At 44.1% G+C, this 60,948-nt stretch overlaps 3 protein-coding genes across 3 annotated transcripts in view; 2 read left to right on the top strand and 1 right to left on the bottom strand.

The window, feature by feature from the left end:
• Positions 1-2,106: 2,106 nt before the first annotated feature.
• On the top strand, positions 2,107-19,156 carry efcab7 (EF-hand calcium binding domain 7). The gene is made up of 14 exons (XM_083647563.1): positions 2,107-2,162; positions 2,283-2,437; positions 2,787-2,998; positions 3,808-3,894; positions 4,933-5,155; positions 8,882-9,003; positions 11,642-11,783; positions 12,442-12,551; positions 12,674-12,837; positions 13,263-13,396; positions 14,891-15,039; positions 15,740-15,949; positions 17,123-17,230; positions 19,024-19,156. The coding sequence occupies exons 2-14, from the start codon at positions 2,284-2,286 to the stop codon at positions 19,102-19,104; spliced, it is 1,896 nt and encodes a 631-aa protein (XP_083503689.1). The 5' UTR covers positions 2,107-2,162; position 2,283; the 3' UTR covers positions 19,105-19,156.
• A 4,079-nt stretch (positions 19,157-23,235) lies between these two features.
• On the top strand, positions 23,236-36,634 carry pgm1 (phosphoglucomutase 1). The gene is made up of 11 exons (XM_083647719.1): positions 23,236-23,530; positions 25,182-25,344; positions 26,228-26,371; positions 26,544-26,669; positions 27,075-27,265; positions 30,025-30,179; positions 30,865-30,980; positions 31,797-31,932; positions 33,263-33,446; positions 33,963-34,097; positions 35,722-36,634. Exons 1-11 carry the CDS (start codon positions 23,285-23,287, stop codon positions 35,809-35,811), a joined length of 1,686 nt encoding a protein of 561 aa, XP_083503845.1. The 5' UTR covers positions 23,236-23,284; the 3' UTR covers positions 35,812-36,634.
• A 15,601-nt stretch (positions 36,635-52,235) lies between these two features.
• The window catches only part of cUnh19orf44 (chromosome Un C19orf44 homolog), a gene marked incomplete at its 5' end in the record, with an annotated part of 11,828 nt that continues 3,115 nt past the window's right edge, over positions 52,236-60,948 (bottom strand). Inside the window, 7 exons of the mRNA XM_083647394.1 lie at positions 52,236-52,382; positions 53,066-53,229; positions 56,953-57,042; positions 58,327-58,867; positions 59,301-59,380; positions 60,071-60,082; positions 60,515-60,896. Of these exons, the coding sequence (XP_083503520.1) occupies positions 52,293-52,382; positions 53,066-53,229; positions 56,953-57,042; positions 58,327-58,867; positions 59,301-59,380; positions 60,071-60,082; positions 60,515-60,896 (1,359 nt within the window). The 3' untranslated portion in view covers positions 52,236-52,292. The remainder of the gene's footprint in view (positions 52,383-53,065; positions 53,230-56,952; positions 57,043-58,326; positions 58,868-59,300; positions 59,381-60,070; positions 60,083-60,514; positions 60,897-60,948) is intronic.

Raw genomic sequence — 60,948 nt, 5'->3', positions numbered from 1 at the left:
TCAGTCATTAGTTAGTACATCAGACATAATCATGGTGGACACAAGAAGAGAAGAAGAATGGAGAAATACCCTCGATACCTAGAGCAGACATCTCCATTCAAATTCTTGCCAGGAAGGACAGTTTTGCAGAAAATGAGCAGACAGACACGGCCTAATAGGCTAGTAAAAAATGTATCCCTCTTGTTTCAATGTGCAGCTAATGGTTTGGAGATTTCCTCTTCTTTTGTTGCATGACGTACTACTGGAAATGTCTTATATGAAGACTATAATGGTAGTTGTAAACACACCTGGGGGAAGTCTTGCGGTGCCAGTCAAGGGAGAGTAGTTTATGTCAGGTACTGGTCTTTTGGAAGGGGTATGCTGTTCAGGACAGAAAAACAAAACATCAAAGATGTCATTATGACAACATAAAAACATGAAAATGAAATTGATAATTTGAGATTTTTTCCCCCGTTTGCTTCATCTTCTGCTATTGATGTGATCGTTGCACTGCATACTGCACAAAGTCAAATTCCGTTTGTAATGATTACTCACTATGGCTATTAAAATATCTAATATCTAATATAATGAATCTTGAAAACATGATTTGAGTGTTCAGACAAAGATGTTTGGAAACCATGGACACCCTAAAGCCATTATTAGGAAGTGTAACCGAGTTGAATCAGCGCGGATTCCTCGTGAGTCCCGAGTGGTAGCGAGTGGATTGGTTAAACTCACTCCCCAGGTATAAAGGCATGTTAATCAAGGGGAGCTAGCTCTCTTGGTGTTGCGGTTAACATGTCGGACTCCCAAGCCGAGGGTCGGCAGTTCGAATCCACCCCTGGACAAGCCCTTAACATGGGTTGCTGCAAGTACCACCTACACAACGTCGTTACAGAAGCACTAAGCAGCGTGTTAGCTAAGCTAAGCAATAAACTGATACAATGACAGTGTTGCTGGCTGTAGGGGGACATTCGGTTTATTTACTCACACTTGGTTGAGCTTCCATGTGAAGAGCTCGTTTGACACTATTAGAAAAACACAGTGAAGTTAAACTAGACTGAGACATTGGCCAAGTCTAAACGATGAAGGGCTACAAAGCAGAGATGCTCACAAGTCATTTTTTGCAAGTCCAAGTCAAGTCTCAAGTCTTTGGTCACAAGTCCAAGTCATGTCTCAAGTCCCTGTGGATGAGTGTTATATCATCTGCTGCATGCCATCCGGTCTGCTTAGAACACTGCATAGCTAAAACTAAGGAATTCAAAGCATGTACTGTATTATCCTCACTCCTTTATCTATTAGAATACAGTAGCAGCAATGATTAGAGATGACATTAGTAGACATTTCCTGTCAACCATTTTATGTGAAGCACTTTGAATTGCCTCTGTGTATGAAATTTGCTATACAAATAAACTTGACTTGACTTAATGTCAATGCACCAAAAAATAAATATTCACAAGTCCCAAACCTTCAAGTCTCAAGTCTTTGAGGACGAGTCTCAAGTCAAGTCTCAAGTCACTGTGTGTGACTTAAGTGTGTGTTATGTCTCAAGTCCAAGTCCCCATCTCTGCTACAAAGTCATCCTGAGCTACATTAAAACATTTGATATACGGTATGTATGTAATGTTACTTGGGGTGATATACAGCATCTGACAGCCTCCAACGGAATATTTTCGTTTTCTTTCTGTCCAAAAGTATTACTGAAGCAGTCTTTGAAAGTCCAAACTTTATCTCATGCAATAGCAAGTTTCAACTTAATAGACATATATATAGATAGATATAATAATAACAGACAAGCAGAAGGACAGCTACTCACGGCATTTTCAACTGGCGCGCATCTCGCGCATGCGTGCAACACTCGATCCGTCCCTCTACAACATCGCCTGTCCCATACATAGTTCCACCAGCCGTGTCTCCTTATTGTGAAGACGATTAAACAACACACAACACATTTTAATACTTAGAAGTCATCGATATATTTTTTAAATAGTATTGTTAATGAGTGGTTATTGGAGCAATACAGCGTCAGATGATCACGAATACGACGGAACAGCCGAAGTGACTTGTTTCTTCAGTGTGCTTTTTTGGTGCGCACCGATATTTTTTGTTTACCTAGCAACAGCAAACTGCAATGGTGTTTTACAACTTCATCTGCCATTAACGAGTGGTTGTTTCAGCAAAAGGTAAATTGTATGCTAGGACATTAATCTAGAGAGAGAACGAATAATAATAGATGCAAAGTTGGTAAACCAGTCACAATGAGCTAACATTAACACAACCAGGTTGATCTATTCTCTCTCAAGGATGTCTCTTCAAGCTGCTTCCCAACCTTGCGGGCTGCAAATGTGTCGTGGTCCTGATGATGAAGAGACTTTCTACATGCAGTGCAGAGCTGCATACCTAGCTGTGTTCAAGTCTAGTTTGACAAATATCGCCTCCAAACATCAGTTATGTCGTGGTAAGCTATAGTAACACTATGCAGTGATTTACTAGCTAGCTAGCTAACTAAATAACCAAGTTAGGGTATCAGTTAGTTAGGTCATGTTACTAATACTGCCAATTTAGCTTTCAAAGTAATCAGTGGCACAGAAATCCCCAAGTGCCTGTTTGCAGGAAATGTATAACTTCTGATAAATGTACATGTTTAAACATTTGTCAGAAAATCAATCAATCAGCATTTAGCCTAAGTGATGGAGGAAGACCTTAACCAGCACACAAAACCTTTTGTTGATGGTCGTGCCATCATTGTCCTGTCATCACCCTTTGCTGCTTATAGATTCAATACTTTTCCCTTTTATCCCATTCAGTTCTCCAGCAGGCTGGGAGAAATCCATCCTATGCAACGCTCAATAAATACTGGACCCCAAGAACATCAAAACTGAACTTTGATGATTTCTGTGAGATCCTCAAGTGTGAGAAGCAGACAGAGGAAAATGAGCTGATGAGGGCTTTCAAAAAGATGGACGTGAATTGTGATGGCTATATCTCACACAGTGAACTGGAGAAGGTCCTCACTACTGTAAGTAGCCACTTTGGTAGCCACATGGGCTACTATTTGATCGAGGATGGAATGTGCTCCCCCCCCTATTATTATAGTGTGCAGGCTGGGTCTATGTAAACTTCTATTTTTGTATTCTGTGGTAAGCGGAGCAAGTGATACAGTTGGAGATAGATTTAGTTATTTTTCAGTGAATTGATTAATCGACTAGTACAATTAGCCAACTGGACTTTCTCAGAAATTGAGAATGCACCAATGTTGCATTCAAGGTGCATACTGCCTAAAGCAGTGGTTCTCAATTTTTTTCACATGAGGGACCCCTAAACTGACAAAGATTAGACCACGGACCCCCATTTGATATGATTTTAGATGTTTGATTTCAGAAAGTGTATAAAACCCATGACCAAAATAGTCATTGTGTTACTTGTGAATGGACTTATAGCGAAAATAAATTACCCCCCTTTTGGCTGGGGACCCCCTGGAACCCCCTCAAGGACCCCTGGGGGTCTCTGGACCCCCATTTGAGAACCATTGGCCTAAAGCAAAAGATTCAGTAGCTGCTCCACTGCTCACGTTGGATCCAAGCGGAACAAAATCTCAGAGTTTCAATTCTCGATGGCTGACACGCAAGTTCTCCCGCTTTGGAATAAGTTGAACTGATTGTTTTAATCCCATTCTGAAGTCAATGCGCTCTGTGGAGCAGGAAGAACAGTAACACTAATGACAATGCAACGTAACGCTGGCAGTGGAGCTCTAATGTATACTGTATTTTGTTCTATGATTTTGTTGTGATATTTTCACTCATAAAGGAAACATGTTGATTTTTCCAGAGAGGAGATAAAATGACCGCTGAGGAGGTGAATGCCATTTTCTCAATAGCTGACACCAACAAAGATGGCAAGTTGGACTATGCAGAAGTAAGTTTGGAAAATTGCCTCTCACTTTCTCTGTTATCACTGTGCTCACTGTGCCTGGCACACGACGTTAGAGAGATCCACATATTTTTCCATGGTTTTACCCCAGTCTATCAGTGCATATCAGTCATGCAAACATGTCATGTATTCGCTAAACTTCACTCCTTATGGTTTCTGATCATCCAAGCTCTAAATAAGCAAGAACAATGGCTGTTATCCTGAGAATTGAGTAGCAGAATCTTCTAGCTACAGCCAAACTATACCAACAAGTCTACCCATCAGCCAATTGTTGGTTAATGGTATGAAATTCCCAAATTCTCCAACCCTATTTTACTACTGCCACAACAAATAGACAATGTTACGACGCAGTGCAGTTGGGGTGCTTAAAGTGCCTTTGCTTTTGTCTCATTCCATATTTGTTTTAAGTGATTTTTTTTTACAAGGCAACATAAGGCCTCCAAATCTGTCTTGGTTTAATCAGTTGCTCATCTCCATCCAAGCTGTAGGCCAGGGATACTCAACTTGCTTTGCCCGGGGGCCACTTTCGTGAAATGATAGAAGGCCAGGGGCCAGTTAATAAACAAACAATATACATTTTTCTGTAGCGGATTGTATGTTTTTGGGGTGTCAGCCAGAGTTTAGTCTGACAATGCTGTGCACACCGGATAGTTAGTTAGGTTAAGTTAGTACATACATAAGTGCCTGGGTAGCAAGCAGACGGCGGTATTTGACAATTTAGTAGCTAAATCATAGATTATTGAAAGATATTCCATATTCCAGACTGAAATGCTATAACAGAAGTGGAGTATTGACCAGCATGACATGAACATTTGGACACTTATTCAGCGGGTATCTTGCATGTTGCGTTCAGGTGCACTGTAAAAAAATAAAAAATAGTGCAATTCCATCGCGGGCCACACAGGGGGCGCCCGCGGGCCGCCAGTTGAGTATCACTGCTGTAGGCAATGCCTCGCCTCTCCACTGCCTCAAAGCGGTGCTCATGCATTATCCCCCTCACTACTGGTTTCCTGTTGCCGTCAGTTCTGCAGATTGCTGGTGTCTACAGTAGAGCAGTGTCAGGTGGCCGCTCTGGAGAGGCTTGAGGGCGATGCCGAGCTGAAGAGACAGAACTTTGGCAGCCAGTCAGAAAGCCCTCCGAAGAGCTCTGTGTCAGAATCATCTTCATCATCTTCAGCACCAGCGGCTCCTCTCCCCCAGCCTCCAGAAATACCTAGGACAGAATCAGACACTGCACTAAAGAAAGGTAGAGGATGTGGCTTCCCAGAGCATTTCTAACACAAAAGAAGACTGCCACTGTGTTGTTGTTTTTTTATGTTCTGAGAAAGTTTACTTTGTATTACCAACAGGCCTGGTTCTATGGCGGTACAAGAGCGTGCATTCCACCCTCTGTTTCATATTTTGCACCCTCAGTTGAAATTTGCGTCTGCGTCCGATATTACTGTCTTTCAGAGGCTGTAGCGGTCTCGTTTTTAAAGCTAAAGTGAAGATCCTGGTATCATATGAAACTAGAAGACATAAGGCATCCATTGGTACCAACCATGTCATGCTAGCTAGCTTGTCAGGAAAGGGCTAAATAACGATTAAAAGTAAAGCTAAATCCATTCAATGCAAAGGAATTGCATAACATTTACCCATTCTTTAGGATTGAGGTGTACAATCTCTACAACCCAGCTTGCACAGGTTACCTGAAAAAGCCCATTTAATGGACATGGACAAATCAATGGACAGGCATGTGGGTGGGTGGTCTGGTTAGGTTTAGGCTTGGGGGGGGTCTGGTTAAGGTTAGGCATTGGACCCCTGGGTCCTTAGGGTTAGGGTCTGGTTAGGGTTTAGGTGTTGGACCCCTGGGTCCTTAGGGTTAGGGTCTGGTTAGGGTTTAGGTGTTGGACCCCTGGGTCCTTAGGGTTAGGGTCTGGTTAGGGTTTAGGTGTTGGACCCCTGGGTCCTTAGGGTTAGGGTCTGGTAACGGTTTAGGTGTTGGACCCCTGGGTCCTTAGGGTTAGGGTCTGGTTAGGGTTAGGTGTTGGACCCCTGGGTCCTTAGGGTTAGGGTCTGGTAACGGTTTAGGTGTTGGACCCCTGGGTCCTTAGGGTTAGGGTCTGGTTAGGGTTAGGTGTTGGAACCCTGGGTCCTTAGGGTTAGGGTCTGGGAACCTGAGAAATTGCAGTGTTGAATTTCATGCAATTCGACCAGTAAGATAATGGCTTTCACGTATCTCCAGGACTGTCCGTCCGATCGACCTTGAACTGGGGAACGAGCACTGCACTAGTAATACTAATAATAATAATAATAATAATAATAACAATAACAATAACAATACTTTATTTGTATAGCACTTTTCTAAAACCAAGTTTACAAAGTGCTTTACATTATAATAAAAATTCATCACATTTTGTACTCATGTTCAGGGACCAAGTGTGTAAAGTGTGGTTAAGTCCTATTATGAGAGAGTATGGCTTAGGTATGGCAGGAACACAGGATGTTGAACATGCATAATGCCAATGTTAATATTTGCACACTACTGACTATAGGTCCAAACTAGCAGCCTATAGAGGCTGTGTAGGCATACTCCAGATTCCCATTTGTACACACACACACACACACACACACACACACACACACACACACACACACACACACACACACACACACACATTGCCCCTATACGCCTCACAGATTAGTTTTGAGGAATAAGTAATAGCTCTGTTATTGATCGATTTTTCACTCCCATGACAAATCACCTCATTAAGACACTCCATACATCATAATCGCCACACAATTAGGGCAGCGTGTTTGGAGGGAGGAGGCTGCAAAGCGTCGTCATTTGGGTAATCATGTCTGCCATTAAGAGGTTGACGAAAGCCCTTTGTTACACTAGTGAAAGATGCTGTGGGGAGAGCAGCACCGGCCAAAGAGATATGTTTTCATAGTGTAAACAAGCAGTGGCTGCCTTTCAGTCCAGCTTCAGCCCCACACACTGCCAGCAGAGGGAACCAACCAAACAACACCAGATTAGAAGTCCGATTTCTCCTGTGAGACACAACTAGGATTAGATCTCTTTGGCCGAATCGGGATGTGAATGAAAAGCCACTTTTGGCGCTGGGTCACGACGGGACCCGGGGGGGGGGGGGGGGGGTTGAGGAGAAGACCGGCGATCCCCCCCGATGAGAGAGCCAGGGACAGGCAGCGCTGGAGAAGATAGAGTGGGTTGCTTTAAGTGGTCAGTCTGTGTTCATGTTATTGATTGGGGAGGATTCCAGCACTGCTCACTGGGGAGATGGTGAGGGATTAGGCCCGGCCGACCACCGCTGCAAAAACAAATGAGCTCTGAGATAGTGGCGGGGATGATCTGAGATCGTGGCGGGGATGATCACATTATTGTGCCTCTCCCACATTTATTGATTTATACCCCGTTACATTTTAACAGAGTTCTGACACGAGCTGCTGCTACGTGACCGCACATGTTGAATGGGCTTTTCTTAGGGCTCAAAAATGTTTTGACTGCTCATTTGCTCCTAGATTTGTCAGTATTAAGACACTGCTTCCCTGAGATTCTTTTGTTTTGTTTTGTTTTGTACGGAGGTATGTGGGTTGAGACCCGCGTTCATTGTGGTTTTTAATGGCATTCTCACTACACAATCCGTTGCTTTTCGACCGCTCTTTGGATTATGTGGTGAGATATGGGCAAAATTATGTAATCGCCCTATTGCTGTTTCTGTCTTGTTTTTTTTTATAAGCCATATACGACCAGTGGATGAACTTTCATGGCGTTTTCCTGATAGTGGATGTGTTTATTTCAATTCTAGTAACGATGCACGCGATATAATCATATCAGTATCGGCAGATGTTAGTCATTTTTTAACATATCGGCATCGGTCCGATGTTGCAATGTTAATATCACATTGAGAGGAAACATTGCGGTAAATCTATGATTTCTGGGCTTTTCCAAATGTTTTGGAAATAAAGAAATACGTTAATTTTTCAAATTCACAGTGTTTACATGTGTTTTTCAGTATGTACAACATGTTATTATCACAGAAATGTGTTTTTATACAGATCATATCGACATCTGTAAATATCGGTAATCGGCCATAACGGCAATGTTAATATCGGTTATCGGTATCGGCCAAAATCTTCACATCGGTGCGTCCCTAAATTCGAGCAAGGTAGCTGCCAATGCTGAATGAATACTGCGCAAACTCTGCTCTAAAATGCAATCTGAACTCACACCGAAGCTTTTGTTAGGCCACATTTCAGTGCATCTTTGTCCACATTCACAAAGCAGTTCCAATTTGGCCCTCTAGATTAAAATACTGTCATCAATACAAATTAGATCCATGACAAATACCTTGATAGTGGGTCTATTTATTTCCCTGCTATGGTAATTTGCTTTTTAGCCCATCACATTACTTTGCATCTTGATTTCCCGGCCTTGGAAAACAATCAGGCCCCTCATTATTGACTTGATATTTTCTGGCTTCAATTAGTGTTCAGGGGGGAAAAGTTGAGCAAGATAATGGATTTGAGGGGGTCTCGTTATGCCATTTGTAATTTACAATGCCTCCACAATTAATTAAAAAGGGGTTGAACTTGAGACCACACTTTTCTCTGCATCCAAATACAAAGTAGTCGTTTTCACTTTAACTTAGCAACGGACGTCTGATAAGACTCAAGATAAGACATAAGATTACAATGTCACCCATGTTGTAATCCTCATCTCTCTTATGGATGTGTGTTTATCGCGTGGAGATGGAAGGGCTGTACTTAATCTGTCAATCAGTCAGGCTGTCTCATCTGTCTTATTGTAGCAAATTACAAGTTAATTGATTGGTTGTAATTATGGAACATGTATTTGTATTTGTTTGTGTGAAGGATCATGCGTGTTTCTGTGCTTGCATGCGTGCTTGTGTTTTCATGTTTGTGTGTGTGTGTGTGTGTGTGTGTGTGTGTGTGTGTGTGTGTGTCTCAGACAGCCGGTCATCCTCCCGCCCCTCCTCAGCCCGTAGCAGACGGTCGTCCCTGTCTAACGCCATCACTATGACATCCAGCAGCACTAAGGCCAGCAAAATACCTGAGCCCTCAAGTTTACAGGTACCTCACTCTACAGTCCAAAAACCATGTCCTTTTACTCACGTTATGTAGCCCCGCCCACTTGGCCCAGTTGCGTTATGACTTCCTGTTCAAAACACCGTCTGTTTTACCTGCTCACTAGTACTTTACTGTCACAGGAAGTGTAAACACAATAGGAAGTAACTGGCTGACCCTTGTGTTGGAACATAAGGTGAATAGAGCAGGCTTTTTAGACACGCACGCAAACAGACATGCAGGCATGGACCACCTTATGCAAATCCAATTTGCATTGTGCTTATAATGATAAACTGTTATTATTCCTCATTTTTCTGGCCAACACCTGGGCCCTAATGATTTATGAAAGACCCTATTAGAGAACCACTGTCTGGCAAAACAGAGTTAATGAAATAAAACAGTTGTAAAGTCAACTTAGATTTTAATTGGAGTGCATTGGAGTACATGCGGCGCTGCAGCATGTCTTAAACTAGGGCTGGCCTTGTTTCTGCTGGGTCCCCCAGACCCCCACTGATGACAGCGTCTCGTCGTCATGTGACTTGGGGTCTCACATCTCAATTGGGGGTTTCAGTCTGAAAACGGCGTTAGACGTTGTTAGCAATGCTCTCTCTCTACCGACGTTTGTGCATCTTGTTTTGAATGAATGACTCAGTCTTGATGACGGAAATGAAATGTAACAAAATGATTTGTGAAAGTAACAAGTCATCCGTGAAAATATTTATGATCATTCTCTTCTGAAAACACCATGGGTGATTGGCATGATTGTATTATGACTCCATACAATCTGCTGTCAGTACCATCAGTAACAAAACCTGGGAATCTGTGAGAGACCAGGGCCTTCCAACTCCACTACTTTCCCATTGTCATTGTCACCAAGCATTTTGATTGGACTTTGGCCCTGGGTGGAAGAGCTAGACACTGTATTGTTTGTATTTGTATTGTTTGTATTATTATTTTTTTGGCGGGGGGGGGAGGGGCTTAACCTCAGCTGGTTTTCGTTACAGTGGCACAAAGGTGAATAAAAAAATAACTACCAACCCTTGCTGCATCTCTCAGGAGGTCCACGCTGCGGGTTGAGATTGGAAAGGGCCAGACAGCCTCAGGATATGTGTCAAGAGATGACCTCTGACCTCTGAGGGACGTTCCTCTCACTGTATTGGCTTCTCTCAGGGGCTGATAATTGGGGGAGTGGGGTGGGTGGCTCGAGGCAGGCGGTGTTTTGGTAGCTCTCTGCGTGTGTGCGTGCGTTACGGTTGTGGCTAGGGCTGCACGATATGCAAAAAAAAAAAAATCATATTGTGATTATATTGGCAGTCGGCAGATATTGCAATTGATAAGTTGACACATTTTACCTTTATCAAAAAATTGCAGCTCCATGCAAGTTGGATATATTGGCCATATTGCGATTTCAATCATATTTTGATGAATTGTGCAGCCCTAGCTGTGGCTTCTTTGCCATGTTGCTGCACTCTGAGCAGTAAATCAGACACGTGGGCCTGAGTAGGTGACAGTGGCCTGTATTAGTCTGCTGGCTGACCCCTCTCTCTATTGAGTGCATGGCGCTGCCCGCGGCATTTCCCCTCATTTAATATCGTCTGGACAAACCACTGAACGTGTTATGGTTTGATCTTTTATGTTTCTCACATCCCAAGATAAATACTTTGAGAAAATGGCTTTTCTCTGCAAGAGTGTTTTATGGTACTTTGTTTCTTTATTTAACTCTGTGATTTATTTGTTCACTAAAAGCATACATAGCCTATTCCAGACTTGCTCAGTCCTCAATGTCCTCTTATTGTATGTCCACGTCAGCTGTGCTTTCATTTTATGTGTCTCCAATGAGCTGAATGAAAACTTTCTTCTTTTGATTTTCTTGTTCAATTTCAAATTATCACCTCATTTCAGCTGTGCTGGTGGACAAAGAAACAACAGGATTTTCGAAATGAGGGAGATATTAGGATTCATAAATATCGCCCCAAAGTAGCCTCTTGATAATTTGAGTGACTGCTGGCCTTACATTGAAAAGGCTATATTTATCAAAGTTAAATGCACTCCAATTTGCCATATCAGGTTCGAGTAGAAGATTTACCTCAGCCTTTTTCTGAAATGTAGTGTAACACTGTTGCCCTCTTCTGGCTACTCGTGAGTATAACAATAATTAAGTGTTGCTGAACTGACATGCGCCCTGAAATTATGAATATGCCCCCTGAAGGTTGGAGTGATGTTAATGATCACAACAGCAGGTTTAGTTAAAGCCAATTAAGTGGGTAACCTCATTGTGATGATTGACTACTTAATTCACTTCTTGCGCTTGCCAAAATATACTTCACAAGATCAATTCTCCTTTTAATAAGAACTGCAAATTAGTTTTGCTTTCTATTGAATGAGTAAATGCATTTTCATGACAAGTAGTTTTTTTCTCCAAAATACTTTGTTGGGATTGTAGTGAAATCCAAATTGATGCCATACATCACAAGAGGGCATGGATGTTTCAAATGGCTTGAGTACTGGGGTAAGGTGGGCGAGCCACATTGGGTCCAGGTCTGGACAGTTTAAGAACCATTCCTTTTCCAGGCTCATTGGACACTAGTCAGTTGGTATGAATGCCGAGGGCCGTCAGTTAAGCAGTCGTTGTCCGCTGTTCCAGGAGTGGCATCACAGTTACATGAAGGGCTGTTTCTTCCTGGAGGATGATGGGAGTATCAGCTCTCTGCAGTACCAGCTCCACCTGCCCCAGGCAACCAGCGTCTACCTCACCATCCAGCCACTCAACCTCAGTCACAGACCAGGTGCTGCTCCATGTTACCTACAGATAAAACCCTAAGAATAGTCAGACAGTCATACAGTGCTTTATTAATTGCGGTGTAGGGAAATTCTCTTCTTACTAACTCCTCTCTATAGGGAGGTCATAGGTTAGACTCTGCTACAGAACAGCAGTCCTACAGCGGATAGGGATTCGGTGTCTTGCTCAAGGACACTCCAGTACGGCAGCTGTTTGCCAAACCTGGATCCTCCAGCTGAAGTATATTTTTTATCACCACTAAGGCTACCCAAAGTAACACCATGGAGGTCCCATTTTAATATGCTGTACTTTGTGCACTGTTGCCGCAGCTTTGCCATTGTTTTGAAGAGATATTGATATAGTTACCATAAACAAATTAGACCAGGGAATTCGATCTTAATTTTGAGAAGCTACCAATTGTCTCGAGCTAAGGTATTTGTTTACAGTTAATTATAGCAACGGATGACAATTAATTTGACAATGATATATTGATGTTTAAAAAAATGCTGTAGTACTTTTTAAGATGCACACTTTCACGTTTTCTCTCATATTTGCAATCATATTAGGCATAATTGTCATATAATATTCCGTAGGCTGGGAAATGTGATTGTGAAATCCAAATGTGAACTGTGTTTTCTTTCCTCTGTCCTTGTCTCGTCTTTCAGACAAGTCGTCATCCTGGATGACCGTGGACACAGCACTTTTTGTCATGTCAGCAGGTGAAAGCAAAGACGACTCAACTTTAGTGTGTTTCACCGAGTCAAGAGACAAAGAGGTACGAATCTTGGGACCAACTACCTTCTGGAAGAAAATGCTGTCATGTCATACTGTACATGTTTGTTTCCCTCCACCCCCAACTAACGATTGCTCCCACAACCATCTGCTTTGTTTCCACAGAAGTATGTGTGGAAGGGAGAGCTGAGTGCTGGGACCTACTACCTGCTGCCCTTCACCAGCGGCTGCAGGCTGAGGAAGAAGAGCAAGAAGAGGCTTTCTAAGAAACCAGTTGACTTGGTCTACAGGACTGACACTGGAGACCTAGACCTCACCAGGGAGTTCAGGTGTGTGTGTGTTCAGGTGTGTGTGTGCTTGTGTGTGCTTGTGTGTGTGTGTGTGTGTGTGTGTGTGTGTGTGTGTGTGTGTGTGTGTGTGTGTGTGTGTGTGTGTGTGTGTGTGTGTGTGTGTGTGTGTGTGTGTGTGTGTGTGCGCGTGTGTGTGCGCGCGTGTGTGCTTGTGTGTGTGTGCATGCCATTAGCAGTAGTATAAAAATCCACCAACAATATTTTGTTCAGTTGTCATAGGTTATGATGCGTAAGTGAGCTAAATGGATATCTAAAATACAATGAAAAATGAAGATGGGTAATGTTGGAAATGCTGCTAAAAGAAAAAGGTGGCGTGTCCCGTTCAGGTGAGGGGGGAGGATGGATGGATGTTATATCTACATATTATAATACACCTCTAATGTGTTTCTGTGTTTCTGCCACAGGGAGGTGCTGTCTGATATATTTGAGGTGATAGACCTGGATGGGAATGGCTTGCTCAGTCTGGAGGAGTACAATTTCTTTGAGCTGAGGACCAGTGGAGAGAAGTGTGACAAGGAAGCCTGGGCCATCTGCAAAGGTCATTATTCTCATGAAGGCTCTGATACATTTGGAGGCAACACTAGTGGGCAAGTTACCAACAATCAGGACTCATATTTCTCAATGATAGAAATACCGTACAGCTTACTGTCATATCTGCATTGACCCATTTGCCAAACCAAAAAATGTTGCCCACCATGTTGAATAAGTGTGTGTAACATAAGTCAATACATCAATCACTATTTCCCAACAAATTATGAATGGAGGCACCATCTCTCAAGGTAAGCATCAGGGGCGGACTGGGATCATAATTCAGGCCGGGCATTTATACCAAGCATTAAACAGAGACTCCACCCTAAAACCACTACTCAAAACAGCTATTCACAATGTTCTTGCACGTCTTGGTCCACTTTGTTGTTTGGAAGTGTATTTTTCATATTCCTGGCCAAACAGGCAATGTGATGAAATGTTGACATATTTCCAGTGCAGCTACATGGAGTTTGACTGTCAACAATCTACAACAAAGTGTAAATGCCAGGTTTGGGTGTCTGACCCTCACAATCAAAGAGTAAGGGCTTGTTTTTATAGACGTAGCATTTTCCATCATTTCCCATCGATGTTCAACAGAAATCCATCGTAAGAGGCAGAGAGACCAGCTTCTCCACCTACCATAGCCTCAACAGACCATAATGCAGTTCAGCCGTGAGAATTATTGCGTTTTGATTAAGGGGGACTTCTCCTTTTTATGGACTGGAAAAAAAGTCACTTCAGAACATCACTGAAGACATCTAACAATGTCAAAGTGTCAGAACATCACTGAAGACATCTAACAGTGTCAAAGCGTCTGATGGTGGAATTGTCCTTGAACAAAATATTCCTAACTAAGTTGCAGTACAGCCAGCATTAGAAGAGCATAACTGTTCCAATGTTCAGCAGGGTGTTGGAAAAATGAGAGTAAACAAACCTACCCTAGGTAAATACAGGTTGAAAAGACGTCTCTGTGGCATTGTATAGGCAGTATGGGCTAAAGCAGTGGTTCTCAAATGTTTTCACATGAGGGACCCCTAAACTGACAGAAATTGACCCCCATTTGATAGGATTTTGTCCCACGGTCCCACATACAGTATGATAATAAGATTGGTGCTTTTAGATGTTTTATTACAGAAAGTGCATAAAACCCATGACCAAAATAGTCATTGTGTTACTTATGAATGGAAGTAACACAATGGGGACCCCCTGGAACCCCCTCAAGGACCCCTGGGGGTCCCCGGACCCCCATTTCAGAACCACTGGACTAAAGCACATATCACACACTTCAATCACGTCACACTTCATCGGTTTGACACACACCTATTTTAATCTATTTTGCAATAAACTGGGTGAAAACCCAAGTGTAGATAGATACCTGGTAGTGTAGATGAGTCTCCTTGTGATCAGTATGTGCGTGTAATGAATTTGGTTTGCATTCGGTTTGTTTGGGTTGCTTGTTGTTGTTGTTTTTTAGAGCTCATGTTTGTTTTTTGGGGGCTCACAGAAAACTTTGACACGAGGAGGAACCAGCTGACGCGGCAGGGCTTCATGGAGCTGAACCTGATGGAGGCCACAGAGAAAGACGGAGACCCCGCAGACCTGTGGATCACCCTGGAAGCCATGGGCTACAACCGTGCCCTGGAGCTGCTGGAGGTGGTGCTCACACAGTGGAAAACACATCTCTACCTTACAGAACTCATTCAACCCAACTAGCAACTGAATTCAACTCCCATCCGCGTGGGCGTCCGGGTACTGCAGCGGTAGATTCCCGAACACGGGGGTCGCAAGTTCGAGCCCCCGTGTTACCTCCGGCTTGGTTGGGGCGTCCAATACAGGCACAGTTGACCGTGTCTGCGGGTGAGAAGCCGGATTAAAGGAGGATGTGTGTGCTGGTCGCTGCAGCACTAGTGCCTCCTCTGGTCGGTCGGGGGCGCCTGTCCGGGGGAGGGGAAGTGGGGGGAATAGCGTGATCTTCCCACGCGCTACGTCCTGCCGGTAAAACTCCTCGCTGTCAGATGAAAAGAAGCGGGTGGCGACTGCACCTGTATCGGAGGAAGCATGGTGCTAGTCTACAACTCTCCTGCAGAGGGGGTGGAGCAGTGAGCAGCACAGCAGGGGGAATTGGCCAAGTACAATTGGGGAGAAAACAGAGGGGAAATCCAAAAAGACTTCATCAAATCTCCCATGCCCGTTCCTTCCTCTTGGGGTCCAAGAACAAAGCCTTGTGATTTCCTGATACTACACCGGGACACACACACACACACACACACACACACACACACACACATATCGTATAACTCACCTAAACCCTACTAACTGGTTGCATAAACTCTTTCACCCTACACCCCGTCAGGCTTGTCCGTTCCAGATAGACGTGCACTGTGAAGGCACACAGCCGTCGGTCCAGCCGCTCAGTGTGGATTCAGGCCCCAGGCTGCTGAACCAGGCTCTCCAGAAGTCCATCGTAGCCAGGGCAGAGGCCAGGCCGCTGAGGGGACAAGACAGCGTCCTCATCTACACCTACAGAGGAGAGCACAGGATCTCCTCCCTCATAGCCAACAAGGTACACAACAAACAAACCAATTCAAACCTAAAAATGCCTTATTCTTCTTATTCTTCGACCATTCACCCAGCTTGTAATTGATATGCAACGTTCGTATCCATTCTCATAGCAACAGAAGCTACTCTAAAAGAATGGCCCCAACAGGGAACTACTGAATTGGGGAAGTCGTTCAATTAGCAGGCAAAGAGTCTACCAAGTCATTACCATACCAATCATTTCACTCTTCTTTTTAGCGAGGGTGAAACGTCATCGTCAGGCCAAGCCAATCAGAGGCAGACTACTTTTTATGTTTTTCCCCAAAGCAAGACACCCGTTACACAAATGTTACTTACGCGCAAAAGTGCGATTACAAAATGTGCCTGCCTGGTAAAAAATAAATAAGAGAGGGGATGACGTGGCAAAGGACCATGGGTCGGATTCGAACCCGAGTCGGCCACACGAAGGACTAAAGCTTCTGGCATACTCTTCGCGCACGCGCTGGAGGCGGGGCTCCGAGGAGGGCGCGCGCACTCTGCACGGGCCAAAACAGAACATACTCAGTGCGCAGCTCCAGGCTCCAGGCAGTCTGAATGAAATTGAATGTAACGTTCCCAATTCTATGTATTAAATTATAAAAAACGACCCTCAACATTTGGGAAGGCTAAGCCACACAACTAGTTCGTTATAATCGAACATCATGCTTCAAAGGCAACTTTACGACTGTGAGGACTCAATCACAGCAGATATCCACTGATAGCCTACCACGGAGATCTCACAGGCACAGGCAGCAAAACCCGATGCGCTGATAGAAAAATCTCCATGGACGCGCCGCGCTGCGCTCAGGCCTCGCCCCCCAACACGCCCCGTGCGATGACGTCATAATCGCCGTGCGCCCTATGCGCTTGGCTGGGCGCAAAGAGTATGCCACAAGCTTAAGCCTTTAGTGGTACGTGCTCTACCAGGTGAGCCCCATTAAGTTAGCAAAGCCGCTGCCTGCTACAACCAACAGCTTTGTCAATGTTCTTCAGTGCTTGGCCATATGCTAGGTTTGACCTAGCCTTGTTTCTTTTCTTTTTTATTCTAAAATGTTGCAGCCAATTTCCTCATGTTCCTTCATTCTAAGCATAGAAAGCTGGCGAGTGCATCATGTGCATCATGTGCCCTGAGTGCATCATGTGCCCTTTTGTGTTGCAGACCAACCAGAAGGTGAGCGTCCATGTGAACAACGAGCAGAGCAGGAACTGCAGCAGCAGCCGGGGTATGAGTGTGTTCGCTGTGGAGGTGCCAGCCAGGACCAAGATGGTGAGACTAGTCTTCCTTGATACTCTCTGAGAATGCCCTCTAGGAGAATATGACCATCTTCAACTTGTAAATGTGTGCATTCTGCTGCTTTGCATTCAACCTCTCGGTTAAGTCATTCATTCTCAATAAGAAAATGCAGAAAGCAAACAACCGTAAGGCTTAACAAACAACTTGAAACCAAACCAACTGTGACATTGATGATTGTCGGTGAGGTTGAGTTCAGAGAATTATAGCAAATGCTGTTCTTTGGAGAGATTAGTATCAGCATTACTAATAAAAGAAAATCTGTTAAGAGGTGAATATGCACTCAGCTGATACAACAAACCTCTTTAAACATCATCAAGAAGCCGGAAATCATCCGCATTATGATCTCTTAACTAGGGCTTTGACTGTGGCCTCACGATTCGATTCAATTACGATTCATTTGCCAACGATTCGATTCAATTCCACAATGCATCTCGATACAGCTCAAAGTATCGCAGCACCAAGTATCACATCCTCAATTTTCTATATTATTACTGCACATGGCTACTTTTTCATCAATTAATACAAGCAGTCAGATAAATATCAACTCCTTTTTTACTTAGAAAGTGGTTTAAAATCTGAATGTCAACATACATTTAAACATAAACGATTCAGCGATTATCTGTCAACGATTCCATTCGCACGTCCACATCGTGATGCATGGATTATTAATTTTGACACCCCTACTCTCAACACAGTTGAAGCCTAAATCTGCTCACTGTGCTTCACGATGTGCACTCCTAGTGCAGAATAATCCCGCATTCCATTTGCACTGGGAACTAGGAATTTCCCAGATGAATGACGTCACACCTGAGTTGACCGCGTTCCAGTAAAACAGTCTGAAAACCGGCCATGGTTAGCTTTAACCAGGCTAGCCATTGTTAGCAATAACAGTTGATAACAACTTATTACGCGGTATTTTGCGCATACGAACACTATAGCAACATGTCCACAAATAGAAGTTAGACAGTGCTGTATATACAACTGATTTAATGAGACACAAATAAGATAAATAAATGCTAATAAACAGTGTATTACTACCAGTGTTGGGGGTAACTCATTACAAAAGTAACATATTACATGTAATATATTACTTTTAGCAGTAACTCAGTAATATAACTTATTACTTATAGGATTTCAGTAATATTCTACCAGTTACTTTGTCAAGTAACTCAAGTTACAAATTGAGTTACATTTTATTAAATCAAAGCACATATTTAAAAAAGATACAATCATTTCCTAATCAAACTGTCTGTTTTTATGCAAATAACCACTATAGATGACAATAACAAAGGAAAATAATAACATTTAGAATGTTGGATTGTTTACACTGACTTCAAGGCAGTTGAAATTATTTTTCGGAATGGTTCCGGGGCGGCGATTTCATTCTGCTGCTGCTGTTGTTTTGGTAAAAGTAATGCAAAAGTAGTGTAATAAGTAATGAGTTACTCTACACAGAAAGTAATATTGTAAAGTAACGTATTACTTTCAAATTAAAGTAACTAGTAATATGTAGTATATTACATTTTGAAAGTAACTTGCCCAACACTGATTACTACAGCTTTCACCACTGTCGATGCAGGATTTTGAGGTTGGGGTTGGTGAGGTTCCCCTGACTTTTGAATTAGGAAATATGAGTTCAGGTGACATCACATTTCCCCCTGATGTGAGCTGGGAAATTCTCAGTTCCCAGTGCAAATGGAACACAGTATAATACCTGAAATGTTTTGATAAGTAATTACATCCTGTGCTGTCCTACTATCCACTAGGTGTGCCAACACATCCTGCCCACCAGCGACAAACAGGACTGGACCTACTGCTGTGTGGAGAGCCTGCTTCCCTGCCAGTAACACTGTACATGCTGTGTGGAGAGCATGCTTCCCTGCCAGTAACACTGTACATGCTGTGTGGAGAGCCTGCTTCCCTGCCAGTAACACTGTGCTGTGTGGAGAGCCTGCTTCCCTGCCAGTAACACTGTACATGCTGTGTGGAGAGCCTGCTTCCCTGCCAGTAACACTGTGCTGTGTGGAGAGCCTGCTTCCCTGCCAGTAACACTGTACATGCTGTGTGGAGAGCATGCTTCCCTGCCAGTAACACTGTACATGCTGTGTGGAGAGCATGCTTCCCTGCCAGTAACACTGTACATGCTGTGTGGAGAGCCTGCTTCCCTGCCAGTAACACTGTACATGCTGTGTGGAGAGCATGCTTCCCTGCCAGTAACACTGTACATGCTGTGTGGAGAGCATGCTTCCCTGCCAGTAACACTGTACATCCAAAAGGGAAACTACGCTGGCCCATTGACCACGCGTCTCTGATGAGACACCGCCCGAATGTATGCTAAAGAGAGTAGTAGTGGTTTCTGGCCTCACAGTAGCACATAATCCTCTAAATAGGAATATAAACGGTTCTATACCAACTAGCAAGTTGACTCTAATGCTAATGTGCCTTTTTATGCATAACAGTTGTTTCAATCGAAACTGTTCAATCGAATTTATCATTTTGCATGCATTTTACATCATGATGTATTTACTGTGGATTTGATCATTTTCCAGAAAGAACTTCTCTGATTCATTATTTTATTGTGTGCCCGGCGTTGTAAAACCCACACATTATACAGGCCTTTTGTTGTAGCAATTGCATTACATTTAAATAGGTTAAAAAATAAAGTGCAATTTACTGTATTTACTAATGATTTCCATTCTCAATGAGTTCATTATGGATATGATATGAGAACACCCCGTCATTGGATTTATTTTTTATTTTTTACTTATAGGACCCATATAATAACAATTTGAATTTCCCTAGGTATATGTGATCAAGGATAATGAATGGATACATTTGCTGACAGGTACTGTGTTGCATTCTGACAGGCAGTTTTAGATTGGCTCCATGCATCACAACTTGGTTTGGTCTTGAACAACAGCTGAAATCTTTCTAATCAGGCAGGTTTGCGGCAGTTGAATTGACGGGCCCATCTGGAATGACTCCATGTCAGGTTTATACCCTTTAGATCAGGGAATCTGGTTATTGTCTGCCAATCAGGGTCCAATGTGCTGACTCTTTGATGTGGGTGAGGCCTCATTCTTCAAATTCATTCAAGAAATGCATAACGCATAACAAATTCATTAAGTGTATTATATGGAAACTTTAAAGACTATCCGCTCCTTGAAATAGCTTACGGTAATTGAAGGGCTTGATCCCATTCCTGTTCTGAACTGATAGACTGTTGTGGTTGTGTTTACATCAGATAATATAAGACGAGTAGGCTCTTAATCCATATAATTATAAATAATCTTCTCCCATGTATTTCAGCTAGAGCAGACTAAAATGATCAAACTGACCCTGATCTCATTGAAACGCAACATGATGAAGATAGCCTTGCCCTCATAAACAGTTAGTAAAGTGTTAGTTCAACTGCTACTTGTGTTTTCAGTCCAGTTGCAGCCTGTATGTAAACACAGTCACTGATAGTCACTGTTGTAGGCTGCTGGCTGTCTATCTATCTGTCTCTCTGGGGATATTGAGTTGGCAGTGAAACACATTCCTCTGCATTGCGCTCAGGTCTAAACTTCGCCCTTGGCCTTTCCAGCTGACGGCAGTCTTGACCTCCTATTTATATATCTAAGGCCATTATCATGCCCTTTGACTTTCTCTGGTGAAACAGTAGAGCCAGCTAACTAAATGTCACATGACATGTGACACTTATTTAATCTCCCGCACCCCTGTCTGCTCTTCCTTTCTCAACACAGAGCACAGAGCTTGCCTGGTTGGAGTAGTTTGTTTATTTGAGTTTAGGAAGGGCTTAGTTCAGTGGTTCCCAAACTTAGGGTCGCGACCCTAAGTGGGGTCACCTGGAATTCAAATAGGGTCGCCTGAAATTTCTTAAAAAACAAAACAAAAAAAAACACACCACACAATTTAATATAACCGAAGATGATTAGGGTCACTTGCGATTTTTTTTTATTTTTTTTAGTTTAAAGTGATCATCTCTAAGATTTCAGTTTTGTTCTCTTGGGTGACACCTATGGTGGTGGGTGGTAATTGCAGGTGAGATCCAAAAAATATAATGTCACTATATACTGCAATGGCTTCATCCAAATGGACATAGCCTCAATCAACATTGTGAGTGACTCTTTTTTTTTAATGAAAATCTTTTAAATTATAACTTTAAATCAGGATTCTGAGAATAAAGTCAGAATTCTGATGGCTCAGAATTCTGAGATTAAAGGCAGAATTTTTAGATTAAAGTCAGAATTCTGTGGGGGAAAAATAAGCATTATGTGACATCACTGACGATGTCACTGATGATATTATCGATGGTCTACCGGAATTTGAAATGTCTCGGGACCCTAGATTTAAAAATAGGGTCACAAGCCAAAAAAGTTTGGGAACCCTTGGCTTAGTTCCAGGACTGTGAGTCAATTGGCATATACTTTGTGAGACTGTCCTTGCAATTTTGAATTCTTTCAGAATTAGTTGTAAATATGATTTAATTTGTTGTAATTTTTAGAAGCACTCTGTTTTGGAAAGTTCAATTCACTTTCATTTCGTGCAGTGGATTTTATTACAAATTCCCGAGTGTGAAATCACAGTCATATAAAAGAGAACTTTAATAGTGACAAAAAAATGTGAGAGAGGAATCAATCATCTGTCAATAAATTGCAGTTTACTTTGACAGAATTGAGTGAATTGAGAGTAAATTGACTCATTGCTCTTGCTGTGTACTGCTGTGCATCTTAGCTCTTCAGGCTGTTGAGGAATAAAAACGATTTTGACATTGTACATTCTCAGCTATGCCAATTGGATGAATGTGTTGAGATTATTTGTGCTTGGAAATGGCACAAAAAAAATGTTGCTGCCTAGGCCTCCTAGGAGATCCTTGATCTCAAAATGAGTAACTAGGTCTACGAGGATAAAGGACAACTAGACATAGAGATACTGTGTAGACCTTTTTCTGTCACAGCATGTTATTAGAAATTCAGTCAGACACCAATATTGTGACAGGTCTACTTGAGGTGGGGATCAAACACACTCTGTGACACACGCAATAGGCAAACAACAGTGGCCTGATCTGAACTATTTCACAACATGTCTCTTGTGTTATTCTGCATTTTGCCATCTCGTAATAGAATAGAATAATGGGGGTATTTCAAAATCATTTTTATGTCAACTTTGCAAAATTGAAATTCCATGGAGATACATTCATTGCCTTGCTCAAGGCTTGCCTTGAACCATTTCCAATGGCCTTTTTAACCAGGCCACCCTGCTGCCAAATTATTACCCCCCCCCCTTGTTTTAGCATACCCAGGACAAGACTGAATAAAAATGGGGGGAACTGCAACAACCTGTCTGTCATTCATGATGTTGAGAAACGACTCTCCCTCCCTATGCTCGCCCTTTAAACTGAGTAGGCGGGGCGTGATTTCTATTCGCACATAGGATAAGCAATAACCATGCCCTGTGGCGCCCGGATTGGCCAGGAGCAACACTGGGGGGCAGCGGACATTGAAATGAATTATGGTCACCTACCTTCCTTAGCATAGTAATAATAATAATAAGCATAATAATTGTAATCTACACAATGTACACAATCTACAAAAACATGCAATAATATAAACGGTGTTGTGTTCACGTTCATAGCTCATATAATATAATGTATCATATTTTTTCAAGCTCAATTCTTACCCAGAGAAAAGGTACAGCACACAAAATGTAACGAGCAATAGTTTTTTTAAACATCTTTATTTTAAAAGATGAAAAACCCCAGGTGCTTTAGTCCCAAGCTTCAATGCTCCTGGCCAATCTCGGCGCCACAGGGCGTGGTTATTGCTTATCCTATGTGCGAATAGAAATCACGCCTCCCTGTGCTCGCCCTTTAAACTGAGTAGGCGGGTCTACCGTGTGAGGGGGGAGTTGCCCGGTGTGTGCAGGCTACGTGACGTGTGGCTGCTCTGCTCTTGCATTCGCCTGCTGCACCGAGGCAGACTGCGGATCATCACACGGGGCGGCTAGCAGCTCATTGGGGGGGAAATGGTGAAAATAACAGTAGTGCAAACCAAGCCCTACCTGGACCAAAAGCCCGGTACGAGCGGCTTGAGGAAGAGGGTGACGGTGTTCCAACAGAACCAGCACTATGCGGAGAACTTCATTCAGAGCACCATCTCTGTCATCGAGCCTGCCGAGCGCCAGGCGGCCAGTCTGGTGGTGGGAGGAGATGGCAGGTTTTTCATGAAAGACGCCATTCAGTTGATCGTCCAGATTGCTGCTGCCAACGGGGTCAGTAGGAAAAGGCTTTATTCATTGTACCCCTTTAAGTCCTGCCCTGCCATGGTGTGTGTGTTGCTATGAAAACTGCCCCTGTCCTGTCCTAGCCTCCTCTCTCCCCCGCTTAGCATCAGCTTCAGCTAGCAAGCTAACGTCTCGCTAGCTGTCAAGGAATACAACTTTCTGTCACAGCAGTGACAGCTGAGCTAGCTACACACTGTTGCACTCTTCTTGATAGTTTGTTTACACAGGATCCATGGACTTATTGCTTTTATAAAACTGCGGCAACAGAGCATTGCTTCAAAGAAACAACATGCATATGAGTGTTGCTGTAATAAATGTCACGAAGTAAGTAACCAGGTACTCTGAGTTTTCACACTGAACAGTTGTTCAATAAAGTCGTTGCTGGGCAACGCGAGTGGTCTACCGATATGAGGTGATTATCAGTCATTAGTGTTGTAGTTTTATTAATAGTAATTAATCAACCAATCGGAGCTGAGACTAAGCGGAATCCATTATTGTATGGCTAGCCATTCTATTATGGCAGTGATACAATATGTAACAAGCGTGTATATTGCTGATCTATACGATGCATTGTTTCATCCTTTGCGACCGTCGCAAGCCTTGAGCACAGTGTTGAAACGGGGATGGTGTGCTTTGCTGGTCTGTTACACTTACATGATCTAATACTGTATTCGTTTAGCCAGCTTTTTGCAAGAAAATATTCTGCGTTTTGCATAACGTCCTGCAGACCTGCAGACTCTTGTGAATGTTAACGTGATAGGTCCCCGGAATTTTCCTAGTGCCAATTTGACCGCGGTGATATTTTCGGTAAAGTACACCGAGGTCACTTGCATGTAAATCGGTTACCTTTGGCATTTCACCCAATGACACTTCCCGACATCTCCTTCAGATTAGAAGCCCACTCTTTAGGCCTATTTAAAAGCATTTCACAATTTGCACAATTTCACAAACGAGCCACAACACGGTTTCCACAGTCAGGGTTATTGTTGCAATAGGAAGCATTACATAGTCTAACGTTGTGCTGTTTCATAATGAGCTGTGATGCATCATGCCCGCCACTGGCTCCCTCCCTGGCCTCCCACCAGGCGAAAGGGGGGCGTGACGTGCAACGTGTAGCCAGTCACGTTCGCATGTGGTCTCAGTGACAGCAGAGAGAGTAGATGGGCACTGCATGTTCAAATATAGAAATGGAAATGAATGAATAGTGCACACTTGCACAAAATAAACGTTTTGTTTGGATGTTTAATACGTTGTTGCTCTTATAGCAAGGAAGGATAGGATTTCACCGTCTTGCAAGAACACTTGAATGATGAGTAGGATGAGAAGTTGCCCAAAGAGGATCTGATCTGGGTTAGTTTTGCAATTCCCCCCACTAGTGGTTGAGGTTACGAAATGGGGCAGAAGGGAAACTGAACTGCAGCCAGGAGCGCCCACAGAGCATCCGCATGCTCATTTATGTGTACACAGAGAGATAGGCATTGTATGTTCAAATAGACAGAAAGAGTCCCTTGATATACTAAGAGGGTTTTCAAAGTAGAAGCCACCAACAACACAATGTCAGAGATTAATATTGTATCATCCCTCCCTCCCTTCCTCTGCATGTGTGTGTGTGTGTGTGGCCTATGTGTTTTGTCTCTAGATTGGCCACCTGGTGATTGGTCAGAATGGCATCATGTCCACTCCAGCAGTCTCCTGTGTGATCCGCAAGATCAATGCAGTGGGCGGCATCATCCTCACAGCCAGCCACAACCCAGGAGGCCCCAACGGAGACTTCGGCATCAAGTACAACATCGCCAGTGGAGGTGAGAGTACTGTAGCCAAGGGGGTGTAAGGAGATACTATGCGCAGCAGTAGACCAGGGGTTCACAAACTCTTCCGACCAAGTACCACTACGTACCAAACTACATTTCCCAGGGACCACTTCCACTGCGTATATCCAACCAACCCCCCCCCCCCCCCCCCCCCCCCCCCCCATAACATTTGCTGATTTAACCATGCAATAGCAGCAGAAAGGCTAAATAACAATATAAGGCTAGTAGCTGCATGGTTCAAAACGGACACACACACACACACACACCTGCCAACATTAGGCTGTGAAAAAGAGGAGCCCTTTGAAAATGTTTTTTTCCCCTCGCCAAAATTTTGCCTAACTTTGGAGTGTTATTTATACCTTCCTGACAAGCTAGCATGTCATGGTTGGTACAAATCGATTCCTCAGGTCTTCTAGTTTCATATGATACCAGAAACTTCACTCTGGCTTTAAAACTGAGCCTGCTGCAGCCTCTGAAAGTAAATGTTCAAAATTGTGATATTTCCCAAATATCGCGATGTTTCCAAAAATCGGACCAATCCGGCTACTCATCAGGGTTAATGTGTATGTGAAAACGGTTGTCTGTCAAAAAAAAAGATTGCAATTCTCGGAGCCTTGTGGACCACCAGTGGTCCGCGGACCACACTTTGGGAACCAATGCAGTAGACTACTAACCCCCCCCCCCCCCCTCACACACACACACTTTCTGCATCTAATCGTCTTTTTCCAGATGTTTTGTATTATAATTTTTTATCAAATAACTATAAGCAGAAAAGCTATATCTAGTGTGATTTCACTGGTGGCTATACTGTGTCTGTAAGTAAAAAGTCTGTAATCTCCTAACCCTCCCCTCTACCTTGTTGTGTTGCCTTCAGGACCTGCCCCAGAGGGCATCACAAACAAAATCTTTGACATCAGCAAAAGCCTACAGGAATATCATATCTGCCCAGAGCTGAAAGTGGACCTATCCAAGATTGGCAAGCAGACTTTTGAGGTGGACACGTTCAAGCCCTTCACAGGTACAGTGACACAGACAGTCCCACACTTTTCAGCAATCAATATTGTAAACGTTTTTTTACTTATCATAATTTTTCATAATTTGGTCTCGCTCATCTTCCTCTCCCCAAATGTTTGATCTCAACACCTCCTGCTAGTTGAATTGTGTTCTGCTTCCTCTTGACCTCGTCTCAGTGGAGATTGTGGACTCTGTGGAGGCTTATGGTGAGATGCTGAGGGACATCTTTGACTTCACGGCACTGAAGGAGCTTCTCTCTGGAGCCAATCACATTAACGTCCGCCTGGATGCTATGCACGGAGGTATGGAACAGCACAACTTCAGCCGATAGAACTCGAACCTGTGCATTTAGGGATGTAGTACTATTATGAACGAGTAATCGCGGATTGTTTGGCTGCGCTGCTGCAATGCACATTTACAAGGACAGCTGCACTCTGCATGTGATACACCAGCGGGTGTGGATACGACTGCACAGAGGCAGGCGACTGAAGCAGTGAGTCGACTATTGAAAAAGAACACAAATAACGTTAACGATACAGATCCTGACCCACGTGTGTTGAATTCAACTAGCTGGCAGAAAACGGACCGAATTGCTGACGGATAACGTTAAGATTTGTGTGGGCGAGGCTGCTTTGCTTCTCGAGGCTGTCGCAAAAGCAAACGCACATTGCTCCCCTTTGAGTGACACGTTTCCCCTCTCTTTCCAGTGGTCGGTCCTTATGTGAAAAAGATAGTCTGTGAAGAGCTGGGTTCTCCTGTCAGCTCGGCAGTCAACTGTGTCCCCCAGGAGGACTTTGGGGGCCACCACCCTGACCCCAACCTGACCTACGCCGCCGACCTGGTCAACACCATGAAGGGAGGAGAGTATGACTTAGGAGCCGCCTTCGATGGTGACGGTGTAAGTCAGCTTTTCTTTGGAAGAGACTTTATTCACATACAGATGGTCAGTGTTGGGGGTAACTCATTACAAAAGTAACATATTACATATTACTTTTAGCAGTAACTCACTAATATAACTTATTACTTATAGGATCTTAGTAATATGATACCAGTTACTTTGTCAAGTAACTCAAGTTACAAATAGACGGGTTTCTTGTATACAAACAGTGGGTGTTAGTGGGTGCGTGCATCGCGCAGGGACAGAGGATGACGAGAAACGCATCGCGCAGGGACTGAGGATGATGAGAAACGCATCGAGCTGATCGGCCATTGGTTCAACACAGGTGCATCACAAACCCACAGTGAAGTGTAGAAACTTCAATTTTATATCTATTCCAAGCTGTCACTCTACATTTTACATAAATACCACCTGTAATGCCTACATTAACAATAAAATAAGTAATCTGAAGGGCTGGGTCATTGAGCAGTTTGTGTGGGTGGCGCTAATGCATGTTTTAATTTGTTTACAAACCGCTGTTAAACAAAACTGTAGAAGAAGAAAAGCAGCAGTGAGTGTGCTGCGGGGGTGTTCGACTTGTTGACGCCTCACCTGACTGCGCTCGGCTGCTCTCGTCTGCTTTCCAGACGAGGCAGCAGTCAACTCAAACAAGTGTGTGGAGCATACATGTCTAATGTGTGGAGCGGCTTTCTACCCCGGCGATGCGCGCACATCTATGTGATGACGTTGCACAGAAACCCGTCTATTGAGTTACTTTAAAAAAATCAGAGCACATATTTAACACGTTAATTGCCAAGAACGAGTTGAGTCGTCAAACACAATCCAGCTGTTCACTGCCAACGACGAGTTGAGTCGTCAAAAAAATGATTTTTTTTTTTTTGACCGTGGGATGTGCATCTAACCCTTTTACATCTCTTATATAATTATTGGAGCCACCGAACGTTTACAACCCATTCCACCGACCCACTAAGTGGCAACAGTGCTCTCCTGACTAGAGGAAGGCAAGCATTTTTTTAACTTGTCACGCCATTCTCACCCCAGCCATTCTCATGAAAATGGATGGGGGAAAACGCTTTCTTTTTCGCGCTGATTGCTGGCGATGCGGGATTGCAAATTTACATAATAGATTACAGTTGGAACACACTTTGAAACACGCAGCATAAATATGACCAGAATCGCAAAAGCTTCTCTCAACCAAAACTCCAAGAAGCGAGCGAGTCCATGCCGACTTCCTCAAACAGCGGCCGTGCAGACAGGCACAGGACAGCAGCAAAGCACTGAGACTGTGACGGCCGCTGCAGCCAAGAAGAACGCCCACGGAGGGAGGAGTTGAAGCAACTCTCCCTCTCGCTCTCTCCCTCTCTCTCTCTCTCTCTCTCGCTCTCTCTCTCTCCCTCCCTCCCTCTCTCTCTCTCTCTCCCTCTCCCCCTCTCACTAGGATTAAACCTAGTGCGTCTCCCTCCCGAGAGGGAGGGAGAGAGAGAGAGAGGGAGGGAGAGCGAGAGGGAGGGAGAGAGAGAGAGAGAGAGAGAGAGAGGGAGGGAGAGCGAGGGGAAGGGAGAGAGAGAGAGAGAGAGAGAGCGAGAGGGGGAGGGAGAGAGAGAGAGAGAGAGAGCCAAAAATGAATGGTTAAAGTGACAGTTCTATCGAATTTCACAAAAAGCCGTTTATCTCTGAATATTTTTTCTGACGCTAAAACCATGCTGTATTCAACTGCTAATGCTTACATAACTACTAACTCTACAAACTAACTCTTTTAGACAGAGAAAGTACACATTCTATTAGTACTTTTGAGATATTGTATGTTCACAAACTCCAAGCAGAAAATAATCCTCGGCTCTTGTAAAATGAGCCACAATCCTCAAAAAACGGCTTGGCAGAAGCTACCTACAGCAAGAAAAAAACGGCTGGCAGTCAATGTGTTAAGTAAAGATACAATAATTTCCTAATCAAACTGTGTGTTTTTATGCAAATAACCACTATAGATGACAATAACAAAGGAAAAGAATAACATTTAGAATTTTGGATTGTTTACACTGACTTCAAGGCAATTGAAATTATTTTTCAGGATGGTTCCGGGGCAGCGATGTCATTCTGCTGCTGCTGTTGTTTTAGTGAAAGTAATGCAAAAGTAGTGTAATAAGTAACGAGTTACTCTACACAGACAGTAATTTTGTAAAGTAACGCATTACTTTCAAATGAAAGTAACTAGTAATATGTAGTATATTACATTTTGAAAGTAACTTGCCCAACACTGCAGATGGTATATGAGGGACAGGTGGCAGCAGAGAGAAAAGGGATGACATGATAAAGTTCATGAACTAGATTTGAATCTATGATGTCACCCCACATAAAGAACGTATTATTAGTCTTTAATGGGCCAAATGGGGTCAAAAAAACACATAATGGGCTTTGGTCCCAGAGTGAGGCTGAATTGAACTCATTTTGACTTTGGTGCATCCTTTAATGCAAACAGTACATGTTTTGAGCTAACTGTTATTTGTCTGCTGATAGATTTTCAGCCTGGGAGCCATACTGAGTGAATTCATCCATCCCCAGGCTAGTGATTCAGTGCCTGGCTCAAGGACACTTCAGTAGGGAAGATGCATTCTTGCCGTGGGGGCTTGTATCCAGGCCTTCTTCCGTTTTAAATATCCCTGACTCACTCAACCACCCTGTTTGAGAACCTAGCTGGGAAATGCTAGCGATCGTGAATATTGCGTGTGATTTCTGAGCCCTCTCTTTACCTCCTCTATCAGGATCGCAACATGGTGCTAGGAAAGCACGGCTTCTTCGTGAACCCCTCGGACTCTGTGGCCGTCATCGCAGCCAACATCACCAGCATCCCGTACTTCCAGAAGACTGGCGTCAAAGGACTGGCCCGCAGCATGCCCACCAGTGGAGCCCTCGACAAGTAAGACACACGCTGCATATCGGCTTGTTCAGTGTTTCCCAAGTGATGGGGGTCGAGACTCCAGACCCACACTGAGCCGTGGGCTAAATCCTCCCCCCCCCCAAAAAGTGGTAGTTTGAATGAACCGGAGTCCCAGGGCAACACTGCATTATTTTGCTCATTGCACATTTTGAGGACTGAACTCATGAACTTGCCTTCAAGTGGATGACGTGAACTCGGGTTTACGTGTTGGTAAGTCGTGTACACGACATACTCTGCATTGAAGTGGTCACGCCGTGAGCATGCGCAGTTGACTAGAAGCCACCGAACAATTTAGCTAACGCTAGCTAGCGAGCGGCTAGCTACGTGAATGCAGGAAACGCAAAGGCATAATTACAGAGGAAAAAATATGAGACTGTTGGGAATATCAACATTTTCCTCAGACATATTATAAAATGACTATGAAAAATTCTATACGGGTAAGATTACAATATATTAACATATTTCATCCACATGAATACAACACAAGGGGGGCCCGTTCATATGGACTTACATGGTAAACACAACCCTATTTGAAGGGCCCGTGAGTCACAGACTCATCTTTTCCGTGTGTGTGTGTGTGTGTGTGTGTGTGTGTGTGTGTGTGTGTGTGTGTGTGTGTGTGTGTGTGTGCGCGTGTGTGCGTGTGTGTGTGTGTGTGTCCCAGTGTGGCTAAAGCCCTGCAGATGCAGCTGTACGAGACTCCCACCGGCTGGAAGTTCTTTGGGAATCTGATGGATGCTGGCAAACTCTCACTATGTGGAGAGGAGAGCTTCGGCACTGGTGAGGGAAATTCCACCAGCTTTATATCTTCGAAACTCCAGTAGAAGAAAATACCATAACACATCTGCCAGTAAATACAATTGGGTACCACTGGTGGAATGAAGCCTTGCTGCAGCACATGATTGCAATGGCAGTGTCTAGTAGTATTTCACATAGCTGTGGTCCTGCACGGAGGGAAGTGAGTGTTTTGTGATTCATAACAGGCAGTTAGACAACTTATTCTGGTGAGGCTTGCTGGCTTGCACATGTCTGTAGCCACCACACACACACACACACACACACACACACACACACACACACACACACACACACACACACACACACACACACACACACACACACACACACACACACACACACACACACACACACACACACACACACAGGGTACATCCCATTTCTCTTATCTCTTATGTGATATCTCCTGGATCCTGAAAGCTCTTATCCCTGCTCAGAGGGACAAGCCATTAGCCTTTTTCGCCTCAACCATTTTGTGTCTAAAAGGCAGGAAGTAACACAGGTGCAAGCAAAACATTAACGAGAGCCCCGGCACTGGAACACCTAAATGGATTGGAAGTCGGAAACCCTTGTTAATGTTTGCTTGCGCCTGTGTAACGTCCTGCCTGTCACGAGTCCTGAAAATGTGTCCACGACTCGGACTCGAGTGGAGTCGGACTCGCCTAAATACTTTCTTGTTTCCTCTGTCCTCGCATGGTTTCCTCTGTGGGAGGGACTAAGACGCGTGCGAGGGAAACGTGGACGCAATTACGAGAAAATGGGATGTACCAACGATCTCTCCCTCTGCTCACCAAACAGGCTCTGATCATATCCGTGAGAAGGACGGCCTGTGGGCGGTGCTTGCATGGCTGTCAATCTTGGCCACCAGGAAACAGAGTGTAGAGGAGATCATGAAGGACCACTGGCAGAAGTTTGGCAGGAACTTCTTCACCAGGTTAGCACAAATCAACTCCAGGTTGAGGGGTATTTCAGGGGGGTCACCATTCCCAAGAGCACCCATATTGTTCACACACACACACACACACACCATCATCACCATCGTCCATGACTACATTTTGGTTCGGATGAAAAGGTTTTAAGAACACCCACTCAGAAGATGTACTGAAGGGATTTGGGTCAGTACAGTTCTACTGGTGGTATTGTGGCTCCCTCTAGTGCTAACTAATAGAAATGCAGTAAATGAAAGCCTTGGGAGGTTCTGTATTTACAGTACAGCCGTTCAAGGCTATCCCTCTGAAAAATGAGTATTGTCATGTAATAGCAAGCAAATTTGTGGTAAATAACTTTTTAAAGATCTCTTAAAATGAGAGGATTCATGCAGGATAAGTGTAATGTTTGGTTTAAAAAAAAAATGCAAGCCCATGCTTTGCAAAAAAAATCAAAAATGGCAACTGCTTGGAGGTAGTTGAAGTGCTGATGGAGGCCCTTGACCATGAATGAATTATCTTCTGGAGATCAAACTGATCCAAGATAAGCAGCACTCCTACTCTGAGATGCTGCTGCCCCTTGACAGCATGAGCTCCTATAGGAGGGTGGCGTTCACACAGTTTAGTTTGACTTTTCAAATACAGTTTATTTGCAATGGATTTCATTTGTTCACATATTTTTGCTCCAACTCTTATGGCCAAAATGTGAGCATTTCCATCCCGAAATTAACAAGCTCACGAATATATATTTTTGCCTCAGCCTCGTTCAACCATTCATTCCCCATCAGCAGAGCCATGTACAGTATATAGAAGAGATAAATGGTAAATGGTAAATGGCCTGCATTTATATAGCGCTTTTATCCAAAGCGCTTTACAATCAGTAGGTACATTCACCCATTCATACACCGATGGCGGCAAGCTACCACGCAGGGTGCTGGCACACCATCAGGAGCAATTTGGGGTTCAGTATCTTGCCCAAGGACACTTCGACATGCAGACTAGAAGAAGCGGGAATTGAACCACCGACCTCTTTTATCCAAAGCGATTAGTGGACAACCCGCTCTACCTCCTGAGCTACAGCCGCCCCGGAGACATCTCCATTCACTCCAATGGACCAGTTTTTTACTCTCAAGAGTTCCAGGAAGTAAGGCCCTGGATTAAGCAGCAGAATGGACAGTTTGTGTTGTACTTTGATTTTTTTTTTTTTTTAATCAAATTGTACATTATCAGCTTTATTTTAGCATTCAAAAGTAGCGCGAGACCCCTTCCTGGCTGTTCATTGGCATTTTGGTCCTCCGCTGACGCCACACTTTCTCTCTAAATTGCTTTGCCCATCAGGTATGATTATGAGGAGGTTGATTCAGACGCTGCCAACAAGATGATCAAGGATCTGGAGACCACTATGTTCGACCCGGCCTTTGTGGGAAAGAAGTTGTCATCGGGCGACAAGACGTATGAGGTGGCTATCGCTGACAACTTTGCCTACACAGACCCTGTGGACGGAAGTGTGTCCAAGAACCAGGTGAGAGCCTGCAAAGCACAACACTTTGCAATATTATATTGTTTTCCATTCTGCTTTCATCCTCTTTCCCCAAATCTGTCAGCACTTTTTGTTTTAGTCTTCTGCCCAGACTCACTTGAGGAGGTTCTGTTCAGTCCTCTTTCAATTCAGTTAATGAAAGAAGTCACTAACAATCTACAAAAATGTGAAAACAAAGAGAAAAAAAATAATGTTATCGTTCAGTTTAATTGCTAGGTCATTTAGCATTTGCCTACCTACATGATGGTCCTAGATGGAATTTACACATTGAATTGATTCCAAGATAAGTATGTTGAAAGTGGAGTTTTAATAGAAATGGTGTTATTCATAAAATGAAGTTTTGATCTATAACAGAATCATATACCTGTACTAGATTACAGGTTATGCATAATTATCAGCGTGCAGCAGTGTAAGTGTTACTGCACCTCATACCTGCGCATTTTCTTTCCCCTTGCATTTACATCCACTTCTCCTTCCACCTCTCTGTCTCTGTCTCAGGGCCTGAGGATCATCTTTGCTGACGGTTCAAGGATTATTTTCCGTCTCAGCGGTACAGGCAGCGCCGGGGCAACCGTCAGGCTCTACATAGACAGCTATGAGAAGGACCCCCAGAAGATTTACCTGGACCCACAGGTCAGGACAAGGGCTAAACTCAGCCAGCTAGAACCAGTGAGAGACAGACCAGACAGATGATGCCATCAGATTGAGGAGAATAGACATTCATGAGATGCAGAATTTTGTTTCCCCACTGAAAGGTTTGACTAAACTTGACTAAGCTTAGTATTGGTCAGCCAGTATGGGCCACTGACCTAAATAATAAACCCATCCACTATTTTTTGGCCTCACGTTTTGCAGCAGTGTTTTCTGCGTAGCTCACATGAGATGGCCGTTTCCCAGAGCCGCAACTCCGCCTGCTATTGGAGTCCTGCCTCAAGTGGCCATTCGAGGAACTACAGCTTTCAGGATTACTTCTGCGTATTAATGGGAAAACCTGAGAGCTTACCCAAATACCCACTGGTATGGACCTAAGAAGGGTGCTGCTATGCAGGGAAGATAAACACTGAAAATGTCTGTAATGCCTTGAGGCATCAGACAAGAGAAAAAATGAGCTTCTTGGATACTTATAGACAGATTTTAATTACAAAGTAAAGTACATCTCTACTGCAATCGTTAAACAAACAATGTACATCTTCAAGAATAGACAGGGGCACTTTTTGGCCTGCTGAGCTTCCTTGTGCCACATCTTTGCATTTTCCATGCCTTAAGGCATGAAAGTGCAGCAGATAAGTATGTGTAAAAACAGGTGAGGGTCTTGAGTAGTAGTCCAGCAATTATTGGAGTTAAAAGCTGCATATGAAAGCGATAGTGAATGAGGGTCGAGGGAGCCGTCATGTTTCCTCCATGTGAGCTGAAGCATTCCTGCTCTGGTCCGGTCCAAGTTCTGTTCTGCTGTCGAAGGCAATGGGCCTCAAAAAGGCTTCAGCCTGGCTGGAAGGATCGCTCTACTCCGGGCCGGCCATCTTGTTCATGGGGATGTTTGGCTAAGACTTGAGTTATGGCTGCTTATGAAGAGAAGGAAAACGGCCTCAGGGAAACATAAGATTGAGAGGTCCCGCTTGACACTTCGTAAAGTCATTTTGGTCACAAGCCATTCAGAAGTGATGGAGTGTAAGAAAGAAAGAAGAGAGAGGAACAAGTGACAAACTTCTACTCGAGTCCATTTACTTTGCATGGTCCTGCTCGATGCTTACACGCCTTCCATGACTAGATAAGACGAGCAATATTGCTTCACAATCTTAACTGGAGAGATGAATGGGCCCTGGGTTTGAGAGTCAGTGAGCTGACTTTGGGTAGGTTTGATTTACAGCCCAGGTGGGTTTATGTTTAGATATGAACAGGTCTAAGGGAGAAAGGGAAAAGCTTCTTTTCATAATCCACATACGTCGATTTGGAAATTGTGTCTTTCATGAAACCTCAGTCCCAAAGTTGAGAACCACTACTAGAGAATAATCCCTTTCTGGTGGCAGACCTCTAGCCATTTCAGATCTCCGGCCAGGATGTTTCTCAAGTATTTGAGTAGAGAAGTTCTGAAGTGTTACCCTCCTACAGAAGCACCATATTTTAATTATGCACCAATATCCTCATGTTTGGGTTGGAAAAAATGACATTTTTCACTTTCACGCCGTCGCCTACCTGCGGCTGGAGGAAGTCCCTGAAATTGATGTTTAAGTGGGTGTGTGTGTGTGTGTGTGTGCAGGTGATGCTGGCTCCCCTGGTAGACATCGCTCTGAAGATCTCTCAGCTGCAGGAGAGGACTGGACGCACCGGCCCCACTGTCATCACATGATTCCTCTGCCATCGTCACCCCCGGCAACAGGATACCTCCGTCACCCCCGGCAACAGGATACCTCCCAGGATGCCTCCGTCCTCTCCGGGGTGAAGCCGCCCTTGAATGCCGACTTGGCTCCAGCTCCCCCCGGTCCTCTGGACCAAACAGCAGTGGAACGCATGTTGAATACAAGAACATAACATGAGCAGCTCTTGATTTGTCGTACATTGAAAGAAAGAAGTCCATCTTGACAAGACTCTTTCAGTCTAGTGTTGAGTCTTTAAATGTGACTTTTTTACTTAAAACGTGAGAGCCAGAGGGGTGAGATAAATTGTCTTGACTTTAGTCGGTTACTGGGATTTTCTTTATTTCATGATATTGTCACTTGTTGAATAATGCACAAAACGGGTGAAACTGCACTGGAAACACATGAGCTTACTTTCTTGACGCGTTCTAAGGAAAACAAAATGCTAAGACTCAAAACTAGACTAAATAAATGAAGGCGGATATTTTTTTGCAGTGTATCTCCCATTTGAGGCTGATTCAGCAACTGGCAAATTAAATCAAGTGTGCCTCATGTAGTATCTGAAACCGTATTCAACTATGTTAACGTCCAGGTCTGTTCCTAAACTTCAGTGCTATGTGGAGAAACTGTCAAACTGACCACAAATCAGCACCTAGGGGCAACTTCACCCCTGTCCTCTCTGTCCCACTTACTGACTGGGTGCCATCCCTCCCTCCACCCGCCAAAATCACCAATCAGCCTCACAGCCTGAACAAAGACACACTTAAAGCCCTGAGGACTAACACATCCACCATGAATAAAACAACCCTACATAATGTTTGAAATCTGTGTTGTTTTTATTCCTGGTTGCACAGTATCCAATGGCAAACTGATAGGAAAATGATTTATATATTCATACATATACACATACTTCATGTATGTACACACACTACTCGCACGTCTCGCAGATACTTAAAGTAAAGTTATACCTTTCCTGCAAAAGTTTATTTTATGGTAAAATAAACTATATCGATGCTCAGCCGTTTTGATGGACAGAAATTTCAAGAGGGCTGAACTTTTTCTGGGTGGATGTAGTGTCCTCTAGAGAGAGGAAGAGCGAAGTGCGTTTTGTCAAGTGTGTTTATTTTTCTCAAAGGTTTTAGGTTTTTTAAGTTTTATTTATTTGCACCTGACTTCCATTACATCAGCAACGTTACAGACTACAAAAATAGCTAGCCTATGCATGCCATATACTCATGGTACCATTACCAACATTAGCTGGCGTTAACCTTACCCAGCGAGCCCAAAACGTTTTTTCAACGTTGATTTTTAGTTTAAATCTGGGTGATATTGGGTTTAAACGTCTAAGACCTAATTTCACCCTCTTTTCAACCGGCTAAAATGCGGTTACGTCAACGTGTCAAAAAACACAATTTGGTTCATCATATTGTTAAAACATTATTGTAGCTTGATATAGAGGCAATATTGATAGTGTGTGATTTGGCATTTGTCCAATTTATTGTGTAACTGAGAGTTGAAATCTGGTCTACACGAAAACTACATTTCAACGCATTTTATGTCACATGAAACATCATAAATATGGGACTATATTGGCTATGTGGTGCCAGCAAAAAGCTTCCAGGACACAACTATGGTTAATAGTTTAGCGCAATACTATAAAATAATGAATTGAGTTCCTGCAGCAATGTGCATGCGCAAGTAGGCTACTTAGTCGCTATAGCTCAGGAGTGGGCAACTATTTTTCATGGGGGGCCACATGAGAAATCCAGATTGTTGCCGGGGGCCGAACAAATATTGTCATGCCGTAATGGATGGGCAACTTTGATGATAGGGCCACAAAAAAAGTCCTCGCTACCAGATTTTGCTGAGGGCTGAACGGCGCCAGCGCGGGCATTTGAAGCCAGGTTTAGAGGAATAACTAATTTTAAATTAACAGTTGTGATGTCATTATTCAGTCTTAACCACCAATATTTGATCCTTTTCTCACTCACTCCTATGTCACCACACTCTCCCTGCAGGGCTTGAAATTTACTTTTTTCACCACCTGCCAATATGGCTGCTAGATTTTAAAGTTACCAGCCAATTAGAATTTCCACTATCCGAAATGTTTTTCTTGAAATAAACCAGAATATGAGTGGGTTAATTTAAGCATAAGTATCAGTAAGTGGCCGGGATTCTCAAAGCTTGTGTTGAGGGTCACACGAACATGCACTCTTGAAGCTAAATAAATCCAAAACCAACAAGTTAATTATTTAAATTTCTACCTCAATGTAGAACAGCCATTTCTTACACATGAGATTACTTTTGGCCTTTTAGTCATAAAGATTATTGAAAGATATTCCATATTCCAGACTGAAATGCTATAACAGAAGAATATTGGCCAGAATGACATGAACATTTGGACACTTATTCAGCGGGTATCTTGCATGTTGCGTTCAGGTGCACTGTAAAAAAAAAAAAAAAAAATTGCAATTCCATCGCGGGCCACACAGTGGGCCGTATGTTGCCCATGTGTGCTTTATAGTAACGTTCAGTGAGTCATAACTCATTTATAATTAAGCCCATAGTTAATGAACTAATCATGTACAAAACACACACACAGTCACATATTTTATATACTGTATATGTTGTAAGCCTAATTTTTGCCATCACAGCTGCTTTTTACATGTATGGGATAATACAGGCTAATATACAAGGTGTCCCAAGCTCTGAGTCATTATAAACTCAATTAGCTACATAAGCTAATGTTCACATTCAGTCCTTGTATATTTCTCTCATGTGTTCATCATTCCTTTCCTCCTCTGTGTGTGTGTGATTGAGAAATGAGATACAGGTGGTGTTCATCCTAATTGGCCTGGTCAGGTGTCAGATTGCTGCTGGCTGATTGGCTGGTGGGGAGCATTTAAGCCAGCTGATGCCATCCTGTCGCCCCTTGCTCTCCTCATTCCCAACGATGATGGCTGCTGTGCTGACTGCTGTGTTCTGTCAGGTAGGAACTGTGTGTAGACCTACTTTAGTAGTTCTGCAGAACTTTATTAAGATGTGTCTTTATCTTGGTAGACCTGTGCAGTCTAAACTGTAAATAGTTACCTTCCAGATCTACACTTTTGTACACTGTAAATAACACTTACCCAAGTAGCAGAAAGTAGGGGGAGAAGCCCTTTAGTTTTTTAACATTTTCTGATGTTTATTTTGTAGGAGCTTATAGGTAAGAGCTGTGTCTCTTATTTAATCCATCATTTTCTTTTCTTAGGTAAATTTAAGGTTGGGGATTAGTTTGATTGGTTAGTTGTGTTGGGGCCATGCTGTGCTCTGAAACTAAACCTGCTACTTGTGAACTTGTGATGGTGGTTTGGCTGATCATCCTTGGGAGTGGGAAGAGTGGGGGCACTTTTGTGTTGCGGTCCGGTTCCCCGAGGCCGGTTCCTAACATAATTGGGTGCTCGTCTGCTTTTCTCATTCGTCAGCACGTTGTGTGTGTGTATATATATATTTTATGTTTGTCTGGTGGGCAGTCTTTGTGCAGGTGGTAAATGGTGTTAGTCAAGGTGCCTTTGCATGGAGCTGAGAAAGCTCATGGTGGTAAAGCTGGTGGAGATGTTTGTTGGAGGAGCCGGTCAGAGGGGACCAGTAAGACTGAGGAGGGGCGTGATAAGGCAGGGCCGTCAGTAGCACCGTTTCTCCTCTTTCTGTGTAGACTGCTACCCTACAAGAGTCTCCGTACATAGACTTGCCTGTCACTCTGACTCCCAAGCCGTCTAAATCAGCGATACAGACGTATTTACAAGTGTCACAGAAACATTTCAAAGCCACATATTGAGAAGAAGAGTTCATAGCTTTTCGACATCGGGGTTAGAAAGCTCGTCGCTGCTCATAAATGCCTCTTTTCATCTTAAGTCTGTGCTGGTGATATTTTTTACCGAGCTTTCGGCCAGAGTGGCGCTGTTGAGCGCTCCGACGGCTGGGAGCTCTAACCTGGAAAAAATATCACCAGCACAGACTTAAGATGAAAAGAGGCATTTATGAGCAGCGTCGAGCTTTCTAACCCCGACGTCGAGAAGCGATGAACCCTTCTTCTCAATATGTGGCTTTGAAATGTTTCTGACACTTGTAAATACGTCTATCACTGATTTAGACGGCTTGGGAGTCAGAGTCACAGGCAAGTCTATGTACGGAGACGGGACTCTTGTAGGGTAGCATAGTCTACACAGAAAGAGGAGAAACGGTGCTACTGACGGCCCTGCCTTGTCACACCCCTCCTCAGTCTTACTGGTCCCCTCTGACCGGCTCCACCTCCAACAAACATCTGCACCAGCTTTACCACCATGAGCTTCCTCAGCTCCATGCACACCATTTACCACCTGCACAAAGACTGCCCACCAGACAAACATATAAAATATATATATACTCAGACGACGTGCTGACGAACGAAAAAAGCGGATGAGCCCCCAATTATGTTAGGAACCGGCCTCGGAACGGGACCGCAACACAAAAATGCCCCCACTCTTCCCACTCCCAAGGATGATCAGCCAAACCACCATCACAAGTTCACAAGTCGCAGGTTTAGTTTCAGAGCACAGCATGGCCCCAACAACAAACTAATCCCCAACCTTAAACTTACCTAAGAAAAGGATGGATTAAATAAAAGACAGCTCTCACCTATAAGCTCCTACCAAATAAACATGAGAAAATGTTACAAAAAACTAAAGGGCTTTTCCCTCCTACTTTACTTGGGTAAGATGTTAGTGTACAGAAGTGTAGAGCTGGAAGTAGCTATTTACAGTATAGATGCACAGGTCCACCAAGATAACACATCTTATAGTTCTGAAGAACCAAGTAGGCAAACACAGTTCCTACCTGACAGAACACAGCAAAGAGTCAACAGAGAGCCATCATAGTTGGGAGTACAATGAGTGGACTCATAGTTAAATTACACACTAAGGAATGATGTGAACACATGACACTTAAATGCTATAGCATAATGAGTTTTGAATGATAGCACCAAACTTTTATTTCACCAACTTCCTGTGTCTCCACTGTAAAATGGGTTTGGGGGATGCCATCCCTTGCAGTCATTGCCACCGATGATGGCTCTTTGTTCTGTCAGGTAGGCACTGTGTGTAGGCCTACTTTGGTAGTTCTTTAGAACTTGAAGAGCTGTCCTTGTCTAGGTAGACTTGTGCAGTCCAAACTGTAAATAGCTACCTTCCAAATCTATACTATTTTACACTAAATAACTCTTACCCAAGTAGTAGGAGGGAGAAGCCCTTTAGTTTTGTAACATTCTCATGTTTATTTTGTAGGAGCTTATAGGTGAGAGCTGTGTCTATTTTTTTTTTAATCCATCCTTTTCTTAGGTAAGTTTAAGGTTGGCGATTAGTTTGATTTGTTGATGTTGGGGCCATGCTGTGCTCTGAAACTAAACCTGCTACTTGTGAACTTGTGATGGTGGTTTGGCTGATCATCTTTGGGAGTGGGAAGAGTGGGGGCACTTTTGTGTTGCCGTCCCCTTCCCCGAGGCCCGTTCCTAACATACTTAGGGGGTCGCCCGCTTTTCTCGTTCGTCAGCACGTCGTCTGAGTATATATATATTTTATATGTTTGTCTGGTGGGCAGTCTTTGTGCAGGTGGTAAATGGTGTGCATGGAGCTGAGGAAGCTCATGGTGGTAAAGCTGGTGGAGAGAGGTTTGTTGGAGGAGGAGCCGGTCAGAGGGGACCAGTAAGACTGAGGAGGGGCGTGACAAGGCAGGGCTGTCAGTAGCACCGTTTCTCCTCTTTCTGTGTAGACTGCTACCCTACAAGAGTCCCGTCTCCGTACATAGACTTGCCTGTGACTCTGACTCCCAAGCCGTCTAAATCAGTGATACAGACGTATTTACAAGTGTCACAGAAACATTTCAAAGCCACATATTGAGAAGAAGGGTTCATCGCTTCTCGACGTCGGAGTTAGAAAGCTCGACGCTGCTCATAAATGCCTCTTTTCATCTGAAGTCTGTGCTGGTGATATTTTTTCCAGGTTAGAGCTCTCAGCCGTCAGAGCGCTCAACAGCGCCACTCTGGCCAAAGGCTCGGTAAAAAATATCACCAGCACAGACTTCAGATGAAAAGAGACATTTATGAGCAGCGTCGAGCTTTCTAACCCCGATGTCGAGAAACTATGAACTCTTCTTCTCAATATGTGGCTTTGAAATGTTTCTGTGACACTTGTAAATACGTCTGTATCGCTGATTTAGACGGCTTGGGAATCAGAGTGACAGGCAAGTCTATGTACGGAGACTCTTGTAGGGTAGCAGTCTACACAGAAAGAGGAGAAACGGTGCTACTGACGGCCCTGCCTTATCACGCCCCTCCTCAGTCTTACTGGTCCCCTCTGACCGGCTCCTCCAACAAACATCTCCACCAGCTTTACCACCATGAGCTTTCTCAGCTCCATGCAAAGGCACCTTGACTAACACCATTTACCACCTGCACAAAGACTGCCCACCAGACAAACATAAAATATATATACACACACACTCACAGACGACGTGCTGACGAATGAGAAAAGCAGACGAGCACCCAATTATGTTAGGAACCGGCCTCGGGGAACGGGACCGCAACACAAAAGTGCCCCCACTCTTCCCACTCCCAAGGATGATCAGCCAAACCACCATCACAAGTTCACAAGTAGCAGGTTTAGTTTCAGAGCACAGCATGGCCCCAACACAACTAACCAATCAAACTAATCCCCAGCCTTAAATTTACCTAAGAAAAGAAAATGATGGATTAAATAAGACACAGCTCTTACCTATAAGCTCCTACAAAATAAACATGAGAAAATGTTACAAAAACTAAAGGGCTTCTCCCCCTACTTTCTGCTACTTGGGTAAGTGTTATTTACAGTGTACAAAAGTGTAGATCTGGAAGGTAACTATTTACAGTTTAGACTGCACAGGTCTACCAAGATAAAGACACATCTTAATAAAGTTCTGCAGAACTACTAAAGTAGGTCTACACACAGTTCCTACCTGACAGAACACAGCAGTCAGCACAGCAGCCATCATCGTTGGGAATGAGGAGAGCAAGGGGCGACAGGATGGCATCAGCTGGCTTAAATGCTCTCCACCAGCCAATCAGCCAGCAGCAATCTGACACCTGACCAGGCCAATTAGGATGAACACCACCTGCATCTCATTTCTCAATCACACACACACAGAGGAGGAAAGGAATGATGAACACATGAGAGAAATATACAAGGACTGAATGTGCTTAGCTTCTGTAGCTAATTGAGTTTATAATGACTCAGAGCTTGGGACACCTTGTATATTAGCCTGTATTATCCCATACATGTAAAAAGCAGCTGTGATGGCAAAAAGTAGGCTTACAACATATACAGTATATAAAATATGTGACTGTGTGTGTTTTGTACATGATTAGTTCATTAACTATGGGCTTAATTATAAATGAGTTCTGACTGAACGTTACTATAAAGCACACATGGGCAACATACGGCCCCCCTGTGTGGCGGGTATGTGTTAGAGGGTACACACAGAAAAATACTGTCACAGAGGACTAAGAGATGATTTACCATCTAGCTACTGACTGACTTGCTGGTGTTAAATGAAGTTAACCTCTGAAGCCATACAGCCTAGAGACTAGATGCACACAAACAACATAATTTTAGTCTGTTACATAATATAATAGTCTGTACACATCACATAAAATAACCTGTCCTCCCGATCGTTGAGTCTGTGGTATATTGCACAATCGTGTAGTCTACAAGTTGTGTGCGAGATAGAGTGCCCAGCTCGCTACACATAAATGTATAGCTCACTCGGTAGAGCGCAGAGGCTTGAACGTGGTTCAAATCCCGTGTGCGGTGCTGCATTTTTAATTTAAGATCATGGTGAAATATGGTCTAAATGTGAACGTCAACGTCTGCAAATAGTCGGTGAAAAAACTTTCACTCTTGAACCTTTCTTGCACGTTTTTTCAACGTTGAACCTAAATGTTTTTTAAATGTCTTTTCAACCTAAAAATGCTCGCTGGGTAACAGCAAATTAGTTGTTTATGTGCAAATGCAGTGCCCACTAACTCACGCACTTGGTGTGTCTTTCTCTCTCCTGGTGAGTCTCGCTGTCTCCTGGAGAGTCTCTGTCTCCTGGTGTGTGTGTGTGTCTCTCTGTCATGGTGTGTCTGTCTCTTTCTGGGTCTCTCCACATGAGCAAGCATTTCACAAGAAGAGAAACATCTTGTTCGATATTCAGCGAGTGCCACTGCCACGTGGTATTATAAGTAAATGTTTCCCTATTTAAAATGTTGAAACCACAGCCAGTGTTATGAGAGAAAATAATATGGGATTTGGATTTGTATAGTTGCCACAAAAATAAGCAATGTCACCACAGGGATTCGAACCCTATCCCAAACAAGGAGTCCAGACCAGTGACTTGTGCTTTTTGAGGCAACAGCCTACCCTGATTTGTATCTCATTAAATCTAATCTAACTTACAGTATATATATGTGGGCATGTTGCTACAGTGTTTTGTATGCGCAAAATACTGTGTGCATTCTTATCAACTGTTATTGCTAACAATGGCTAGCCGGGGTAAAGCTAACCCTGCTGGTATTCCAACATTATCTGTTTATTGAGATTAAAAACAATATCATCATATATCAGTGTCATCCAGAGATGGGGACTTGGACTTGAGCCGTTCCCAGCGAAGTAGACTACACAGGGTATTCAGCCATATTACTTAACATGGCTGAATACCCTTTGCAGTCCACTTTGAAGGGGAACTACTAGCAGATTGGAACGCAGGCAGCCACACTTTTTAGTCGTGCACACACTGATTTGAGATTTGACTTGAGACTTGTCCTCAAAGACTTGAGACTTGACTTGGAGACTTGGAGATTTGGGACTTGTGAACAATCTTTATTTATTTATTTATTTTAATTTGGTGCATTAAGGAAATGTCTAATAATAATAATGTCAACTATCAATGCCAATACTGTATTATAAAGGATCTAGTGATACAGTACATGCTTTGAATTCCTTCGTTTTAGCTATGCAGTGTTCTAAGCAGACCTGATGGCAGACAGCAGCAGATGACCAAAGACTTGGGACTTGACTTGTGGACTCTAGCTCAAAGACTTGAGTTGAGTTGGACTTGCGAAAACATGACTTGTGAGCATATCTTGTGACAGCCGTTTACAGCAGTGCTATTTAACGTTAGTATCTATGTTAGGAAGCAATCAGGCACAATTAACATTAGCGGTTAATGCAAACATGACGCTGATATAAAGACGTGGAAAATTAATTTGATGCTATTTGAGCGCAAATATGCATAGTAACGTTCTTTTCACAACATTCAGCATGGCGGCCCGCACCCTTTGGAACTCTCTCCCAGCCGAAATCCGCAACGCCCCATCACTGGCTACCTTCAAAACTCTACTCAAAACTCACCTGTTCAACACAGCCTTCGGCAGCTAGTCTCTTTCTGTTCTTTGTTGTTCTTTGTTGTCGTCTATGTGTGTCCGTCCACTTTTGTGCTCTGTGAAGCGGCCTTGGGTTCCTTGAAAGGCGCTATATAAATCCAAGCTATTATTATTATTATTATTAGAAGGGGAACGTTAGCTAACGCTGCCTGCCACAAGCACAATACATAACGTTACACTGCTTCTAGTCTACACTGACACGTACACTTCACACAGCTTCAGGGAAAAATAAAATACCGGTACTCACCCAAGGCGGTTCCATGGTCAAAAACAGTCTAGGGTCGGGTCAGGCCTGCAGGTTAGCATAGCGAGCTAGCAACAGTCTGTAGGTAGCGAACATTAATCCAACCCCAAGAAGCCATTTCTCATATTGTTTTACCCTGGGTTTTGGAAATGGGATGAAAAATACTCCAGGATTATGTTCTGGATATCTCGAGTCGCTGTTGTAGATACCCCAACAAGCACACCATTTGAACCATCTTAAAATAATATAATCATTGGTGGTTTATCAGCATTGCCAGGCAGCTAGAGTTGCGCGGGAGCGTACCATATGTTCCCCGGGTCCTATATTCCCCGGGTCCTATGTTCCCCGTTTTTGCAGCGTGTCGGTGGACCGCTGCCTGGAGCTAACCTCTCCCAGCCCCCACGCCAAACCTAACCTCCCCGCCCAGACCCTAACCCAAAACCTAACCTCTCCCACCCCTCGGTTACATGCTGCCACTCCGACGTGCTGCCACTCCGACGTTCTGCCACTCCGAAATATCGGCACTCAGAAAGGGGGTCTATATTCCCCGTTTTTCACTAACCTCTCCCAGCCCCCACGCCAAACCTAACCTCCCCCCATGCCTAAACCTAACCTCCCCCAGACCCTAACCCAAAACCTAACCTCTCCCACCCCCACGCCTAAACCTAAGGTCGGCATTGCGGCTTCTAAGGTGAACGAGGTTACATGCTGCCACTCCGACATGCTGCCACTCCGACGTTCTGCCACTCCGAAATATCGGCACTCAGAAAGGGATCATGTCTATGTTCCCCGGGTTCTATATTCCCCATTTTCCCACGCCAAACCTAACCTCCCCCCATGCCTAAACCTAACCTCCCCCAGACCCTAACCCAAAACCTAACCTCTCCCACCCCCACGCCTAAACCTAAGGTCGGCATTGCGGCTTCTAAGGTGAACGACCGCCAGTCCGAATAATGGAAGTTAACGTTCGGAGTGGCAGGGCTTCGGAAAGGCAGACAGTTACCGGTGAACGACCGCCAGTCCGAATAATGGAAGTTAACGTTTGGAGTGGCAGCATGTCGGAAAGGCAGAGGAACCCCCCCACCCCTCACGCCTAAACCTAAGGTCGGCATTGCGGGTCACAAAAACGGGGAACATAGGACCCGGGGAACATAGGGATGACCCGTGTTGGCTAACGGCTGCTTCTTCTTCTTCTTCGTTTGATTTCCGGCAGACTAAGCACGGATTGGTGCGTTCTTCTTTCGAATTGTGGCTGACCAATCAGAACAGAGTGTCACAGTGCATGAGAGTATAAATAGTGATGGTGCCAGTTGAGATGTCATTCGGTCCTAAGCTGTCCCAAGAAGAACAAGTAGTAGTAGAGAGCTCATCAGTTGGAACAAGTTGGAACTTTTGACAAAGTTGCTGATTTGAACATTTGAAGGTTTTTTTTCTTAGCTTGTGGAAAATGGGTGCATGTACCAGCACATCATGGAAGAAGGAGGCCAGTCAGCTGGACAAAAAACCGGCGAGGGCAGGCACCAAGAAGAAGATCTCAGACAAACTGAAGAAAAAGGTGAAGCAAGGGAGCGACAAGGTGCAGGGCCAGCTGGACAGCACGCCGCAGGGCCTTAAAGCCCAATATGCTGTCCTGGAGGAGAGTCCGATCGACAAGGGAGTGATGCAGGGAGCGCCGAGTGAGGACCCCATCCGCACCTGCACCCCCCAGACGCCCGTGAAAGCCCTGGCAGCCCACGCAGGGAGCGACAAGGACGATGTCACGCCTGAGACGCATCCCGCCAAGGATCATCATCATACCCTCAGCAGGGCTGAGGCAAGGCAGGAGGAGGCTGAGGCCAGAGACTACAGGAGATACCAGCGGTTGCTCACGCTCTGGAAAGCAGGCATATTTGGGCACCTCGACATCTACAAGCCCGGCCTTCCCCGGGGCTTGACGCCTGAGGCTTGCCGCCGTCAAGAGGTCAAGGCCATGACCATGACCAATGGTGACTCCACCTCTTTGCCGCCTCTTTGCAGCAGCAGGGCTGAGGCGAGGCAGCAGCACGCTGTCCCGGAGGACAGTGAGGAGAAGAGAGCGTCGGTTGAGGTCCCCATCCGCACCTGCACCCCCCAGATGCCCGTGAAAGCCCTGGCAGCCCACGCAGGGAGCAACAAGGACAATGTCACGCCTGAGACGCATCCCGCCAAGGATCATCACCATACCCTCAGCAGGGCTGAGGCAAGGCAGGAGGAGGCTGAGGCCAGAGAGTACAGGAGATACCAGCGGTTGCTCACGCTCTGGAAATCCGGCACATTTGGGCACCTCGACATCTACAAGCCCGGCCTTCCCCGGGGCTTGTCGCCTGAGGCTTGCCGCCGTCAAGAGGTCAAGGCCATGACCATGACCAATGGTGACTCCACCTCTTTGCTGCCACCTCCAACCAATCACAACTTGGACTGACAGACTGCCGGTCCTCTTGCACACTGGCATGGCTTCACACACACACACACACACACACACAGAGACTTGTCTTCAGGGTCCCCATGCACGTGATGACCGTCTGGGAGCACGGACAGAGAAATGTTCCCACACCTTCTTAAACATCACATTCAAGGACTTTTCAAGGACTTTCCAGGCCCAATTCCTACAAAGTAAAGGACCCAACACGGCATAGTTTGAGAGACACATGAAGCTTAATTGTCATTCAATAGACATATGGATCCATGTTGGACACTCTGGTCAATCATTGGAACTCAAAGTGCCAATACCCTTGTTAAGAAAAAAACGCAGTATTTACATTTCAAACTTATTTGTATTATTTCTATTTTTAACTGCATTTTTCTACTTTGTTTGTATTCTAAGTTACCTTTACTTGTACTGTATATATATTTCGCTCAACAGCAAAATGTTCTGTTTGTACCTCTTAAGTTAATTTTACCTGCTCTTATATGCATTATTTTTGACTGTTGCAATGTTGCAGTTGTTTACTGCAACATCTGAGTTGAGTTTGTCTATATTGCACTGTAGTCATTTTGTAAATATATTTGTAAGATGACTGGTTACATTGCTTGAATCTGTACATAGTTTTTCAGAATACATTGTTTACATTCAAATATTTTGTCTTTGTCTCAATTTCTTTAGAGCAGTCAATTTTTCACTTTTGCAAACACCAACATCCTTTAGTTTAAGTTGACCTAATAATCAGATTATATTGATTTGGACCCCAAGATACTTGTATGAGTCAACCCTCTTCACTTCTTCTCCCTGGATGACAACCAGGACAGGGGCCCTCCTGTTCCTCTGGTAGTCCACCACAAGCTCATTGGTTTGGGGACTGATATTGAGCTTCAGGTGACTGTCCCTGCAACATGTGATGAAGCTCGCCATCAGTCCTCTATAAAAAATAGTCACTATAAGTGAAGACACCATGTTTTTATAGGGACATTATTCACTGGAATCATACATGTCAATCTAGTGATACCTTCCATTTCACCACAATATACACTTAAGTCTTGGCACAAAGCAGTTAATTCTAGTCTAGGATTATTATTATTATTTTTTTTTAAGTAGTATTGGATTTAGAAGGGGGATTAATGCCCTCTTCATATGAAATCCAAAGAACATGCTTTATAATCTAGGCTGTTTGGGTTTCCCTTGTGAATGAAAAAATATTTTCTAATCCAAAGAGGTGTTGTTGACCAAACATGATGGCGTAAGAGAGATGGGTGTGTGTATGACAGGACTCTACTATATAGTTATTGTATCACAGAGTGTAATTATGCTAGGCTACATGATTTGTCAGGATGCACACATTACCATCAATAAGAGGAAAAACCACAGAAAAATATTACTTTATATTCAAAGAGGTCTTTAAGTGGCTACAAGGCTAATTCTAACATTTCTTGAAATATAAAAATGCAACAGGGTTTATGAGGTTATATTGCACCCTTGAAGTACAAAGCATGACAAATCAGTTGGTACTTATTATTAACTGAGTGGGCAATTATGCTCAATGAAATCACATTTTGCTTCCTGAAAACTTAAGGTACCGGTAATCTTCCAGTTGTTGGACTTGGGTAACAAACCTGCAGCTCATCCCTGCTCTAAAGCCACCTATTTCTGAAGAAAATGGTGAAAACGACATACCCAAACTAAAATGCTTACTGTGGCTGAACCGCTAGGGTTACAGACAAGTGCCTGACCTTTTCTGAAAGGTAAGACTTTGAAGTTTCTGTTCCAAGTGTCAGAATGACTATGTGTTACTGACCCTGAGTAACACCAGCTCAAACACAGTGGTTGATTCTTGCCTGGAATAAAAAACACTTTTAGAGAGTGTAAACAGTTACCTGTGGTTGTTGTATTTATGGCTAGAAACCCAATGGAGACATAGCCACAGGCCTTACCACATCCCAACTCAAAGAAGATGAAAAAATACCAAAACATGAGTATTTGGCAGTGGTTTTTGTAGGGAGATACCTAGGCGGATTTCCAAAAAGCCATTTGAAAAAGCCAAATAATCTGAAATGTTGTCTTTGTACAAAGACGGCTATAACTTCCGCTGTGTTGATCTGATCCGAAAAAGGAAGACATGGTTCGATGCGCAAGATTCAGACAATTAACTTGGTATGTAGCATGAACAGCATTGTTCAGAATTAACCACCTAATTCATCACGTTAATGACAGATGAGCAGTAAAAAATCTGAAACGTAACGCCTGTGTTACGGTGCAATGCAAGAGGTTATTAAAGGATAGACTCAGCCCTCAGTCTTAATCCGTTTCACTGCTGTAAGACTGAGAATATTACTATTTAAATATTTGCATAACGTTAGGTGGCGCTGTTGGAAGCCTTGCATCGGAGAACCAATCATGAGTGCTGTGGGCGGGCCTGCTTTCTGGGGGCAGTTCTCATGCAGAACCGGTGTCTCGCAAAACATTGTCGCATTTGCGGAGAAACATATTAATCACTTAGAAACAAACATAACCTGTTAATAGGACGTGTTTCATCCGGCCCCGGCGGCTAGAGGTCTTTCCCCCAGCGATAAACCCAACTCCCGAGGCTAACTTACAGAGCCTGCTGATGACTTCACAGTAGCAAGCGGACCACTTCCGGGTAGGAAACATTATTGTAAAATAAACCACAGCTATAAATTTTGTTTGGAGCATATCAGCTTCATGCTCTGTGTTAGGACTATGATAAATAGCATTGCTGCTACCAAATAAAATTCTAATAATAAATGTAGGCGTGTCTGCTGCCGGCGGTTCTCGCCGGGCTCGGCCACACAGTTTCTGACAGTGAAATTCCCAGACGTTTGGTGGCGCACTGGGGGTCACCTCGCTGTGACCTCCAGAGCTCTGGAGGTCACCTCTGCTGCTGGCACTGTCTGTCTCTGTGGTTGCCACCATTTCCTGATCACTGTTCATGACAGACACTCACGGACACCATCCGGCTGTTCCTAGCCAATTTTATTATAGGGTTACAAAGGTTTTGCTGATTCTGAATGGAAAATTTGCGATGTGTAAATTTGTGTGAACATGTACACAATTTTGGCAAGACGATTAATTTTTTGTTTGTCAGCTTTGTTCACAATGAATAACTGCTTTTCATGTACATGTATCCACACTCAATCAACACCAACCAGGTGGAGGAGATGATGAGGGAGGTCACTTCAGCAGCCTCTGTTAAAAAGTGTCTCAGGAGGACCACACTGGTCTTCTTCTTCTTCTTCTTCTTTGCATTTGATGGCAGATTGTAACCAAGTTGGGTGCATACCGCCACCTACTGTATAACTTCTTCTTCTTCTGTTTGGTTTTACAGCTGCACTTGGAGTCGGGGAACGAGAGCGACACCGACACCGGAGGTCACAGCAAGGGCCAGGCAGCAGCAAGAGGGAACCACCAGGCACGAGAGGCCGAGGGCGAGGGCAGCAGCCGACAGGCCAGGCACTTGTCGGACTCGGGGAGTGAGACTGGAGCTAACAGCGAGGAGGACGCAACAGCAAGCGGGGGCCAGTTGCATGGCGGCCGGTGTTATGCCGAGTTTTGCCCCCCCTGTCGGCAAATGCCTCCCCACCTCACGGGAGCGCGCAAGTGTCTCCTCCTGGATTCGAACCAGAAATCCTCGGTTTACGAGACAAATGCTCTACCAATGAGGCTAAAATCTATGAAGCCTCGTTCCCTTGTCTCACGTATATTGCAGACCACCGACGAGATGGACGAGCCGTTGGATGACGAAGACGAGGAAGATGATGATGATGACGAGGAGAATTAGGAAGATGAGGAGGAGGAAGAGGACAGTAGCAGTGGGCTGTCTTGACTCCAGCACTCAGAGCTTAGCCAACAGCGACTCCGAGGACGACGACGACAAGTCTGAGAACTTTGAGGATGGAATGACGCCTCCGCCCGTGTCCCACGCCGAGGTGGTCCCTCTGTCTTCAGTGTTGTGTTACAGCGACGGCCCTGTGGCACACGACAGCCAAACGAATGGAAACTCTTATTTAATGGACCCCTCTTCAGCTGAGTACTATCGGTTGGAGAGCTCCGGTGGCGTGTCAGCCAACGGCCCAGCCGGCGGCCCAGTGAACCCTGTGGAGAGGCCTTAGCATTCCAAGAGCCAGTCAGCACCACCAACGGCAACGTGCCCCAAGGACCACTCAGCGTGGCTGCCGAGCAGTACACAGACTACTCTAACCAGGCTGAGGAACCGTACACAGCGAATCACCTTCGACAGTCTCTCATCTCCTGCAGTGACTGGCATCTTCAGATAAGATCGAGCCGGTCAGATATAGTGATAGTCTCTCATCTCCTGTAGCACCTCCTCCAGGGCTTCCTCCACTGTCAGCTTGGGAGGCTTGTGCTTGCGGATGAACTGTGGATAGAATGGAAAACGGTTGAAGTCTGTCACAATCTGGCTCAAGGGAGTAATGAGGGGAGACATACGCCAAAGTAAACGCTAAAAACAATGATCTATTAACTAAAAGTAAGGTAAACAAACTACATCAGCTTTTTAAACCCAAGGAGTACACCGGGCCCAGGTGCAGTCCAGCAGCTCCGATGACCCTGCCCACCAGGAGAGTGGGAGGGTTCATCACAAAGTCAAACATGTCAGTTACGTGTGTCTTAGTCTGTGTATCTGCCTGCAGGTTTCAGATAGCCACATTTTAAACCTTTTTATGCAAGCTAGAGTTGAATAAAACCAAAATAACAAAACATTTATCAGATTGAGAAATATCTCCCAGCATAGCCTGCTGTTGACACTGACAGAATAATGCTGCATTCAAGACAACTCAGGACTCTGGAGATAGAAATAAAAGAAAAAAGCTCACATTTGTTAAAAATGAATTGAACGGTTAATGGACAATTCAATTATTATAAAAGTGTTGAAGTTTTAACACATAGTTTGATGTGTAATTATGCAATGTGTGTTTATAGTGTTTATATTTCGTTTTGATTATACTAGCAATGTGTGGAATTTAACAGCTATTGTACTGATTAACTAGCTAGCAACGTTAGATTATGCAGGTCAATCTAACGTTGTGTCAGAAAGCCTACCTCTTTGGTGTCCTCCAGTGTAGTGTATCTGTAGTCTGGGCCCAGGCTGTGGACCAGGCAGGAGTGGAGATGCCTGCTGCTCTCCACAAACTGCCGGCTCAAGGTAAGCTGCTGCCTCAGCATGTCGTTCAGGGCAAACACTGCCGGACTATAGGTGCTGAGAGCTGAGACACACACACACACACACACACACACACACACACACACACACACACACACACACACACACACACACACACACACACACACACACACACACACACACACACACACACACACACAAATTATGGTATGTGTTATGTGGAGGCACATACAGTAGACTGGACATATATGAATCGGTGCTATGACCAGTGTTGTGAGCAGGATGCAGTGGTAAATACAGAGGTGGGTAAACTTTCCAAGGTGAGTAGTTTACCCACCTTGTTTGCCCTCATTGATCGATACAGGTGATCTGAAATGAGGTGAGTAAACTCCCCTCATTTCAAAGAGGTGGGTAGAGGTTACCCTCCACTACTACTGAATACATGCCCTAAAATGTAATTTGTAACGTATTCCATTAGATTACTCAATTTCTAAATACTTTGGATTACTTTTGGAATACTTCAAAATTGTCTTGTTGAGCCCATTTGTGATGGGTCACTCTGAATATACGCAAACGCGAGGGAAATTCGGTCGCGACGCGCACTGATTTAATGTTCCGACCTTCTTCAGCGTGTTTGCAAGTAAAATGTAAACTAATTAAAAAGTTATCTATTTTTGCACGAGACAGGGGTGCCCGATCTCTCCCCTTCTATTTGCTTTAGCCATCGAGCCCCTTGCGATCCTAATACGTTCCTTGCCTGAAATCCGCGGCATATTAAGGGGGGGAAGAGAACACAAACTTTCGTTATATGCTGACGATTTATTATTATATATAACTGACCCCCAGAATACCCTGCCCCATGTTATTAATACGTTAAATCAGTTTAGTGAAGTGTCTGGTTATAAGATTAATGTTACAAAAAGTGAGCTTTTCCCTGTCAACGCTGCCGCGCAGTCATTTGCTTTTAATGCTTGTCCTTTTAAGATATCCATGAACAAATTTACATACTTAGGTGTAGTTGTAGCTCGAAAAATCCCTGATCTATTTCAACTTAACTTTGCTCCTCTTCTAGAACGAACCAAGACGGCCTTCGACAAATGGTCCATGCTTCCTCTCTCCCTAGCAGGCAGAATTAATCTAATTAAAATGAACACTTTACCCAAATTTTTATACCTTTTTCAAACTATACCAATCTTTATCAAGAAATCTTTTTTTTCACATCTCAATAAGATAATTTCTGACTTTATTTGGAATAAGAAGCCACCTCGTATCCGTAAAGACTTCCTACAAAGACCCAAATCAGTGGGCGGTATGGCTTTACCACACTTTCAACTATACTATTGGGCTAGTAACCTGCGAGCTATGGCGTTTTGGCGTCAAACCTATGCTAACGACGAGTCTCCTGCCTGGGTTCAGATGGAGGCTGATGCTTGTCGGCCAACATCTCTCCCAGCCTTACTATATTCAGCAATGCCTGTTGTATCACAATACACTTCCACTGCCCCCTTAGTCCACCAGTCTATGCGTATATGGGCTCAGGTGCGGAGGCACTATGCCTGGCAGGCTGGCTCACTCTGTGCCCCGATTGTTGCAAACCATCAATTTCGCCCTTCACTTGATGGTGACTCCTTCCTGGAGTGGCGTGAGAGGGGTATTATCACATTCAAGGATTTGTACATGACGGATATTTTTGCCTCGTTTGATCAATTAAGAGCTAAATTTAATATACCAAGAACACATTTTTTTAGTTATTTACAGGCCCGGGATTGGGCCCGTAGACACACAGGTTCATTTCCCACAATTCCTGAACCGCAACCTATTGATGATTTATTTCCAGTGGTACCATCTCTCAAAGGCATTATATCCGTTATGTATAATAAACTTTCGTCTATGCAGACAACATCTCTTGATGTGTTGAGAGAGGCGTGGCAGGCTGATCTGAGTGTACAATTCACGGATACTGAATGGTCAGACATATTCTCAAGAATACACTCCTCATCAATATGTGCCAGGCACGGCCTAATTCAATTCAAGGTGGTACACAGGCTGCATCTGTCTAAAGCCCGACTCTCAAAGATGTATCCGTTAGTTGATAATACTTGTAATAGGTGTAAGATCTCGCCTGCGACACTAGCTCATACATTTTGGTTTTGCCCACAGCTCTCAGGTTACTGGTCCTCCATTTTTGAAGCCTTGTCTAACATATTTGACAGACCAATAGACCCAAATCCTTTAACAGCCATCTTTGGCATCCAGTGTGAAGACGATCACCTCCCCAAGGCACAATCCAACTGTATTGCTTTTGTCACACTCTTAGCCAGGAGACTCATTTTATTAAATTGGAAGCAGGCTGCCCCTCCTTCTTTTAAACACTGGATCAGAGATACATTACAATTTTTGAAACTAGAAAAGATTAGATTGGCTGTACGAGGGCCTAAGTATAATTTCAATAGCATATGGCAACCCTTTATTAAATATATTATTGACCAATTGTGAGAGAACAGTGTCTAATTACAGCAGAGAAAAGGTAGTTTACTATGAGCCAAATAACTGTACGCACTTTTTGTTTTTGTTTTTGTTTTTTTGTTTGTTTTTGTTGTTGTTGTTTTGTTTTTTTGTTTTTTTTTGTCAGTCCCCATGGGGTGGGAGGGAGGGAGGGAGGGAAAAAGAAAAAGAAAAAGTTTTCATACTGTATTTTGTGATATCCTTGTGTTTCTGTGAAAACTGAGAAATAAAGTGATAAAAAAAAAAAAAAAAAAGTTATCTATTTTTAAAGTAACAGTAATTGTAGCCTACTCAGAATACCACCAATTTAAACTGTAACTGTAATATAATGCAGTTACGTGTGACGTCAATATTTTGTATTTTAAATACTGGATTCTAATACATGTATTCCATTACTCCCGAACCCTGGCTATGACTTCAATGGAGAGGGAGAATCCCAGAAAACCAGGATTGTGGATACTGGATCGGTATCACAGCCAGGACCCTTCCATAAGCTTAAGGCTAAGTTCACACCGGGGACCCAAGCCTTGCCTATGCCTTGCCTTTACCCACGCTTTTAAATAGGCGTCCGTTTTAGTCAACGAGGCTGTTTACACCGGCCGCCTGAGCGTGAACCCTGCGTGTACCCACGCCTTGCCTGTGCCTTGCCGATTTTATCGTTTAGGCGTGAGTTCTATTTTCAAGCCGACTAGGCGCGTGCAGGCAGGCTTCTTCTGTCAAGCCATGAAAGAAAAACGCGACAATATCTGTGGGAAATGGCAAAGTCAACTGAATTTCAAAATAAAATTGAGTTACTAAAACAGTGTTGAGCAGAGAGAGAGAGAGAGAGAGAGAGAGATTGACGGGTGGCTATCACGTGGGGCTTTCTCCCTGTCTGCAAACAAATCTTCATGAGAGAGAATAGCGACTGAAGAAGCAAGATGGACAATGTTGTTGTGCCAGCACATATTCTTGCAAGATCACCTCTCTAAAAATGTCAGACCTGGTTATACATATCCAGCATCAATAGAACATTAAATATATCAGATTTATTTTACCCATGATAATTCGGGACCACACGTGAAAAAATACAGTTGGGAGAGAGGAGAGGCGTTGTGACTCGGCTCCAGGTTCAGCGTGCAATAGTGCGTGTGATAGGTTCACGCCCAGCTCAAGGTCTGCAGGCGTAGGCGTGGGTTGAGGCAAGGCAAGGCGTAGGTTCCCTGTGTGAACTAAGCGTAATGCATTTCTTGAATGACTGGAGGAAAGCCATGCCCCTGTATTTCTCTCAGAGGAATAGCGGTGGTAGAAGTTGTCTTACCCTCCACAGTTTCCGCACTGACGGTGTGACTGGCCACAGGAGTGGGATCCACATAGGCCGTGCCCACTGTGGGGCCCATAGTAGCCATACCTAGAGAGAGGAGAGTGAGACGTCAGTAAGGAGATAGACATAGTCATGGTAGGCCCGGGATCACACTTAAGGCATTGAATGCGTTACTTTCAGATATACAGTACGTTCATTCAGCTTTTTCCATCACTAAAGCTACACTGGCAGTTTTTCAAATATTGCCAGGCAGCCACATTTTCTTAGCAGCTCTGATTTCAGAGTAGAAGACACATGTGAAGGTAAGCTGGCCACCTGCCAATATGACCAACAGAATTGACAGATTGACCAGCTGCAGCTAACGTTGACCTCTATTTGGCTGGTGGCTGGCATTCATATCAAGCCATACATATATCCAAGTACAGTAAATGCTTTTCTTTTTCTGGCAGCTGGGTGACATGAGGTGAGCAGAGCTTGAGGCAGGCAGCCACAGTGTGACCATCCCTCCACTGCAATGAGTGAGATATGTCAGTGATGATGGGCTCATAGTAACACAGAGCTGTCAAATCAGATATGGTACTACGGACAGTAAGAGTGGTCCATTTTTAAAGAGGAAAACATTTAACAGTTATCAACAAAGCTTAAAGAGGACATAAAACATTTGATCATATGACTCAAGTTCATTTGTATTTCACCTCAGACAAGACGGGGCACTGCTTTCAAGTCTGAAATTGAGCTAGATTTGCTAGAAAGACGAACAACTTTTCACCAACTGGGGCGCTGCTTGATGATGTCACTAGGTTGACTGTACAGAACAGTACTACAGTACAGTGGAGTACAGGCTAGAAAGAAACAGAAAATATTCATGTTTATATTAGAATTTTAGCTTTTTCCGAAAATGTTATGTCTTAAAAAATATTATTTATAAAAATATCTGCCGATTAATTTTCTGTCAATTAATTTATCGTTGCAGCTCTACTTGTGAACATCAATTCTAATGTGAAGTTTTGACACAAGCATGGGAAAATTATTATTTCCTGGGGTACAAAGGAAAGTTTTAGTGTCCGATGGTCTAAATAAATGCTATTTGAGACTGTTCTACCCTGCCAAGAATACAGTTCTGTGGAAACACTGAACAATTAAATTTCAAATTTAAAGATTGAACATTTGCAGGAAATATCATCTGTGGCAGTTTCATCCCCAAAATATATATCCTTATTGGCCTTCAAAATCTCATATCAGTCAACACATAGTTAGATCTCCGATGTGTAGTTTTGGAATCAACATTCATTTCCACAAACAGTGCTTGGACTGTTGCACAAATGACAGATGAGTGGACAAAACAAATGCCATCATGTATGGCAGACTAACCTGCAGACCAGGTGTAGGCCAGTGGGTCAGGGTGCGTCTGTACCGCTGCCTCTCTTAAAGCCCTGCAGGGCGACGGGCGCCTCCTGGCCCGGCGAGACGAGGAGCGCTCGCCACGCGACACCGGGGATCTGGAGTCTCTGCTTCTGCTGAGTGACCCGGATGTTGGTCTGCGATCCGAGGTCCGCGTCACGTACGACCGACTCGTGTCAGAAGAAGCGAAGCTGCTGGAGAAGTCGACTGCTGTCCTCGCGCAGGACCCGCCCGACACCTGGGAAACGCCCTCCTCTTCCCCGCCCTCTCCTCCCAGGTGCTCAGACACCTGGGAAACGCCCTCCTCTTCCCCGCCCTCTCCTCCCAGGTGCTCAGACACCTGGCTGGCGCTGTGATCAGCCTCGGTTCTGCTCTCGCTTTCAAAGTCACTCTGGTACTCCTGCTCATCCCCTCCCACCTCCTCCTGTTTCTCCTTCTGTCCTGGCAGCTGCCCATCTCCAGTCAGGGCTCCGGGAGGGGAGTCTTTGTGTTTGGAGGGTTTGGTTTGCCCCTGTTTAGGTAGTGGGAAGAAACAAACAAATACATCCATCACTCTAATGCCACACCTCGGTAAGCTGTTTACGTAACTTATGCCAGAGGTTCTCAAAGTGGGCTCCGGGGACCTCCAGGAGTGCTTGGGGTGGTTCCAGGTGGCCCCCAGTAAAATGAGGAGTAGATTAATTTAACTTGTTTTCGCTTGGCCAACTATTCTACAGTTCTACAATTGAAGACGATATCAACATCATATAGGTCCCTGACTGGGACAAAATCTTATCATGTGGATCTGTGTCTATTTGGGAGCCTATCACATGAAAACGTTTGAGAACACCTGCTTTACAATCTACAATCTTAATTTGTAGAATACATGGATAAATAATATTCAATATAAACACTGCTGCTTTATTATAATATTGATACTACATTCATTTCTTGTCATTGCTCACCTCCTTTCCTGCCGTTTCCACAGTGAATTCAAGGCTAACAGAGACCAGGTCATCTAATGACATGACGTTTATCTTGAAGTCTGCAATAGCACAAAATCACAATTATATAATTTGATACAATTATAGAATGATAACTGTCTATCTGTCATTAACACGTAACATTGCCATTGTGTTAGTAATGCATTATAAGGCATCAACAGCACATTAAAAACCCATTGAGTGCACTGTAATCAGAACATCATATGATATCCCACAATGTGTGTGTGTGTGTGTTTGTGTGTGTGTGTGTGTGTGTGTGTTGGGGGGGGGGTGCTGATAGCTGATGACAATATTATAATAAATGCCGTTTTTGCTCTTTAACTATGAGAATGGTGTATATAGAGCCAAACAGTCACATGACCTTCCGTGACGTCTCCAGCCCCGGAAGAGAGTTCCCCATTCATTTTCTCCATAGACGTTTCCAAAAATACTTTTATAACGAGTTTTAAGGCTGGAACAAATCCAACCCGTGACCTACCGAATCATGTGACCATAAAACATTTCAGTTGGAGCAAAAACAAAAAATAACAGGCAGGGGGGAAATCTAATTCTCGATTTCCCCTCCCGTTTTTAGTTTTAGTTTTAGTTTAGCAAAGTCACGTGACTGTTGAGCTCTATGTACCTATAATAAGCTTGTAATGAACCTATGATGCCTCACCATGCAACTCAACATTTTCCAAATCCATATGAACTCTAACTCTACAAAGAGGTCAGTTCTGTCTGTAGCCTACCTTGTTGTCCAGCTAGGATGCATGAGATGGAACAGTGTAGAAAAACATAATTAATATACAAAAGAATGAGCACTGTTGCCTCTATGAAAAATGAAATCAACAGCAAACGACGAGTTAGTAATAGTTTCTATAATGGAATAATCAGCCAATAATTCGAAGTCCATTACCAGATTAATTTTGAGACATTACTGTAATTACTGTAAGCAAGTGAGAGCATTGGCGAGAAGACCGTTAGCCTCTACCTTCATCTGAACTGCATTTTATATTGTGAGCCACTAGAGGTCAGATTTGGCGAGGAATCTGCTTTGGATTGCTTTACGGCGCGCACACACATGCGCACGCGCACACACACACACACACACACACACACACACACACACAAATCATCTCTTGAGCTTGGTACGCTGCAACACTTTAGCTGCCTCGTGCCCCAGGTTCTCTCACCTTCAGAGGAAACTGAGCTCCTCTCACTGTGGGAACCGTCTGAGCCGCGGGCGGCGGGGAAGAGGTCCGCCAGAGAGAGGACCTCACTGCGGCCCGAGAGCGAGGAGAGCGAGCGCTGCGGACTCCCGGGCCGGGGAGGGGAGCCCCGCCTGCCCGGAGGAGAGCGGGATGGGGAGAGGGCGGAGGGGCTGAACCGGGCCCGAGTCTGGCCAGACCGCCTGCCCAGAGGAGAGGGTGATGGGGAGAGAGCAGAGGGGCTGAACTGGGCCTGAGCCTGGCCGGAGAACCGGAAAGGAGAACGGCGCTGAGGAGGAGAGCGAGACGGGGGCCGGACAGCAGCCGGAGGCGACGTGGAGGACACCTTCAGACTTCTGCTCAGCAACTAAAAGGGAGAAAGAGACAAATGTTGCTTTGAACTGAGGCTTTCATTCCAA

The sequence above is a fragment of the Poromitra crassiceps genome (assembly GCF_964638095.1).
Source record: "Poromitra crassiceps genome assembly, chromosome: 12".
NCBI classification, from domain to species: Eukaryota; Metazoa; Chordata; class Actinopteri; order Beryciformes; family Melamphaidae; genus Poromitra; species Poromitra crassiceps.
This window is presented reverse-complemented; position numbering and strand designations above follow the sequence as displayed.

What these genes read in the sequence shown, in the direction of transcription:
- efcab7 (XM_083647563.1), top strand. Translation starts at nt 2,284, where the DNA reads ATGTCTCTTCAAGCTGCTTCCCAACCTTGCGGGCTGCAAATGTGTCGT. An exon ending in GACCTCACCAGGGAGTTCAG is followed by an intron (nt 12,838 to 13,262) that starts GTGTGTGTGTGT and finishes TTTCTGCCACAG; the next exon opens with GGAGGTGCTGTCTGATATAT. An exon ending in GTGCCCTGGAGCTGCTGGAG is followed by an intron (nt 15,040 to 15,739) that starts GTGGTGCTCACA and finishes ACACCCCGTCAG; the next exon opens with GCTTGTCCGTTCCAGATAGA.
- pgm1 (XM_083647719.1), top strand. Translation starts at nt 23,285, where the DNA reads ATGGTGAAAATAACAGTAGTGCAAACCAAGCCCTACCTGGACCAAAAG. An exon ending in AGATTGCTGCTGCCAACGGG is followed by an intron (nt 23,531 to 25,181) that starts GTCAGTAGGAAA and finishes TTTTGTCTCTAG; the next exon opens with ATTGGCCACCTGGTGATTGG. An exon ending in CCTGGATGCTATGCACGGAG is followed by an intron (nt 26,670 to 27,074) that starts GTATGGAACAGC and finishes CTCTCTTTCCAG; the next exon opens with TGGTCGGTCCTTATGTGAAA.